The following is a 72,089-nucleotide window of genomic DNA, read 5'->3' on the forward strand; positions in this document are numbered from 1 at the left end:
AATTGGAGTTGAATTTCATTGCATTAAAATCACTCAACTTTTTCTTCCAATGAACTCTGTAAACTTACCTAGTTTAAAATCTTTACTTAAAGGGCTGGTGAGGTGGTGCTAGAGGTAAGGTGTCTGCCTTGCAAGCACTAGGCAAAGAAGGACTGCAGTTTGATCCCCCAGCGTTCCATTGCCCAATCCAGGGGCAATTTCTGAGCACTTAGCCAGGAGTAACCCCTGAGCATCAAATGGGTGTGGCCCAAAAAAACAACAAAAAATAATAATAATAAATAAATAAAATCTTTACTTAAGTGCTTAGATCTCTTCAATATTCCTTCCAAGATGAGTTATAGGTTAATTATCTTATTATTATACAAGTCATTAATTATGTTAATATTACATTCATGAAATGACAGTGCTATTATACCTATAGCCAGTAATGACAGTCACTATTACATTGATGGCTTACTGTGTTATTTCATTCTGCACAAAATAAAACTCAGGAGAGAGTCAGACCCTCAATTAACAGATAACAAAACTGAAGGAGAGAAATTCAAAAAGGCAGAGCCAAAATTTAAACACAGCTCTTCAATCTTAATCCTGTATGCTGCCTCTTCACACTCTAGTTCAACACAGGGTATTGAGATAGAGAGCTGAGAAGTTTAATAAATGTTTTGGAAATGACCAAAAATAGCAACATGTAAGCTGTGAATATTAGAAAACTGTTCAGTCAAGAAAAAATTAAGGAATTTGTAGATGAAGGATATATCACATTTTATTCTCTATTGGTAACTTGAATATTATGAGGCTGAGCGGTAGGTAGTACAGTGGACAGAGTGCTTGCTTTCAGGTAGCCCCTTCCTAGGTTCAATTCCCAGCACCACATATGGTTTCCAGAACCCCACCAGGAGTGATTCCTTGAGCACACAGCCAGAAGTAAGCCCTAAGTACAGCCATATGTTGCCCAGAAATTAAAATAGTAATAATAATTTGAGCATTAAAAAAACTGAATTACATGCCTAGCTTTAGTGTGAATTAAAAACTTAAATGTTAGGTCCAAATCCATAAAATATAATGACAATGGAAAAATGGAAAAACATTTTATGATATTGGCTTCTGTGATGTATTCAGGATCCAACACCAAAAGAGAAAAAAATAAAAGCAAAAAATAAACAAATGGGATTACAGCAAGCTAAAACATCTGCGCAGACAAAAAAAACTATCTAAGAAATCAAAAGCCATACAGAATGGAAGAAAAATTCACATACACAACTGACCAAAAAAAACATTCAAGAAACATTTTTAAAAAACCACACAATTTAACAGCAAGAAAACAAACAGCACTGTTTAAAAATGGGAGATGAGCTGAACAGACAATTCTCTAAAGATGACATATAGATGGCCAAGAAATATTTTTTAAATGCTCATTATCACTTATTATCAATGAAATGCAAGTCCAAACCACAAAAAGATATCACCTCACACCAGTGAGTAGTATGGCCCATATCAAAAAAGTCCAGAAACAAGAACACGATGGGATATGAAGAAGAGGGAATGCCCACGCCCTGCTCTTAGAAATTAAAGAGGTCCAGTTATCTATGGAAAACTCCCAAAACATTAAAACTAGAACTATCATATGATTCAGTAATTTCACTCCTACATATCTATTCCAAGAAAACTCAAATGCACAAACATACACACACAACTAATTTGAAAGTATATGTGTATACCTATGTTCATTGTTGAACATTTATAATCACAATTTATAATTGCTCCTGGCAGGCTTGGGGGACCATATGGGATGCTGGGATTCGAACCACCAACCTTCTGCATGAAAGGCAAATGCCTTACCTCCATGCTGTCTCTCCGGCCCCAGAGAAAATGTATTCTTAATGTTTTAAAATAATTCGATCATTGGGGCCAGAGAAATAGCATGGAGGTAAGACATTTGCCTTGCATCAAAAGGTCGGTGGTTCGAATCCCGGCATCCCATATGGTCCCAGAGCCTGCCAGGAGCGACTTCTAAGCATAGAGCCAGGAGTAACCCCTGAGCGCTGCCGGGTGTGACCCAAAACCCAAAAAACAAAAAAAAGATAATTTAAAAAAATAATTACATTATTAACATTATTTTATTCCAATTAATGTCATTCTTTATAACAATGTTCTTCATAATTATTATTTATTATGTATAAAAATTATTATTGGGGCCGGACAGATAGCATGGAGGTAAGGCATTTGCCTTGTATCAGAAGGTCGCTGGTTTAAATCCCGGCATCCCATATGGTCTTCAGAGCCTGCCAGGAGAGATTTCTGAGAGTAGAGCCAGGAGTAACCTCTGAGCATCACCAGGTGTGGGCCAAAAACCAAAAAAAGAAATATTTTTATAATCACAAGAAATTATTTGACAATCACAGTTAATAAATAGGTAGCATATAGAAAAGTAAAACAGGACCAGAGTGATAGCACAGTGGGTAAAGTTTTGCATGTACATCCCATATGGATGCCTAGCATCCCATATGGTCCCTGAGTCTGCCAGGAGTGATTTCTGGGTGTAGAACCAAGAGTAACCCCTGATGACCACCATGTGAGCTCCCCCCCCAGATAAAAGGAAAAAAAGAAGAGAAAAACAATGAAAAATACAAAAGCAAAGAAAACCAATGTCACTCAGTTAGACCACAAAGCTGAGGTTACCTAAGCATAGATAGGATCAGAATTAGTAAAGGTGTCCAATGAAATGGGTGGAGTGATACTAAGACTTTGGTAGTGGTGGTGGTGATTGGTGGCAGTGGTGGTGGTGTGTGATGTGGCGGTGGTAGAGGTATTGGTGTGGTGGTGTCAATGGTGTTGGTGTGGTGGTGGCAGTGTGTATAGCTGCACTATAAAAACACTATCCGGTCAAGTCCTATGTTCACAATAAACAATAAAAGCTGTATTTTTATTTGTGTATTTGATTTTTTTTTTTTTTTGGTTTTTGGGCCACATCTGGAGGTGCTCAGGGGTTACTCCTGGCTGTCTGCTTAGAAATACCTCCTGGCAGGCACGGGGGACCATATGGAACACCGGGATTCGAACCAACCACTTTTGGTCCTTGATCGGCTGCTTGCAAGGCAAACGCCACTGTGCTATCTCTCCGGGCCCTTATTTGTGTATTTGAACTAGCATTTTTCATGTCTGCAAAAGCTTTCAGGACATCATGGGTTCAGTTATGTTGTTTTTTCTTTCATTTTTGTTTTTTCAGTATGCCAGAGTGGGCCTATTCCTAAAATTTACCATCTATATATGGGGAATTGATGGTCAAGTGAGGCTTTATAAGCCTGTACCGACAGAAACTATCACCATTCTTCAGGCAGGCAGGTCATTTTAAGTTAAAGAAGGCTCTAGATGAGGTGAAGAAGAAGCTTTTGCCCCATACCAGTCCTGTTCTCCTAGAAGCTGTTTCTTTCTCTTTCCTTTCTTAGGACCCAGAAGGATGGAGTTTGGAATGAGATGTGGAAGAATTTAGTGAGGTGCTGCTCATCCAGGTAAAAGTTTATAAGAGTGGGGCAGGGCGGTGGCGCTAGAGGTAAGGTGCCTGCCTTGCCTGCGCTAGCCTAGGATGGACCGCGGTTCGATCCTGGCGTCCCATATGGTCCCCCAAGCCAGGAGCGACTTCTGAGCGCATAGCCAGGAGTAACGCCTGAGCGTCACCGGGTGTGGCCCAAAAACCAAAAAAAAAAGTTTATGAGTGTGACTTCTCAACCTACAAAACTCATCTTTATAGACATCAGTGCTAAAATTAAGAAATTCTTTTTTCATATTGATAGTATTGTGTGCATATATTCTATATATCCATAATATCCATCTTGTAGTGGGACCTTGATACTGCCCTACAAAGCTCATTTCTAATATTTTACTGCCTCAGTCCCAACCCTTACTTCCTCCCTTCCTCCCATCCTCCCATGTAGGTGCAGCTAATTACATGAAGCTCACCACATAGAATAAGTGCAGTTAGAGAAATAACTACACTGAAAACTATCATAACAATGTGAATGAATGAGGGAAAAAGAAAGCCTGTCTCGAGTACAGGTGTGGGTGGGGTGGGGAGTAGATAGATCCGGGAAATTGGTGGTGGGAATCCCACACTGGTGAAGGGGGGTGTTCTTTACATGACTGTAATCATACAACTACAATTATATTTGTAATCACGGTGTTTAAATAAAGATAATTTAAAAAATTAAAAAAAAAGAAATTCTTTTTTGGGGTTAGAGTGATAGATCAGCAGTAGGACATTTGCCTTGTGTACAGCTGACCCAGGACAGACCTGGGTTCGATCCCCGGCATACTATATGATCCCCCAAGCCAGGAGCGATTTCGGAGCTCATAGCCAGGAGTAATCTCTGAGCATCACCGGGTGTGGCCCAAAAACAAAACAAAAAAATTCTCTTTCAGTACATGAAATCACTCCTCTCCTTAACACAAGTTCCTTAAAATGGAATAAATATTTTAATCAACCCCTACTCATTTTTCTTTGAAAGGTACTTCTATGTAACTTCTCCTACATGTAGTATTAAATAAATTTTCTCTTATTCTCTCTGATTCTGCATTGATCACAGGTCCAGCCATGGAAGAACTCAGAGAGACAAATAAGTTTCCTCAACACCCTGACACTGTCTTATCAGAAACAACATAGAGAACCACACATAGGGAAATATGGAAGGAAGGACCTTGCCACAAGCCATACACACCACAAACAACAGAAGCCACACCAATGACTCCAAAGGGAAAGGAGAGACAATAGCCAAAAAGAATGAACTTGCATGCCAACATGTATCCATGAGGCCCCTGAGGCTGCTGAGAAATATTTGGTTGGGGATTTTACAATTAGCTGAGACTTCTGTTCCCAACTGGGAGCAAGTGCATGGAAATGTCAGTGTTTCATATTACCACAACTACCATTCATGTTCACAGATGGTGGCATGGAGGAGGTCTCAAATAGCACTCAAAAATTCAAAAGGCAAAAACAAAACCAAAACCTCCGAATCTTGAAGGGTAGAGAAATAGCCTTTTCATCTCTATAAACTCAGCTTGAAGGCAAGTATGAAATAAACTTTTATTGGGGACATGAATTATTCATGTTATGTTGATGCCATGATCAATTAAATCTTTTTTATTTTTTCTTAAAAGAGAAAGTGCAACCTTAAGAAATTTCTTTTATCCAGCAACATGATACAGGCTCAGGGAAAGCTTCTCAAATAAACATACTATTTATGAAATGCAATTTCCCCTACAGTTGTAATGAAGCTGTGGTCAAGTCCTTCAACATATCCTTGACTTTCCTCTAATGAAAAACTACAATGGAAATATTAACCAACAAAAAAGGATTCAGTGAAGCTGATGACAAATTAATAATGTGTTTTGATAGGGCTAAGTACTAACTGAAAATGTAGAAGCTATTAAAATATCAGCACTAGGCACTCTTTGGGAAAGCTAAATTAAACACCAAGGATTAAGAACCATTTGAGGTAGAATTATTAAATGTCTCTCCATTTTAATGATTTTAGCTCTTCAGTAGAATTTAATAAAGTGAACTTCTTCCTCTTGAAGTCTGACTATTGCAAGTTTCTCCTCAAACAAAAATGAATATTCAAAGTCAAACTCAAAGCTTTTAAAATTAAAACTATTGTGTCTTGATATGTAGATACGAATAATGTTTTAATCAGATTTGTAAATGTGTAAGTCTTGAAGAAGTTCAGTAAAGAAAAAATTAAAGCACTTAAAGAAAGACTCAAGTCTTTACCAGAAGAAAATATTCACATATCATATTTCTGACGAAGGGCTACTATCAAAAATCTCATAAAGTCAACAGTGAAAAAAACACTAAAAATTGGGAAGAGGTACTAAAGATATCCTTCCTCAAAGAAGATATACAGACAGATGGCCAACAAGCATATGAAAAAAGTATTCAGCAGTATTGATAATCAGGAAAATTAAAATTAAAATGCTAAAGAGATATCTCTTAATATCAGTAAGAAGTGTATTTTATTCGGATAAATATTTTTTTCTTAGGATAGATGCCCTGGAGTTACTGATGTGGAAATTCTGGGTTTTGTTTTGTTTTGTTTGGGGGCCATATCCGGTGGTGCTCAGGGCTAATTCCTGACTCTCTGCTCAAGGATCACAGGGACTTGAATATCATATTTGGTGCTAGGGATCTAATCTGGATTGATTACGTGCAAGGCAAGTGCCTTCCCCACTGTATCACTAAACTTCTAGCGGTGGTGCAGGCAGTAGGGTGGTTGCCTTGCAGGCGCTAACCCAGGACAGACTGTGGTTCAATGCCCCGGCATCCCATATGGTCCCCCAAGCCAGTGCATAGCCAGAAGTAACCCCTGAGCGTCACCAGGTGTGGCCCAGATAGCAAAAAACAAAACAAAACAAAAACAACAAAACATTATACAAATGATTCTGGAATTATTTCAGGAAAGGTTTATAACATCTTACTTGAATAATGAAGAGGAAAAAGAACTTATACATCATACAAGACATGATAACATTTTAATATTTGGACAATCTAGAAAGAATTGATCATTAATTTTTTGTATTAAACCTTAAACACCCTAATTTACAAATTTGTTCACATTACAATTATTTCATGTATTTAGTGTTCAAACGACAGTCTCACCATCAATATGCCTTTTCCTTCACCAATGTCTCCAGTTCCCATCCCTACCCCAAGCCTGTTCCCTCAGCAAGTACAAAATAATTTCCTTTATATTATATTTCTAGTTACTATATATATATATATATATATATATATATACATCTCACAATAGTGTTACTAAAGTCGTTACTTGAAGATTTACTGAGTTGTTAGGTGCTACTTGAAGCTTCTGGATTATTAATTTCATTCATTGACTTTATGGGGCTTCAATGAAATTTTCCCAACTCATTTTCTGTACTTCTACTGGAGACCATTGGTACTGTGAAGCATGGAGGTATTGTATGGTCACATGTGTAGCCACACATTTCAGGAACTTTGGAACTAGGACAATCAACTGCTGGCACCTCTCCAAGGTAAATCACGAAACTGGGCCATTTGTCTAAAGTCAATTTTATGCTGGTCATCTCAACTTAAAAGCCTGATATTCACAGTAAATTCAAAATGTCCCCAATCTAGTACTCCCCTTTAATCCTTTTCTTCTGTCAAAATTGGTGTTGAAGTGATAATGTCTCAATCATTTATTTTAATTCCATTCTATTCCCATCCTCTACCAAATTGAACAAGATTGAATTATCTAGAATGAGTATGAAACATGCTATGACTAAAATCTGCTTCAAGGACCAGGGAGATTGCCATGGGCTGATTAAGTTGGATGCTGGAAGATTAGCAAAGTCTTAGAAAGGTGGATACAGGGGTCGGCAATGAGAAATAGAGGACACCCATTCAGAAGTGAGCTTGGATCTGAGTCCACTTATTGAGACTTACAGCGGGGCATTTAAGCAAGATTCTTTTTTTTTTTAATAATGATTATTGGTGATATGTAAAAAAAAACTCACATCTGTTTTACTTCAGGGTTAAACATTATGCTTTCTTTGCTTATTTGCTTCAATAAATTATTTGCTTCAACAAATGAAACCATACATCCTAATAATCCTCTAAAGTCTGACTAAAAAGACAAGCTTTAATTAAGGGGCCAAAAAAAGGGGGGGTTTCTGTTTGAAACAAAGGTTTTCCTAGGAAAAGCTTTCTTTCATAAATAGCCCATTGTTTACTCCTGGGGCCACACCTTGGATGCTATTTCTGAAGTAAAAGATTAGCAAGTCACCAGAAGTCCCTATACATCAGATATGTCCCAAAACATACATTCCTTTCATCTGAAGGGAGAGGATGGTTAGCAAAATAATAAGGCACAGAAGGTTCTATTAATAACTAACTCCCTTGTATGTTTCATTCTTTTTTATGATTCTATGTTTTCCAGGTAAGAAAAGATATTTAATCAAGGCCATATTTACCTAATTCTTTGAGCTAATTCTTTCATCTGGAGGTAAATATTCAAATATAATCATACTTAGCAACAGCAGATAGGAGATTTATATTTTGCAGGCCAATAAGTGCATGCAACTATCAGCAGGCAATACTGAGTTATGCCACAGCCTCTATCATGGAAGAGGGTCTTCCTTGAGGTCCTGTCTCAGTTAGCTTTGCTGGGATCATTGCCTTTGTCATAGAGTGGCTACCTTGTGCCTCCTCATCAGGCATTGCTGACTCTTAGCCTCTTCTAACCAGCGCTGTGGCAGGAGATGGCTTGATGCACAATGCTTTGCATTTAGGAGCCCTATATTTGACACCCGCACTACCTGGTCCCTGAAGCACCACTGGATCAATCCCTGAATACTGAGCCTCAAGTAGTTCCTTGAATATAGCCTTAAGCAAACAAAAAATCTGCTTCACCCTTAACAGTACATTTCAAAACTCTACTCCACAAGTGGGCAGTTTCAACATATCACTGGGGTGCAACTAGTAGGAAAAATAGCATAGTAAGGAAACGGGTTGCTAATAGGGGACATAATAGGGAGAAAACACTGCTCTAACCCAAGCATACTGAGCCAGAAACTATGGGGAAGAAGGTCCCACACCTAAGGACCAAGTTCTAGGGATTTCTGATGCACACTGAAGATTGAGAACCTCTGATGCATACCAATTAAACCCATTTTCTTAATCATACACAAACACACACACCCTCACTTTGACTTTCACTAAAATGATGATTTCATGAAATCATGATGATTTAATGAAAGCAGATTCTTGAGCTATATCTCTGTTTAGCTCTGACTAGGACTGTTTTTCTCATTAGTGTCACAATAAAATGATGTGTGTTTGTGTGTGTGTGTGTATGTGTGTACATGTGTAAGTGAATTATGGGCCACACCCAGCAATGCTCAGGGATTACCCCTGTCTTTGCACTCAGAAATTTCTCCTGGCAGGCTTGGTGGACCATATAAGATGCTAGGGATCGAACCCAGGTAGGCTGCATGCAAGGCAAATGCCCTGTCCCCTGTGCTATCACTCTGGCCCCAAACTGATGTGTTTTGAGTGCTTGCTATACAGACACTTGCAATTGATTCTAGTTTCCTGAAGGTATGGCTACACCAATTTGTTCCCTGATCCATATGCTTTCTAATCATGAAAAATTGACTACTTTCTCCAGCTGATAGAATCTCTCTTTTCTTCCTCTTCTCTCTCTGTCTCTCTTTCTTTTTCACACTTTCTCTCATCACACACACACATCTCATCCTGAGTAGAATTTTGTAACTGCCTTCATTAATGAATAGGGAGGAAAAGATATTGCTGGGCTGATTCAGCTTGACCACCCACCATTAAAAGCTCCAAGACCCTTGGGGTGCTGCCTTTGAAGTATGATCATCATGTTGTAGAAACATCCAGACCACAGAGAGTGGCCATCAACCATACCACACCAGTGAGTACATGGACACTGTCATGTGATGGAAGGAGGCATTAAGTAATTGCACACCCATGCTATCAAGTCTTCTAGTGCATGGTGTGATCCACAGAGGATCAGGGCTGGGTTTCCCTGATATGCACTACAATGTTCCTGCCCCATTGAATCTGCGAGCAGGACCAATGGATGTTTTATGGCACCCCATGTTGGGTCAGTTTGTTATTCAGATCTAAGTGGAATATCATTATTAGAGTATACTTGAGTAACAGTAAAAATTCCCAATCTTAATAATTATAACATCATAGGAACCTATAACCAGGTGCAACAATTCTCTGTATTCTTATTTATTTTCTTCAGTTATGTTGAAGCATTGTTTTTCACTTCTTCTTTCCTTTTTTTTTTTTGGTGGATAGGGGTTGGGGCCACACCCAACAGTACTCAGGAGTTATTCCTGGAAGTGTATAGGGGGACCCATATTGAATGCCGGGGATGAAATTCAGATTGGTTGTGTGCAAAGCAAAAGCCCTATCTGCTATACTATCACACAACACACACACACACACACACACACACACACACACACTTTTATAAAAAGAAAAAAATCAAGGGCCGGAGTGATGGCACAGCTGTAGGGCATTTGCCTTGCAGGATGGACTGTGGTTAGATCCCCTGGCGTCCCATATGGTCCCCCAAGCCAGGAGTGATTTCTGAGCACATAGCCAGGAGTAACCCCTGAGCGTCATGATGTGTGGCCCAAAATAAAATTAAAAAAAAATCAAGTAGTCCTGGGGTCAGAAAGATAGTACATTGGTAGGGCACTTGCCTTGCACAGGGCTAACCTGCATTTGCTTCCCAGTCATCCTATCTGTTCCCAGGAGCCCCCCAGAAGTGAATGAAGCCTAAGCAGAGAGCCAGGTGTAAGTCCTGAGCACCACCACGGGTGTGGCCCAAAACAAAGACCAAAAATCAATCAATAAATCTGTCAATCAAATCAAGAAGTCTTCTTTTAGCCTGCTGAAAAATTAAAAATCTTCTTACTAAGGAAAATGAATCTGTTTCAGAGGCAGGAAAGGAGAGGGAAGCAAACACTCTGAGAGGAAGGCTGGGCCTGTGGGCTGGCACCAAGGGGCTTTCTCAACTAGGAAATAGAATTATTGAGGGGCCAGCTGGATTTGAAAACCTGTTTCTGATGCACAGTCTGCTTTTCATGCCTACCTCCCCCAGGCTCTGTTTTTTTGGCTCACACGCTGAGTGCTGCCATTTCCCTCAGAGTCATCAGCATCGCTCACAAGCCCTGAGGAGCCCAAGATGGCGAGTGTGGGCGAGGCAGGCCTGTCCCTCCTAGGCCAGTCAGCACCCACCCGTAAATCGAGGCCCCTCCTGGCTTGCTTGTAATGAGACTGACACCGTGAGTGAGGTCTCTTTTTCTGCTTTACAGTCCCTCTGAAACTCATCCGGCTTGTCCTTTGTCTCCTGCTCCCCATATATCTGGAGTGATGGACTTTATGGCCACTTCTTCAGGGGATAAAGAATTATAGATGACTGAATTTATGTCTGTTTGCCGGCCCCCGCTGGTCCCTGTTCCAGAAGGTGAACGCTGGGGCAGCTGGAATGATGTTGCATTCTAATAGATCTGGACCAGTTTCTGACAGCTTATTTTGACAAAAGCATAAAATCCAATGATTGTTGCTCTGCTCAGAAGCTGTAGGAAATTCAGGAGGAAAAAAAAAAAATTTTAAAAGCGAGTCTGTCTCACTCCAAACTGTTCTCTGTGGCAGGTAAATTGTGAAAAACAAGGTAAGCTCAGCCAACAAATTTAATGACAACAATGGCTGGCCTAGAAGGAATATAATTTATCCCAGAGGATGTTGCCTGAATCTACTTTTTTTCCCCCTAATACGGAGGCATCACCAGCTGCTACTTGAACAAATAAAAGGTTTATTAGGGAAGGGGGTATGGAAACCTTCCAATTAGTCTCTGATAATAGCAGTCCTCACTTGGTGTGGTTGGCAGTAAGATACTGCACAAGTGTGACTCTGAAGGCAGGCCTAAGAAAGGATCTTACTCACTCTGTGTGCTCTCTGGACTGTTTGGGGCAAGAGGGTGGGATAGGCAGTGCCAGCAGATTGTTATCCTGAGAACACCCATGCAGCCCAGGAAGACACAGGAAATGCTGGGGAGGGGAGGAAGAAGAGATAGAGAGAGAAAAAAAGAGGGGGGAGAGGTGAGAGTAAAGAGAATAAAGGGGAGGCCCGGAGAGATAGCACAGCGGCGTTTGCCTTGCAAGCAGCCGATCCAGGACCAAAGGTGGTTGGTTCGAATCCCAGTGTCCCGTATGGTCCCCGTACCTGCCAGGAGCTATTTCTGAGCAGACAGCCAGGAGTAACCCGCCGGGTGTGACCCAAAACAAACAAACAAACAAACAAAAAACAAAAAAAAAACCAAAAAGAAAAGAGAGAGAATAAAGGGGAGGCAGAGAGGAGAGGATGGTGATGAAAAGGGAAAGAATAGAGTAGATAGAGAGTACAGAGAAGAGGGAGGAGGAAACAGAGAGTGGGAAGTGAGAGAAGGGAAGAGGTAGGCTAATATTGAAAGTGAGTCCAGAGCATGCAATCTCTGGTTCTCTGCTCTAAATGTGATTTTGGGGGTCATTCACAGATGTCTTGTGGGGGGGCACATCAGGTGGCTCTCAAGGGTTATTCCTGGCTCTGTGCTCAGAAATCACTTCTGGGAGGCTTGGAGGACCATGTGGGATGCTGGGAATCAAACATGGATTGGCTACATGTAAGGTAAATTCCCTACCTACTGTACTATTGCTCTGGCCCTCCACCTGCCTTTAATGTGAACAGCACATACATCCTGATAACAGAACAAAAATTAACCTACAATAGTTCCTACCAGCTGGGAGCTCAGGACCTGAAACAGAGATGCCAACACAGTACAACAGGACGAGCAGGAGAAGCCCATGAAGCATGAGGCCACCAAAAAGATGAGGAGCTCTTTGTGCATGTCCCTTACTTGGTGGAAGTAATCTCAAAAAATGAAGAACCAGGCGATGAAGAACATGCTGATGGCCAATAGCACCATGGTTGTTTGGGCCTAGATGGTTGGGCTTTTGGGGCTGGTGTATCTGGCCATGGCCCAAAGCTCCATTTTTCTTTGCACAAGGTCGACTTCCACTTTGCCACTACTGGAATAGTACATTGGCAGTACAGTTCTTTTTTGGTTTTGGCAGTGCTCAGGGCTTACTCCTTGCTCTGTATTCAGGGATCACTCCTTGGGGGACCATATAGGGTGCCAGGAATCAAACTTGGAATAGCTGCATGTAAAGCAAGTTCCTTATCTGCTATCCTAGAATTTTTTCTCAAATGATTCATGTCACAAAATTCATACTAATTAATGAGTCATATCTTTTTCCTGTACCTGTTATGTTATGAATGTGTTAGGATGCATATGAGAGAATTAAGTGGTTTTACTATGGATGACATTCTAAACCAAAAGACATATAGAGGTAGAAAGATGTAGGCTTGTCATTTAGCTCATCACCACTGACAAGAAACCAATCTCCTTTTATTTTCTACTTCAAAAACCTTAACAAGGGGCCAGAGAGATAGCATGGAAGTAAGGCTTTTGCCTTGCATGCAGAAGGACAGTGGTTCAAATCCCATATGGTCCCCTGAGCCTGCCAGAATCGATTTCTGAGTGTAGAGCCAGGAATAACCCATGAGTGCTGCCAGGTGTGACTCAAAAACAAAAACAATAAAAAACAAACAAATAAAAAAAACCTTAACAAAATGTTGATATCTTTGTGGCTTATGTGGTTCATCCAGAACCATGCTTATGTTTCAGGAGGACAAATGTTGTCACCAGTCAGGCATTTTCCTTTACATTTGGCTATTTATTTGGGCCTTCCAAGCAGGGTTAGGAGTCATAGGGTATCCCCCTTAGGGGTCAGAATTTTATGGGGGGGGGAACACTAAAGCAACTACATGGGAGATTACTCTGATTTCCCAGCAGTGCTTGGAAGACCTCCAGAGCAACTTCAAGTGGTGTTTGGAGGGCAATGTGAAATCAAGTATTGAAACAGGGATGGTCTTGCAAGACAAGTGCCTTAGCTACAGCACATTTTGCAGGCCACCATTCTTTATAGAGTATTTTCCATTTCTGTTTCTTCAAACGGGATTAATTCTTGTGACTAACCCTAAAAATGAGTCCAGAAAGGTAATATGCACACACACACACACACACACACACACACACACACACACACTCTATATATATTTATTTTCCCCTCTTCTTTTCTTAGACTATATCACAGGGAAAGGCAAGGGGGGAAGGATTGCACAAGACTTTTCCCAAGAATAGTACTTCCTTCTTAGTGTTTATGCTCTCTACACCTGGGCTTCTGAAGAGCATATTTCTTAAGCAGAAGTTGCAAACCCATATTTTGCAGTGGCCTAAAGCACCTTCAGCCTTGTACACCTGCAGACCAGCCCTGTCCTCCACACCACTTCAAGATTAGCAGTTATTACCCGGGCTGTAGACAAGTCGTTTTCCACCCTTTCTATAAAGGGGACTGATACTGCTGTGGAGCATGTTGTCTGAACTATACTGCCCTAGAATGCAGCTTCCTTGAAAATATAGAAAACAATCTCTCTGGGTGCATGGGTAAGTGGCAAAATTCCATCGTGACATGACTAGTGGGATCCAAAAGATTCAATTACATAGAAGTGGAACTATAGTGAAGTTGAAATAAATGGATTTTCTGGTCAAGTCCAATCTTCCAATCTTTTCCTATTTCAGCTTCAATTTAGCGCCACCTAGTGCTACCATTTCACCTACTTATTTATTTCTTGTTTTTAGGGTTTCAGGAAATTAGCAGGGATTTCAGCGTTCTGGCCCCCAATAAGTGAGCTTTTACCGGGTCAGGTAAATTAGCAGGATACAGAACTAGGGCGCCAATCTTCAATTCCTAATTCTGTCAAGGGATTGCCTGTTATTCTTTTCCCTGCTCTTGACCTGTCTACCAATGAGGGTGATGGATCTCAGTATTATCTTAATTCATATTAAGAATATAAACACACACACATAAAGAATATAAACACATATATATTGTAAAGCATTAATTATATGGAAGGAGTTAAACTTGGTAAGGTATAAGCACCATTTGTTACCTGGAAACCTTGTTTATGAGTTAATTTTTAATTTAATTAATTAATTAATTTGTGTGTGTTTTTTAAGAGCCCACACTCAGGGGTTACTCTGCAGAATTAAATGTAGTTGGCTCTGCAGAAATCCCTTCTGACAGACTCGAGGGGGCCATATGGGTTGCTGGGGATAGAACCATGGTCTGTCCCAGATAGTCCGCGTGCAAGGCAAATGCCCTGCCGCTGTGCTATCGTTCCGTCCCCTTTAATTTTATTTTTATAAATAAATTCTTTAACTGAATCACCAGGAGATAGTTACAAAGTTGTTCATAATTGAGTTTTGGTCATACAATGTACAACATCCTATTCCAGTGCACATTTCCTGTCATGTATGTCTCCAGTTTCCTTCCTGTCTTCTCTGCTGCCTTTCCCTGCTAGCCTCTGTGGCAGACAGTCTTCTCTCTTCCTTTTATTTTTTCCTTTTGAGACAGTGGATTGCAATATTGTTGCTAAAGGGTATCATGAATATCACTTTATCTCCTTTCAGCATCCAGTTCTTGTCTAGAGTGATCTTTTTCAATTACAGCCATTTTGGTCCCTTCTCTTCTATGAGTTACTTCTTTTCCCAAATGTCTCTGGCAGCCTCTGTCTAGAGGATGGAAGTTCTCATTTCAAATACTTCATTCTCAATTTTAGCATCATTTCTAGAATAAAACTCCTGAGTCCAGTATAAATACAAAAATACACAACTTTCCCCATGATCATAGTTTCTTTTCTCCTCAACTTAGCAGTAAGATGGAAGGTGTGTCTGCTCTGCATTTCTTTCTTTCTTTCTTTCTTCTTTCTTTCTTTTTTCTTTCTTTCTTTCTTTCTTTCTTTCTTTCTTTCTTTCTTTCTTTCTTTCTTTCTTTCTTTCTTTCTTTCTTTCTTTCTTTCTTTCTTTCTTTTTTTTCTTTTTTTTTTGTCTGTTACTTCTGCAACCTGGTGAAGGATATTGTGGGAAATCCACTTTTATCTATTTGCTACCTGCTGATCTGATTCTGGTCTTTTGAGTTCAGTCATGCTTAAGGTTGATCCTTTGGTTCAGGAGTATTTCCTGTGGCTATGTGTAAATATGTGGTTATACCTCTGCTATTAAATGTAGCTTTAATGAGACAGGTGTTACCTTGCCTCTGGTTTAGCCTATTAATAAAATAGTTAGGGTGCCTGGTGCATCGTTTAGCTTCTCCAGGCTGCCAATGGCACATTCTCTTTAATGACAGCTTTATGTACTCTCTCCACAGATGTAAGTAGCTTGGGAGATAGGAAAGGAGGCAAAGCACAGATTATTTGCCCCCATGAAGCTATGGGAAATGCTGTCTACTCTCTCTACCACCTTCTGCCTCTGCTTCCTCTCATGACTCAGGGTTTTCTCTATAGTTGTTCACAGCTGGCCTGTCCAAAGTCCAGAAATCAACATTTCTCCAGGTTTAGTCTGTGAAGGCACTTTTTCCACAGAGGAATGCAAAAGTGTTTCCAAACTGTCTTTTGGGAAATATTTTTTTAGGGAGGAAGAGAACTCTTAGAGATGCTCAGGAGCTACTCCTGGCCTTGCACTCAGAAATCACACCTGGCAGTACTCAGGGGACTATATGGGATGCTGGAGATCAAACCTGGGTCAGCTGCGTGCCAGACAAGCACCCTCCCTATTGTACTACCACTCCAGCTTTTGGGGAAAATGTTTTCTCTAACCATGACCCTTCAATCTTCTATGGGTGGAAATTGGCTAAAAGCACAGAAGTCAAATTTCAGTTTTGCAAGTCCTACATTATAGATGACATCATTCCTGCCTCTGATACATGCCGGTCTATGTGACACATTAGTACCGCTAGCTGATATGATTCTAGAGGGTATCACTTATATAAAATATAATGAGACTATAGAAGATAATGGTGTTCTTGGAGGAGTGAGGCTGCAGGCTTGAATGTCCTTGGTTACTAGAAAGACAGGGTGAACTCTATTCTTCGTAGAATCAATATTTATATTTAGAGACTGTTCCAATGTACTATGCACCATTTAGGTGCTTGACCTACTTACTTAGGAAATTAATCCTATGAAATAGGTAGTTTTTTGTTTTGTTTTGTTTGGAGCCACATCCTGTAGTGCTCAGGGGTTACTCCCGACTTGACTTTCAGGAATCACTTCTGGGCCATGCTCCGGAACCAAATGGAGTACCAGGGATAGAGCCAGGTTTAACAGTGTGCCATGCAAGGGCTTTACCTGCAATACTTTCATTGGCCCGATATTGATTCTATTGCAAACTGATATTTGTGCATGGTTATGTTAGAAATTAGAAGGGAATGTTAGAATTTAGCTTTGCTTAACCTAAGTGCAGCCATATTGGGGGCCAATCTTATAAGCTCAGCTCAGAGTGTGTGAACTGGAACAAGGTTTAAAATAACAATGCCATACAGCTAACCTAGAATGGACTGGGTCGATCCCCCAGTATCCCATATAGTCCTCCCAGCCAGGAGCAATTTCTGAACACATAGCCAGGAGTAACCCCTGAGCATCACCGGGTGTGCCAAAAAATCAATAAAAAAAAAAATAACAATGCCAGTCTCTGGAACCTAAAATTGCGAGCATATACCAGGTCTAGGCCACATACCAGGTCCACCACAAAGTGCAGAATGTCCTCAGATAGATAGAAGAAGAATGTACAAATTGAAAATTGTGCCTTGGGTCTGTAGGACAAGATTTTCTTTTTAAGAAACATATAGTTTTACCTATGCATTTGTCTGATGCAATAAGAGAATCAATAGTTTTAAAGATTGACTATGATGATTTAAAACTTTTGTAACCCTAAAAACAAGAGAGAGAGTGGAAAGATAATGGGGAGAGAGAGAGAGAGAGAGAGAGAGAGAGAGAGAGAGAGAGAGAGAGAGAGAGAGAGAGAGAGAGAGAGAGAGAGAGGAAAGAGAATGGAGAGAGAGAGTCAAAATTGTTTTGCAAGGCAAATTAATAGCCTATCAGCGCTATTAAAATATCAAGTATCTTAGGCTTGGAGTACCCAGGCACTGCCTAATTCTCAGGTTAGGAACTCAGCGCATCCTTCCTCACCCAGCTTGTTTTTGCAAGCTTGGGGTGGGGGTGGGGGAATACAAAGGGACAATTTCTTGGTCGCATCTTGCCTGGGCTGCTTTTAAGACCCTCAGCTCTGAAATATCTGCTTCCTTCCTTCTCTGCGAAACAGGGTTGCTGGGACTCAGAGCATCGGTGCTACTTTAGTGTTCCTTAGTCTACAGAGTCAACCAGTGGCCTTCAGCTGAAGGGAATCCAAGGAGGATCTTTTCTCTTGCCGGAACTATTCTTCCGACGCTGTTCCTGCCCGGACTTCGGAATGCAAGCACGCTCGGACCGGAAGTGCGCGTGCCCCGAGCGGAAGCGTGCGTGCCCCGAGCGCTTCGTGTCTGTACGGAGCTAGGAGGGAGCGCGGGAGCGGCGGCGGACGGACGGACGGGTCCAAGATGGCGGCCTTCTCCGGTGCGTCTGAGCAGCGGGGCCGGGCTGGGCCAGGTGGCTCAAAGCACGCCCGCCGCAAGCATGGGGGGAGAATGGCCCGAGGTCCGGGAAGTCGGGGTTGGGCAGGGACGATGCGTGTCCGAAGGCTTCTTGCTGCAGCCCTTGAGGCCTAGGGGGCTGGGAATCCTTTGCAAGGCCCGGCCTATGGGTGCCTGGCTCTTCTTGCAAGCTCAGGCCTGGTCTCCCCGAGCACTGTCTCTTGGGTTGCTCCAGAACCGGTGCAAACTTTGTTGATGGAGCTCGGAGCCTCCAGGTCTTGCAGAACGTGGCCTTGGTCCCACTCACTGCTTGCGTTTTTCTCCCCCACTTCTAGGCCCTTCCAAAAGTAAAAGTCCTTTTTATTGGGGAGGGGAAGAGATAAGGGGTTTGGGCTACACCTGGTGATGCTCAGGGGTGACTCCTCCTGGCTCTGAGCTCAGAAATCGCTCCTGGCTTGGGGGGACCCTATGGGACACCTGGGGGATCGAACCCAGGACCGTCCTAGGTTAGACGCGTGCAAGGCAAACGCCCTACCGCTTGCACCACCGCTCCAGCCCCCAAGTCAAAGTCTTAAGCATGCACTTGGTAGTTGATTTGTTGTTAAGCACCTTTTTTTTGGTTTGTTTTTGGGTCACACCGGCAGCACTCAGGGGTTCTTTCTGGCTCTACTCTCAGGGCTGGCTCAGGAGACCATATGGTCCATATGGGATTCCAGAATTCAAACCATCCTTCTGCATGCCAGGCAAATGCCCTACCTCCATGATATCTCTCCAGCCCTAAGTACATTTTTTAGGGCTCCTATTAAGTATTGAAGCTCCAAGGAGAGCAAGGGATTGGAAGTGAGCAAATTTTTTTTGCCCCCCCCCCTTTACCATCCCCTTCTATTGCAGCTCTAGTTTTGCAGAGCTGAATGGAATACACTTTAGTTTCTTTACTACACAGGTTTATGTTGTAGTGGTGTTCAAACTTTTTTAAACAGGCGACCAGTTCACTGTCCCTCAGACCGTTGGAGGGCCGGCCGGACTATAATAAAAAACATTAGGAACATATTCCTATGCACACTGCATATAACTTACTTTGAAGGGAAGAAACAAAACGGGAACAAATACAATAGGTGGCCCATAGTTTGAGGACCACTGTTAGAATCTTACAGGGATAGATGTGATAGATAGTTGTGATGCATAGTGGACTGTCTTTTAATGAATGTGGATGTGTCTGGCTAATTACACACACATTGTTTTTGTCACTTTTGTCACTTTTCTTCTGGAAAGAAGAATTTCCAGATCTTTCCTGGAAATAGACAGGGAACTCTCCTTTTCCAAGACCGCTCCAGAAACTAGACTTTTATTTCTAGTTCCAGCTCTGGTTAGTGGACAGCAGTTACCAGGTTTGCAAGGTCCTCAGCTACCAGGTTTACCATTTGCACGTTTGACTTCGTGGAATTTTGTACACGTTTTGGGGAATATCAAGTTTTAGGAATGATTATAATTCAGGAATTTAGTGGGGAAGAGAAACATAGGATTAAAATGCTTAAGTTTTTTATGCTTACTTTTATTCCCAAAGTGTTAAAAAAAATCTCTTGTTGGGCCGGAGAGATAGCACAGCGGCCTTTGCCTTGCAAGCAGCCGATCAAGGACCAAAGGTGGTTGGTTCGAATCCCGGTGTCCCATATGGTCCCCCGTGCCTGCCAGGAGCTATTTCTGAGCAGAGAGCCAGGAGTAACTCCTGAGCACCGCCGGGTGTGGCCCAAAAACCAAAACAAAAAAAAAAAGAAAAAAGGAAATAAATCACAGAAATTGTTACAAGGTACAAAACATTTGTATAGCTATTCAAGAGCATCATCTAGATACCCTGCACATTTAATGCTCACCAATAAATGTCTCAGGGCAATATACTAATGAGTTGTTCTTTCCCTAAGAACAAAATGTCGATTTTCTGGAATAGTTGTGTGAAAACTGAAGAAGAGAGTATTTCTTTGACATTCCCAGTTGTTCGTGTTTTTGCTGTTGAATCTTTTCTTAAACTGGAATTTTGCTTATGCCTACCAGTAAATGTGGACTTTTGCTTATGCCTGCCAGTAAACGTGGGCTTTTCCCACTGTTTATTTTTCTAACATCATCCTCAAATAGCCAAGGCACATGGCTGTCATTAATAACCAAGATATTGTTTCATTTGGGCAGGTTTTTTTTTTTTTTTTTTGGGGGGGGGGCCATACCCGGTATGCTCAGGGGTTACCCCTGGCTAAGTACTCAAAAATTGCTCCTGGCTTGGGGACCATATGGGACGCCGGGGGATCGAACCGCAGTCCATCCTAGGCTAGTGCGTGCAAGGCAGATGCCTTACGCCCTGCGCCACTGCTCCGGCTCCATGGTCAGATATTTTCAGTTGTTTAGGAAGGAAGTTTGTCCTGGTAGTTACTGTGTCTAAGTGAACCTTTGCTGCTACGTGCATATGCCATATCATATTCACTCTCCCTTTATGACATGACCACACCAGTTGGGAGATAACAGGTGTATAGCTTGCCCTTGAACATGTTTCTAGTAAATGAGCTCTTAGATTTGAATTCAGGCCTTTTTCTTAATCTTGGTGTTTTCAGAAAGCCACTCTAAGCAAGAGGTAAATTGTCTTCAGAGTCTTTCCCCCTGATCTGCAAGCAGTCATTTTAAGAGCAGCGTGATTTAAGTCTAATGATTTGAATGTTCAAATTCATTTTCATTTTTAGAGATGGGTGTTATGCCAGAAATTGCACAAGCTGTGGAAGAGATGGATTGGCTGTAAGTAAACAATGATTAAATAAGGCTGGTGACCATATTTTAAACAAGCAAACAACTTTTAGTGATAGCAAATACCTTTACGGTCTGGCTGGGTAAGCACAATTCAGTTTTCTCATGAGCCTCAAATTATAGAAAGTTGGGGATCAAATCAGACCTTCTGCAGACAGAGCATGTGCTTCAGACCTTTGGTCTTTTTCCCCTTCCTTCCCCCCTTTAAAAATATTGCTCTGGGAATTGGTCTTATGCCAGAATACTTGAGGGGTAAGGTCTTCTTGTATTTAGGCCAAGGCTTTTCCTTTTTATTTCCTCCCATATTTTGCTGGACTTACGCAAACAACTACATTTGCCATTCTCACACTGTTTTTACTGTATTTCCTTAACTCTTATCCTTAAAAAAAAAAAAAAAAAAAAGAGCTTACTAAACCTTCTGCTATTGCTTTAATGAATTCATTGGTAATATAATAATTTTCACAAATATACTTGCTACTGAACTTTTTCTTCCATTACTTTAGTTTTTCTTTCTATTTTCTATTTTATTTTAATAACTTTGCTTTTGGTCATCTTGAAGCAAATGTATTATGATCAGTTATGTCACCTATGTGATATATTTTCTTTAAATAAATTTAATTAAAATAAAAGAAAGAAAAATATTGTTCTGGGGACTATATTCAGTGATCTTTGGGGACCTGCAACGCCATTCCTGCTGACTGGAATGGGTGGGAACATGCATGCAGTTGTGGGGATTGAGCCCGGCACTTCACTCATCCAATGTGCTTGATCTCCAGTCGTTCTCTGATAAAAATTTCCTTACCAAGACTTTGAGATACTTTTGGCAAAAAGTACTTGGTCTTATTTACTAAATAGTATTGCCTTTTAATTTTATCATTTAATATGACTAAATTAGAATAGGTCATTTTTTTTAAAAACTAACCTCAATTCTTCAAAATATTCTAGGCTCCCAACTGATATCCAGGCTGAATCTATCCCATTGATCCTTGGAGGAGGAGATGTCCTTATGGTATGTTTAAAGTTGGTGATGTGGTTGGTTGCTGGGGACACACAATTCTGGGAATGTTTGTGACCCACTTAGAAAGGGTCTTTTCACTAAGTTAATTTTACTTCTTCGTGAACATTCATGTTGCATGAATTATTCAGGATAGTAGCTAGAGGCAGAGAATACAAAGGTAGCTAAGACAGCCTTGGATCCTGAGAAGCCTGAACCTTGTAGCACCATCAGACTGAACACAGATAAATGTCCATTCCAGTGAGGAAGTGGCAGTTGTAGAAGAGGTACCAAGTTCTCTCAGGTTCTAGTGGTTCCTAGTTCTCTGCCTTGTAGGAACAGAAGGGCCTTTGCTGGAGGAATATTTAGTTAGAAGGTAGAAAATTTTATTTGAAAGAGGAGAAAGGAAAAGAAACTCCCCTGGTGAGAAGGAACTTCGTATAGGACTCAGTTCAGGAGGAAGTATGTTTTGGACAAGGGAAGACGAAAGAAGAAGTTCTCTAGTTAGAATTATAACTGAATGAAAATAGGAATAATTCCTAAGTACGACATTTGCTTAGATTGTAGCATAAGGTGTGTGGGTGTCTGGGGTAGAGGGCTAAGATGGAGCATATCAGAATAAGATGGAGCTCTACAGGGCAGAGTATCAAATATTTTGAAGTCTTTCTCAAGTGCCCTAATAAAGAGTTTAGGTATTGGCAGAGGGATTTTTGAAAGTTTTAAAAGGACTGCATTACATGGTGAGAATTACGTTTGTATTAAAAATAATTTAGTTAGATGGTTTTGATGCATATAGCTTGGGGAGAGATAACATCCTGTTATTACACTCTGTAATACCCTGGGAGGGAATGAGGACTTACATTTGAATGGTGGGAGCGTGGAAGTGGGAGAGTCTGAGCTGATTCTTGAGAATTCGAATGGTAGTGACCAGATGGGCTATACAGGCACTGGAATATAGAAATTTGCTGGCAACGATAGTTTTATATGCGTCTTATTAACTTTTGACTCTCTTTATCAGCAACTTAGCATCTAAATGAACCCTTTTTGCTTCACTCATTCAGGCTGCTGAAACAGGAAGCGGAAAAACTGGTGTAAGTTAATTTGGCATACTTTCTAAGAGTTGATTTTTGTGTGTGTTTATTTATTTAGTTGCAAAGTTGCTCATGATTGAATTTCAGTCATACAATGTCCAACACCCATCCCTCTGTGGCAGGCATTTTTTCTACTTCTCTCTCTCTCTCTCTCTCTCTCTCTCTTTTCAGTTTTCATTTAGACATAATGATTTGCTGTCTATATTGTTACTGATGGAGTACTTTTCATTTTTTGTTTAATTTTTTGGGCCACGCCTAGCAATGCTCATAAGTTACTCCTGATTATGCACTCAGGAATCACTCCTAGAGAACTTTGGGGACCATACGGGATGCTGGGGATGGAACCCCAGTCGGTCAGTCATGTGCAGGGCAAGCATACTACCTGCCTGCTGTGTTGTCACGCTGGTCCCTGAAGGGGAATCTTGTAATCTTGTAAAGGGGAATCACTTTACCTAATTTCAGCACCAGTTCTTGTCCAACTATCATTGTCAATAGTGGCCTCTTCTCCACCCATAAGAGTTGTTTTCTTTGTTTGATGTTTGTTTGTTTTGGGCCACACCTGGTGGTGCTCAGGGTCTACTTCTGGCTCTGTGCTCAGAAATCACTCCCGGCAAGCTGTCATTCCGGCCCCAAGAGTTGATTTTTTTTTATTAAAAAAGTTTTGGGCAGTAATGCTTATTGCAGAATAATAAAGCAGCTTGCTCCAAACTATAAGAAATTGACTCATGATGGAGAATGTTTTTGTTGCCAGTTAATTTTGAATTAATATCTTTCATTCAGCTTAGTTCTTTAAAGTTACTGCTATTTGGATTTGGGAAAATAAAATTATAGCAGCAAATCTGTAATAGAAGTAATTATGAAATGTGTATGCCTAACTTTTATAATGTAATGAAATGTTACTAACATCAAAAACTCATTTCTTGAAAGGCTTTCAGTATTCCAGTCATTCAGATAGTTTACGAAACCCTGAAAGACCAACAGGAAGGCAAAAAAGGAAAAACAACAATCAAAACTGGTGCTTCAGGTAATTTTTGTATAGTTGTATTTTCTGTTTATATATTTTAGTGATTTTCATTGCCCAGGAAGTGGAGTTGACATTTGGTGCTTTGGAGACACCTGCATACTAAATGCACTTAGAACAAACTGTAACCATTAAAATTCTAGGATTTTAGAAATTTTATTAGTTATTTTAATGTTTTCTTGCTATATTTTTGTGCTAAATAATGAAAATAATTTGGCACAATGTTTTAAGAAGGTATTAAAGGTTTTAGAAACAATTGGTTAGGTAAAAACTCCTGGGCAAAGAATCATGCAATTTTTTCTTTAAGATAAGAAAAGTGGGGAGCCTAGGAAGTTAAAACAGAAAGTATATGTTTGTTTATTTATTTTAAACTTCATTGATTGATTGGTTTCTGGGCCACACCAGGCAGCGCTCAGGGGTCACTCCTTGCTCTGTACTCAAAAATCGCCCCTTTCAGGCTGAGGGAACTATACGGGATGCCAGGAATCGAACCAGGTCCCTCTCGGGACAACCACATACAAGGAAATGCCCTACTGCTGTGCTATCTCTCAGGCCCTGAAAGTGTACATTTAAAAATCAATTTCTTTTTTGACTGGGAAGAGGGTTTTGGGCCATGCCACACAGTGCTCAGGATTCATATGTGTTTTGCAGGGGCTTGAATCAGACTTGACTGTCTTCTGTACTATCTCTTCTATCTCAAGAGTCCCTTTCTTTCTTTCCTTTTTTTTTAATATCTTTTATTTAAACACCTTGATTACATACATGATTGTATTTGGGTTTCAGTCATGTAAAGAACACCACCCATCACCAGTGCAACATTCCCATCACCAATGTCCCAAATCTCCCTCCTCCCCACCCAACCCCGCCTGTACTCTAGACAGGCTTTCTATTTCCCCTCATACATTCTCATTATTAGGATAGTTCAAAATGTAGTTATTTCTCTAACTAAACTCATCCCTGTTTATGGTGAGCTTTCTTACTTTAAGTCTCATGGATCTGGAGATTGATCCTTTTACTAGGAATTTTAGTCCTTTTCCTTCCATGTAAAATCTTTTTTTTTTTTTTTTTTTTTTTTTTGGTTTTTGGGTCACACCTGGCAGTGCTCAGGGATTACTCCTTGCTCTATGCTCAGTAATCGCTCCTGGCAGGTTCGGAGGACTATATTGGATGCCGGGATTTGAACCACTATCCTTCTCATGCCCTTACCTTTATGCTACCTCTCCGGCCCCACCATGTAAAATCTTGATTTGGATTCCTCATCTTTAAATCACACTGCTTCTCTTAAGAGACTTCTGAATTATTTTCTATCCTGAGTAATCTATGATTTTTTATATAGCATTTTTTGTTTTATAGTTCTGAAAGTATTGTCACAAAATTGCAGCCTTAAGGACTTGGCCTCTCAGCATGTTCTTTTCACTAGATAGAGAGTAGCATAACCACAAGTTCATAGACTAATCTCGTCTGTGAATGAACTTTGTAAGAGAATGGATACCGATTACTTAGAATATCATCCTATTTAAAAATAGTTTCAGGGGTCCAGAGGGTTACTACAGTGGTAGGGTGTTTGCTTGATGCAGACAATAGACCTGGGTGGATTTCTGGTAACTCACGATCTCCTGAGTGCTGCGAGGAGGAAACAATGAGCACTGCTGTTTTGGCCATAAGATGAAAATAGTTTCAAGGACCAGAAAGCTAGCTCATTGTAGTGGGGTGGTAGGACCACCACAAATTGAGCCAGGAGTAGCCTGGACATCATCTAGTGTGGTTCAGCCTGTACAATAGTTTCAGAATTTGTGAGAACTATAAACCATCATTTATGAAATTATCACTTATAAAAAGTATGTTTTAGGAGATAACCAAAATGATAGTAGTTCAAAAAAAGAAATACTGTTCTTTGGATTAAAAGAACTAGATATTTAAGAATGGAGAAGTGATTCAAAAAAAGAGATGGGATAATTGTTCAATTGTTGAAAGAATTTAGAGAGGAAAAGGATTATTTTGTAAAGTAGGATTAGGACTAATCAGAAATAACAGCCAAGGCTTTATTTTAAATGCTTCTTAGCCAATAATGGAAGAACAAGTCTCAAGATAATGTTACTTTTCAGTCAGTCAAAATATTAGCAGATGAAAGAAGTCTTTTGCCCAGAAATAATCTAGAAAAGTTTTCTGCTTTGGATGTGACTTGAAAGTTCTACAGTTTCTTTAACTTACACTTCTTCATTTTCTGTACATAGTTTATTAAAGATGCTTTAGAAAAATAATGCCAATTGCATCAAATTTAGGGTGAAAAATGTGTGACTTCTAAATTTGATATTAAATTAAGTTGCAGGACAAAATTTTCTTCCAATAATGGTTAAAAGGTACTACTTAGATTCTTGTATGGAGGTCAGTTCTTTCCATTATGATTGGAGTCAGGTTCTTGAGTTGCAGAACTTTATCTCATTCATGCCCTCCTTCTGATGATGATTGATCTCTTTCATTGAATAATGTCCCAGAGCAAGTGAAGAAAAAAACATTAGCCCCTTGTGGACCAGAGATCATTGTCTTTGATAATGTTTCTTTTACCTATTTCAGATTGACCTAAATAATTTTTAGTATGGTTTTTATTATTTGGAGGGGAGGCCATATCTGGCCATGCTCAGGAGTTATTCTTTCTCTGTATTCAGGGAATACTTGGGATGCCAGGGATGGATCCTGGGTTGGCCACATGCAAAGCAAATACCTTACCTGTTATACTATTACTTAGGCTCTTATCTTTTTTGGGTGGTGGTGGGAGGGCCACACCTAGCAGTGTTCAGGGCTGAACTCCTGAACTCCTAGGGGTCTCTCCTAACAGTACTTGGGAGACCACATGAAATGCTGGGAATTTGAATTGGGGTCAACTACATTGCAAAGCAAATGACTTAACCTTGTATTGTCTCTCTTTATAAAGTATAAAGTATTTTTAATTTCATGTATTTGTAAGTAATTTGCTTTTATCTTAATTTTTTTAGTGCTCAACAAATGGCAAATGAATCCATATGATAGAGGATCTGCTTTTGGTAAGTGGACAGATTTTTAGCAACTTAATTGTAATTTAGAAACTTGGTTTAATAATAGCTGAAATATTTAAAAATTATGAAAAAGGAATTCTGAACAGAGCTTTAACAGGTTAAAATATGGTAACTATAGTTCAGTAGAACTTGGATGTAAACATAGGAACAGGCAAATACATCAGTGGAATTTAATGATAGAGGTATAATGGAAAGTCCAGTATATATGTAGAAATAAACCAGTTTAATGAGAAAAGACAATTTATTCAATAAGAGTGTTGACATAACTGATTATTCACCTGGAGCAATATAATTGATATACATCAATTAGAAACATTCTAATTATTAGATAGAATCCATTTTAGACATATATCTACATATACTTTACACATATGTACATCTATATGTAAACTGTAAATTCCAGCATAGAGAACTACATATGCAATTTTGGAGTGGGAAATTTTTATCACCCACATGGGAAACTTCAAAATTGTAAAAATTAGAAATATTTCTGTACTATTAAAATGCATGTGAAAAGATGTCAGTGGGGGAGGAATCAATAGATAAAAAGCAAATATAGAAAAATACTTGCAGAGTCAATTAGAAAGGGTTCTTGAATAGATAGTAAATAGTGACCAGTAAAGAAAAGGACAAAGGATAATAGACAGTTCACATAAGAGCAAATTTAAACTCATGCACATGCAATGATAAAAATTACAATGAGACTTTGCTTTATATCTATCTAGTTGTGAAAAGTTCAAGATTGATGAATCGCTAAAAAAAGGCAGTTTGACTATGAAAATTTAAATATTTCCTGGAAATTCTAGCCTGATGGAATAAAAATATTTGTATATAAGGATGTACCTACAAAACTAATGGAACATTATTTGTATTGATAAAAGCCTCCAAGAAAGTGAATGCTGGTGCTAGAATGTTCCACATGTAGGCTTTGTCTGGGACTCTATAGTCATTAACAAAAAGTGAGTCAGAATTCTTGCGCTGATTTGAGGAACTTTTACCTCTTGTTAAAGAGTAGGAAAACAGGAAAGAGAGAAATAGGAAATAGAGAAATAGATGGAGCCGGAGAGATAGCATAACGGTAGGGCATTTGCCTAGCATGTGACCAACCCAGGACAGATGGTGGTTCCCGGCATCCCATATGGTTCCTCGAGCCTGCCAGGTGCAATTTCTGAGCACAGAGCCAGGAGTTATCCCTGAGTGCCACCCCCCCCCCCCCCCCAAAAAAGAAGAGAAATAGATGAAAGCAGAACAGGATAGAGAAATAGCGGTTGCCATTCTACTTGTTTAATAGAAATATCAGTATTCAGATATGTGCACAACTAGTGTTCAAAAGAAGAAATGGAAATATTAAGGATTGCTAGTCACTGCTAGAAATTTTGGGGGGAGGGCATTTATTCATAGTGTCATATGAATAAGAATTTACACTTTGGAAAAATGAGTTAATTTTTAAGTTCTGCATTCAAGTGTTGAATATGAGTTGGAACCTTTTCTGGGCTTAGGAAGTACATTTATCCTCCAATGCAGACCAAAGCAAGTGCTTGTCTTCAGAGCCAGTAAGCGTCAACAACCTTCGTGGACTGACTTTGATATATATATTTGAGAAATTTCATCTTATAGAATCTAGTAGTGCTCTATACTGCAGGCTTTACCTGCTCATGGTTTTCTCTTACCTGCCCTATGGTGTCTGCATTCATGGCTGGAAAACTGTGGCAAATCTTGTAGTTTATTGTTCACACAGGTTCAAATTCAAGCTCCATCGTGAATTTCAGCAGCAGCAGGTGTGGACCCACGTGGCTGTCATGTTCTGGAGTGTCCATTTCTTTAAGGGATTCTGGAGAATAGTTGTCTTAGACTCATTCATATTGGTGCTGTAGCTTCTGCGATGCAAGTGAGGCGAGGGGCAGTACTGATTCCTTCCTAGGCTCGTTGGTCTCAAAGCTCATCCTACGTCAACAAGTGACAGCATAGAATTTAGTCCTTTGTCTTTGTCAAAGATGCTCCAGCTGTTGAGTAAGGGCACTTACTCTTAGGATGGCATTGCCTGTCACTTGTGAATCTGCAAGTTTAAAGTCTCTGGAAAGTAGCAGCGAATGAAGCAATTTTAAGTGATGATAGAATGGTAACTCAGTTCAGGGTGTATGATTTCTACAGTCCGCAACTGACATACTTTTTTTGTTTTCCTCCATAACCAGCAATTGGTTTCAGACGGTCTTTGTTGTCAGAGCGAGAAGTAAAGGAATGGCACGGATGCAGAGCTACTAAAGGATTAACAAAAGGTACTTATTTCAGTGGCTTTGAAACAAGTATAGCCTTTCGGGGGTAAAAACTCTTTCTTTGAAGAGTTTTAAATCAAAGTTCTGAAAAGATCTTTGACGTGGCAAAAGGACTTACAGTTCTTCATTTGGTACATACAAATTGAAGTTCAGAAACAACGTGAAAGGGTGTGTGATAAATCATGTCATTTGTGCATGATTTGTTGCCATTTTTAAAGCGTTTTGCTCTCGTAGAGGAAAACACTACTATGAAGTCTCCATGTCACGATCAAGGGTTATGCCGAGTGGGCTGGTCTTCCATGCAGGCTTCCTTAGACCTCGGTGAGTGTTTAGAAAAAACTGAATTTATTACTTTATATTAGTAGGCTGTTTGCTTTTATTAAGGTGAAAACTAAAACAAACAAACAAAAACATGTAAAGCTTATATTTTGCAGACACAAAAATAATGGTATTTATTTCTCATCTGTTCCAAAAAATATGAAGTAATTTGCCAAGAATAAGGCATGGAGAAGATGGGAGAGCCTGAACTGTAGCTCAGTGGAAGAGTACTTGTTTTATGAGACCCTGACCCTGGGCTTTCTTCCTGAGAAAGACAGACAGACAGGCAGACAGACAGACAGACAGACACAGACACACACACACACACACACACACACACACACACACACACACACACACACTCTTTTTCTAGCCTACTACATGCACATGTATATGTGTGTATGGATATCAGGATTAAGTTTCCAGTATAAATATTATATATTATAATATATAATATATATTATAATAACATATATAATATATCTTATATATAATATATATAAATATTATTATAAATATTATAAGGTATTGCTTAGATGTTTAACATTAATGTCAAATTTTAAACTACTTTCAGAGGGCTATTTAATTTTTTTAAATTTTGATTGCATACTTTAGGTACTGACATGTTTGGATTTGGCTTTGGTGGAACAGGAAAAAAATCCCATAATAAACAGTTTGATAATTATGGAGAGGTAAGAGTATTGTTAACCTGTTTTGTTTTGGGGTCCACACCCAGTGATGTTCAGGCCTTACTCTGGCACTGTGCTCAGAGATCACTCTTGGTGGAGATTGGGGAACCATATGTGGTTCTGAGGATTTGAACCAGGATCTGCTGCACTGCAAGGCAAGTGCCTAAACCCACTGTACTGTCGTTCCAGCCCTGATAAGTTAAGTTAATCATATGTATTAGTAACTCTTCTTTCTGGGGGAAGGTTTTTTTTTTTTTTTAGTTTGTTTTGTTTTGTTTTGTTTGGTTATTTTGGTCACACCAGGCGGCACTCAGAAGTTGCTCCTGGCAGGCACAGATACCATATGGGATGCCAGGAATCGAACTACCTTTGTTTGAATCAACTGTGTGCAAGGCAAACGCCCTACCGCTGTGCTATCTCTCCGGCCCCATGGAGGAGGTTTTAGGGTCACACGCAGAAATGCATAGGGGTAACTCCTGGCTCTGCACTCAGAGATCACTTCTTTCTGGCAGACTTGGGGGAGCTTATGGAGTATGGTACGATCAACTAGGACTGTTGGGTGCAAGGCAAATGTCCTAACCTTTGTACTATCATTCCAGCCCCTGCCTCCTCTCTTATTTGAAATTCACTTATAATGACTGAGGGTCTAAAAGTGAGTCTCAAAATCAAGTGTATGTTCTGAATATTTTCTACAGAACAGTGTTCAGATTTGGTTTTTAAATAAATAAATATCTCACAAGAAAGAAATATTAGTCATTTTCTTCCAAAGTATACTTTGCATCGTTTACTACATTTTGATTTTGGCTCTAGTGTTAGTACATGTCATTCACTGATTTCTTAATTTTGGTCATGGTTAGTCTACATACAGTTGTTTTTGTGAGCCCCAAATCTGTAGTAATGTTGATTCTAAGGCGTTGATATACTGTATTGTTATTTTTGTTTATTTTGAGGGGCCTTGCTTGGCCGTTGCCAGGGTTCTGGTCCCCGATGAGGTGCCAGGAAAGTTTTTCCTTGGTGGTGTTTGGGGACTGTGTGTTGCTGGGAATCAAACCTGAGGCTCCTGCATGCAGAGTATCAGCTCCAGGGTTCAGTGTCTTCTGTGCTCTGGAAGAAGCATTTTTTATTTTTTGTTACTGCTGGAAGAACCATTTTAAGATGTATAATAGAGCTTCAATTACTTTGAAGTTCTACTGCACATTTTGACTTTTAAAGATTTTCCTTTCTGTTAACAGCATTTAACTTTCTGGGTTTTCTAGGAATTCACTATGCATGATACCATTGGATGTTACCTAGATATAGATAAAGGCCAAGTCAAGTTCTCCAAAAATGGTAAGCTATCTGGATCTTATTATCTTATTATTAGAGGAGCAATATATTCAATATCTGATTTGGGGGGGGGGTGATCAGAGAGTTCATTTCTGGTAGTGCTTATGGTTTACTCCTGGCTCTGCTCTCAGGGATCAATACTGGTGGGGCTCTGGGAACCATATAGGGGATCAAACATGGGTTGACTGCATGTAAGACAATGCCCTACATGTTATAGTATTGAGCATTTGCTCTGTGCCCAGCACTTTGGAATTGAGTTCAGAATACGTTTGCTTTTGTGTAACCTGTTACTGGCGAGGTGAGACAGGCAGCAATATGACAAGTTAGGTGGGAACAAGGGTAGTGAGGGGGGCGGGTAAAATCAGGGCTTGGGTGTAGTTTGATGGGTGTTCAGGGTGTGCTGAATGCACAGGATGCTTAGTAAAGGTTTCTTGGGACAGTTAAAAAGTCAGATCATGGGCCCGGAGAGATAGCACAGCGGTGCTTGCCTTGCAAGCAGCCGATCCAGGACCAAAGGTGGTTGGTTCGAATCCCGGTGTCCCATATGGTCCCCCGTGCCTGCCAGGAGCTATTTCTGAGCAGACAGCCAAGAGTAACACCTGAGCACCGCCGGGTGTGGCCCAAAAACCAAAAAAAAAAAAAAAAAAGTCAGATCATTTGGTGGTGGACCTTGCAAATATCTTGGAAGAGTATTGTTGGGAGAGGGAAGAGTAAGTGAAAAAACCATGAGATAGAAACGAGCTTGGTCACTGAGTAACCACGAGGAATCAGCATTGGCAGTAGAATATAAGGTTATGAATAATGAGGGCGGGCCATAAGAAAATCAAAAGAGGCCATGACAGACTTTTAACTTTTACTTTAGTGAGATTGAAAGCTGTTAAGGTTCGGTGCAGTGAGGACCCTAGGTATCTCTAGTTTAATTTGAGTTTATGGTTGAAAACAAACTGAGTGGTTTGGGTAATGGCCGAAGGTGGGAAGGCAATTGGTTTCTGGGCATTCTTTTGGAGGCATATTAAATTGGTGATACTAGATGTTTAAATGATGAAAACCAGTGTAGTGAAATGTTGACATTAGGAGTTTAGGGGGAGAAATCAGGTTTGAAGGTTTTCTGTCTTTGAGTGTCATTGGCTTTCAGGTGATATTTAAGCATGAAAACTTGTTAATATTATTTGGGAAATGAGAATAGATCCAAGAACAGGAGAGCTTGGAAACCTGTGGGTGGGATTCTTGTGGTTCAAGATCGGCAGATTGACAGGGTCTGCATTCAGGTGAAAGAATTGTTTCATGATAGGTAGAGAGAATAGTCAAATTTTGTTTAATGTTGCCCATGGATCTTATCTAGGAAGGAGAGGAATGTTACTTCACCATTTGATTTGGCATCAGTAATGAACTTGGCAGAAAACTTTTTTCCAGGGTGGGGGGTAGGTGGGGAGGAGTGCTTGAGCCTCCTCAAGGGGTAGCTCAGGGGTAGCTTCTAATGGTGCTTGGGAATCATAGGCAATGCTGGAGGTTGAACCATGGTCATCGGCATTCAAGACAACAGAGAAGGGCTGGAGCGGTGGTGCAAGCGGCAGGGTGTTTACCTTGCATTCACCAACCTAGGCTGGACTGTGATTCAATCCCCCAGCATTCCATTTGGTCCCCCAAGCCAGGAGCGATTTCTGAGCGCATAGCCAGGAGTAACCCCTGAGCATCACTGGCTGTGCCCAAAAACCAAAAGAAAAGAAAAGACAACAGAAAACTGGTTTTGATGGATTATTGATAGGGACCCTGATTGAAAACCAGTTGAAGGGGATGTAAGTGGTTTAATTCCATAAAAGGAGATGAAGGAGCCGGAGAGATAGCATGGAGGTAGGGCATTTGCCTTGCATGCAGAAGGATGGTGGTTCGAATCCTGGCATCCCATATGGTTCCCTGACAGGAGCGATTTCTGAGCGTAGAGCCAGGAGTAACCCCTAAGTGCTGCCAGGAGTGCCCACCCCCCCCCCCAAAAAAAAAAGGGAGATGAAAAGTAGAAGGCAAAAAGGAAACAGATGAGTTCAAGGAGGGATTGCCTTGACTTTATTTAATATGGAAGCTATTGTTGTCTGTTTTTTTTTATTGTAGAATGTCTAATGGAAGTGGTTCAGTAGACAAGGAATATTAAAAATGGGGAGGAGGGGAGAGTTTTGCTAACGGGTAGCTCTCTGGGTCCCCCTCCTAACAGGAAAAATAAAAGTCCATTAAAAACAAACTGAAAATAAAAATACAGGAGGATGAGGACAATTTCAGGGGTAAAGTGAAAGAAAAAGATTAGTGTTGTGTAGCAGTTAGCTTCCTCTTGGTAATGAGGAAAACGTGATTTCAGGTCACTGAGTAGATTCAAAGGTGTGAGCATATGGGAATTCTTTTTTCTGATACTTCAAATTCCTCAGGCTCTCATTGATTATTTTTAAGGAAAAGACCTTGGTCTGGCCTTTGAAATACCTCCGCATTTGAAGAACCAAGCCCTTTTTCCTGCCTGTGTTTTGAAGGTAATTAACCTCATTAGTAAAAATTTTCCTGTGATGATGAGTTAACTTTGATCTGCAGGATTTTGCTTTGGTTAGTTTGCAGTTAGGTTAAGTATTAAAAAAAATTTCCCCTTTATCCAATGCTAGAATGCTGAACTGAAATTTAATTTTGGTGAAGAAGAATTTAAGTTTCCACCGAAGGACGGTTTTGTTGGTCTTTCCAAGGCACCTGATAGTTTCGTTGTCAAATCACAACATACAGGTATTATACCTCGGAGGGTAAGGATTTAAAAAAAGAAAACTTAAGGAAGAAAAGGCTTCTCAGAGTAAGCTGGTTACATCTCCTCTCCATGTTTTTTAGTTTCCATCTTTGTTTCAATATTAGCAACACTCGGTTTCAAAACCTGATTTATAAACAATTTTTCAGAAGCTTAGCCATTTGGGTGTGATTGGGGGAACACATTAGTATTCACAGACTGTGTGCTTGTTCAGTGCCAGCACATGGACTGACTTTATTTCACTTAAGGTTTCCTGTTTTACAGACAGCTGAAGGATCAGGGGACTTGAACTAACTTTCCCACAGTCACAGAGCAACCAAGTGGTAAAGCTCATGTTGGGCCCAGGCAATTCAGGTCTAAAGTTCAACCTCTTTTTTTTTCCCACTGAGCTGTCTTAATATCGTCCTGAATGTGTTTTGTAGCTCGGTGAGCACACAGTCTACAAACACATCACAATTACTAGAAGTAGATTCAATGAAGCCTGAGTTTATTTTAGGAATCTAGTCTTTGCTTTCTTTGATTTTTTTTTTTTTTGACAGTTAAAGTTTCAATATTAGAATTTTGTGCTTATATTGTGCACGGAAAGGTACTTGGGTTTATGTGATTTAAATGTGTTCTGATCTCTTTTTTTTTTTGTATTTTCTAAAGGTAGCGCACAGGTGGCACAAACCAAATTTCTTCCCAATGCACCAAAAGCGCTCATTGTGGAGCCTTCTCGAGAGTTAGCTGAGCAAACGTTGAATAATGTCAAGCAGTTTAAGAAATATATCGATAATCCAAAGTTAAGGTAATGAAAGTGTTCTTGTGTGCTCAGATTCCCAGAGTCCTCTAGGTTGGGGGTGTTGTTGGAAAAAGGAAGTAGGAACTAAATCTGTACACATACACAGGTGTGAGTATAAATTTAACTTTGATAGATGGTTACATTTTCTGTCTAAGTGATATTGTCTTTTTTAAATAGGGAACTGTGTATTTTTCTGTTTCTCATATGTGAAGAGCCAAATTTTCCAAAATAGTATCATAGGGGCTGGGTAGGGTGCTTGCCTTGTATGTTTCTGACCGATGTCCCATCCCTGTCACCCATATGGAACCCTGACAGGACCGTGCCAAGTGTGCAGAGCCAGGAGTAAGTCCTGAGCACAGCTGCGTGTGTCCCACCCCAATCCCCAAATCAAAATAACAGTATCATTAAAAATATTTTAAAGGGAGCACTTTCATTTAGTGTCAGATTCTTCACTTACTGTTGCATGCAACGTGTGTCATTGCCTAACATGTTGATAAACAGGGTGAAGTGGATTCTCCACCATTGGGGCATCCTTATTCCCTCTAAACATTCAGGCTGGGCCTTTATCTTTCCTTGAAAACCAAGTGCAAGTCCCAGCCCAGTCTCTCCTTTCTCTGATTCATTCTTTCTCTCCTTTCTCTGACTTGTATGCCTTATTTTCAATAACCACTTGTTTTCTCTCTGATACTTCACTTATTCTGGGGACTATATGTATAAATAATGGCTCTTTTGTGAATGGTTTCTCAGTTAGCATAATGTTTTCAAAGTTTGTAGATGTTTTAGTGTGTTTCAGTACTTGATACTTTTTTTTATCCCCAAAAGGTCTTTGCTATTTACATAAACTAGTTTCCTTACATTGCATTCTTCCACTTTTTGCCTCTTATGTGATTTTAGTATAGAAGAATTTGCATGGACATATGTTTTCATTTCTTCTGGATATATATAGGAATGCAATTGCTAACACAGACCATATGGTAGCTTTATGTTTAACGTTTTCAGGAGTTGCCAAACTTTTTCCTAAGTGATTACATCATTTTGAATTCTCAGTAGTAAATGGATATGGGTTCCAGTTTCTGTACATTCTCAGTAGCAATTTCCATGGTTTTGATTGTAGCCATCCTGATGAATATGAATGTTATCTTATTCTGGGTTTGATTTGCATTTCCCTAATGGTGGTAGGGATATGTTTTTACATGATTATTAGCCACTTACAAATGAGTTTCAGGTTCTTTACCCATTTTCATTTAGATTATTTGTTTTATATTGTTGTTGAGTTGTCTTAAGTTTTATGTATTTAGATAGCTTGTTTTGTTTTTGTTTTGGGGACACACCTGGTAGTGCTCAAGGATTAATTCTGGCTCTGCACTCAGAAATCATTCCTGTCAGGCTTGGGGAACCATATGGGATGCCAGGGATCAAACCTGAGTTGGCTACATGCAAGGGAAAATGCCCTACCCATTGTGCTATTTCTCTGGCCCCTGATTTTTTTTTTTTCTCTTTTGGGCCACACTCAGCAGTGCTCAGGGGTTACCTTTCATGCTCAGAAATCACTCCTGGCATGCTAGGGGGACCAGGAGATGCTAGGGATCGAAGCCAGGTTGGCTATGGTGCAAGGCAAGTGCCCTACCTGCTGTACTATTGTTCCGGCCCCTGATAGATGATTTGATGTTCAAATATTTTCTTCAGTTCTCTGAGCATTTTTACTTTCTTGATCGTGTTCCTTAAATCACACCAATTTTGAATTTTCATGAGGTCAGATTTGCTATTTTTTATTTGTTGCTTTTGATTTTTGTGTAGTAGTTGAGGAAGCTTAGGTTATGAAAATTAGGTTATGAAAATTGATTCCTATGTTTTCTCCTAATCTTTATTTTGCCTATGATTCATCAAATTTTTCTAGATGACAAAGGATTTAATGTCATTTTCACATGTATATATTCATTTGTTGAAAGAATGTTTACCACCCAGAGAATTGCTTTGAAAAGGCCAAGTAATTAAATCTTTTTTTTCAAGTATTTAAATGAGAAAAATGGAAATACAACAAAGCAATATTCTGTGAAGTCTCCTTCACTACCCTTCTCCTAGTTTCTAGTTCACCCTATGGAAAAAACTTTTTAAAATTAATATCTACATATGTTCTGTAGATATTTTATATATAAGCACATAAGTTTAAAGTGGCAAACTCAAATTATGTTTTGTAGCACAGTGCATTATACTGGTACAGAAAGTACAGATGAGGACTGAGTTTTTTGTGTGTAGGGTTTATTTTGGTTGTTTTGGGCCACACCCATGACGCGCAGGGGTTACTCCTGGCTGTGTGCTCAGAAATCACTCCTGGGCTTGAGAGACCATATGGGGACTCCAGGGGATCTAATTGAGGTCCATCCTAGGCTACCATGGGCAAGTCAGACGCCTTACCACTCCACACCACCGCTCTGGCCCTGAGGACTGAGTTTTATATTTTCAAGCTCTTACATTATCCTGAGGTTTCAACCCGGAGCCCCTGAGCAACCTTATGGCAGCTGGCAAGAAAGTGCCATGTCTTCCATTACTGTCAGTCTTGCTTAGCGATTTGTTATGTTGTTATTGCTTATTAAATGTTCGTACCTTTCAAGTGAATCCAAATTGAATACGCAAGCTTTAATTGTTTTCCACATCATTCCTTTGGTGTTGATTTTAGGGAGTTGCTAATAATTGGAGGTGTGGCAGCACGTGAGCAGCTCTCTGTCTTGGAAAATGGGGTAAGTATGCTCTTAATTTGTAAAAGTGATAAAATAGTTTTGGTAATATGGGGCTAGAGTGTCTCCAGAAACACACACACACACACACACACACACACACACACGAAGCTGAAATTCAGACACACTTATATTTGTTCAAACACTGTTATATTTGTTCAAACACCTTGTATGTATGTCTATCTTCTTCTTCTTTTTTTTTATTTGGTTTTTGGGATCACACCCATCGGCTCTCGGGTTACTCCTGGCTCTGTGCTCAGAAATCGCCCCAGGCAGGCTCTGGGGACCACCACATGGGATGCCGGGATTTGAACCACCACATCCATCCTGCATTGGTTGTGTGCAAGGCAAACGCCTTACTGCTGTGCTATCATTCCGACCCCTGTCTTCCTTTTCCCCCCAAAGTATACAGAATATTAATCTCTGGCAAGCCATTTGGCATTGAACATGAACATCCAGTGAACATGAATTCTTATATGCCTACCTCAAGAATTCTTTGCTAGCCATTGTGAATGAATAGTCATTTCTTTGGAAATAGAAAAAAAAAGAGTTTGGGTCTCAATAGAAATGGGAAGGGTGGAGTTGGGAAGTGACCCAGGGAGGTAGGAAGGGCGGCAGCAGTCCCAGTGAGAAAGGAGATGAACTCTGAGCTGGAGGAAGGAATTATCTTAGGGACGAGGCTCAGGTGTAGCTGCAGGTATCAAAGTTAAGATCCTCATTACTCAGGAAGAAACTTGGGAAATTCTTTTATTTTTATTTTATTTTATTTTTTTGGTTTTTGGGTCACACCCCGCCAGCGCTCAGGGGGTTACTCCTGGCTCCACGCTCAGAAATCGCTCTTAGCAGGCTCAGGGACCATATGGGATGCCGGCATTCAAACCGATGACCTGCATGAAAGGGCAAACAACCTTACCTCCATGCTATCTCTCTGGCCCCCATTGGTAAATTCTTAATTGTGCATCTCACTTTTATGCAGTAACCCTGTTGAACAAATGCTTATTGTGAATGATTTCACTTTGACCTGGTATGACGTACCAAGAGTGAAGAGTTAGTCTTGTTAATACTCTTCTAGGTAGTCAGATTGTTCGGATATGTTCTTTGTCAACAGGTTGGATTTTAGCAATTGTAAGAGAGATTTAGTATATGCATTCTCATTCTTGGCTCTCCAAAAAAAATCCAAATCATCTTTTCTGCCTAAGTTATATAAAGTTTCTAAACTCATATTTTTCAGCTATGGAGCTTTCAGGGAATTTTATGTCAATCATTTATAAAATTTGGGTACTGGCAGAAGTAAATGAGAAAGTGAAGGCCTGCCATTTGTAGCTTTCTTAGGGTTTAATTTTTAATTCTATTCTAAGGATCTCATGTTCTTTTTTTTTATGTTCTTTTTCTATTCTTACCTTTTTCATTGTATATTCTTACATACTGTTGTTTTTGATGCCACATGGGTGTGCTTGGAATACCATGCAACTGTAGATTGAATTTAGGACATGTGTTTTACAATCCCAGACCCCTCTCTTTGTTTACTTCTGCTAGCCTTAGTTTTCATTTATACTAGAGCTTATAGTAAGAAGTTTGAAATATTTAGGGGCCAGAGCATTAGCACAGCGGTAGGGTGTTTGCCTTGCACATGGCTGACCCAGGACGGACCTGGGTTTGATTCCCAGTGTTCCATATAGTCCCCCAAGCCAGGAGTGATTTCTGAGCGCACATCAGGAGTAATCCCTGAGCGTCACCAGGTGTGGCCTAATAACCAAAAAAAAGTTTGAAATATTTGATTTAATTTAATTTTTAAATTAAATTTAATTCTGGGTGGGGGCAAGAGTTTGGGACTATGCCTGGGCTATATACCTGTGCTACATCAGGGCTTATTTCTTCCGTACTCATGAGTAACCTCTGGTGGTACTTTGGAAATCATGTAGTGTATGGTTTGGACCTGGGTCCATCACATAGAGGACAAGCTCCTTACCCTCAGTACTATCACTCTGGCCCCTATTTAATGTTTTTATTTACTTTAAGTTTTAGTATTAGGAACGTGTGTGTGTGTGTCTGTATGTGTATGTATATAATCAAGTCATATACATATTTCTTTTGAACTGATCCCATTAGCCTGACCTTTTATTGTGTTTCTTCTTTGCTTACTTGGTATTTGAGGTCACACCTGGTGGTGCTCAGGGGCTACTTTTCTCTGAGTGTTCAGGGTCACTCCTGGAGCTACTCAGAGGACCATGCAGTGATAAGGATCAATCCTGAAGAGCTGATAGACAAAGCATGTACATTATCCCTTTAAGTTAACTCTTGGCTATATTCCTATGTTCATGCTAGAATAAAGGTGGGGAGGAAACTCCTGATGGATTAGATTCCTAGAGTAATGAAGTGATGCCATAAACCAGAAATGTTTTGTAACTGACATACACATCTCATAATAGATCCTCAGTATACTGAACAGATTTTTGGTTTTGTTTTTTTACTATAAATTTTTTTTTACTGAAACTTGCTTAGAGTTATTAGTATACAATTTAGATAGTAGTTTCAAAGATGTCTCCCCTTTCCTTCACGGGACTATAAATTGCTTTATACAGGATCCAATTCAAGCTATGTTCAACATGGTATTCTACTGCTCAGGGGTTGAGATTTTGAAGTAAGGATTCTGGAGTAATGGATTTATTTAGCGGAAGTTGCATTTTTTAGTTTAGGATGGAGAAAGCTGTAAAAAAAGAAGATAAGAATTATTTTCATACTTGTTGATAAAGAATAGAAGTTTTAATAGTTTAAATTCTAGGATGTGTAGAATTCATTGTTGGCTACTTTTTAGTCAGTGAAATAGCCTAGAAATGGACCAGCATTCTGTTACATGCTCTACATACATTTTCTTCTCACATTTCTCCTTCCTCTGGGATAGCACTTTTCCCCATTTTTACAAATTAACGAAAAACTTTTATACAAGATTCTACAGCTCATAGGTAATACTTCCTCTAAGTTCCATGTCCCTGGTCACTCTACCCCATTGTCTTGATTAAACACTATATATGCCCATGGGTTCAAAGTGTTTATTTGTACTGACAATAAAATCATTTTACTCTTCCCTTTATGTATTTTTGAACATTTTTATAATAAAATAAGAAAACTTATTTGAATTAGACCCATTTTTATGTTTGGACTTTTAAGTCCCGGTCCTGATTTGGATATATCCTAGTTGTATCATCTAAGCTCTGTCTTCAGTATTTCAGACTTTAGTATTCCACAGTTAAAAAATAGGAATAATATTGTTTACCTTTGGATAAGGATAACATGATTGTGTATTTATTAAACATTAACATGGTACCTTATTATAAGCATTTGGTATTTCTGTTTTTTCTGATTAATCAGATTCTAATTATTATTAATTAGAACCCTCATTTCTTGAGCACCTGGCATAATAAGTAACTAGCACTCTACATATCATGTTAATCATTGCAGCCGGCTTGCAAAGCAAAAGAAATTGGTATTATCCACTTAAAAAATAATCCAGTTGAAACTAGAGGTTGGGTTTTGAGTCTTGGTTTAACTTCAGAGTACTTATAAATTCATTGCATCTGAATTACATATGGTTTTGGGGGCACAGCCTGGTTATGCACAGAGCTTATTCCTAGTGGTGCCATATGCAGTGCAAGGGTTAGATCCAAAATGGCCACTTGCGAGGCATGCGCCTTAACCCTTGGACTGTCTGCTGTCCATTATATGTTGCTATTTGATGATTAGGAGATCCACCTAACTTTTCAATTTTCATTAAGTGCTTTTTTTAATTTATTTTAGGTAGATATAGTAGTTGGCACACCAGGAAGACTAGATGACTTGGTGTCGACTGGAAAACTGAACTTATCTCAAGTTAGATTCCTCGTCCTGGATGAAGCTGTACGTTGAAATGTTGGTCATGCTTTTTTTAAAATGTTTGCTTATGTATTTGGAGGTACTGTTTTTTTAATGATAAAGAAAAAGATATATCTCCCTCATGATTCTAAGACCTAGTTCTTATCAATTTGGTCTGTTTATATGTGTTTCTTTTATTTGTGTAAATATTATCTGTAGTTGAAGTCAAGATAGAAATTTGGAAAAAATTCATCTTAGTGTCATTTGTGGACAAATTTTAAAGACTTAATGATCTATTACATGGCTAATTATCTGATTTTAACCATTCTTATTAACAAGATATGTAACTTTATTTTTGTTTTTATTTATTTATTTATTTTTTTTTTTGGTTTTTGGGCCACACCCGTTTGATGCTCAGGGGTTATTCCTGGATATGCGCTCAGAAATCACCCCTGACTTGGGGGGACCATATGGGATGCCAGGGGATTGAACTGCGGTCCTTCCTTGGCTAGCACTTGCAAGGCAAACACCTTACCTCTAGCGCCACCTTCCCGGCCCCGTAACTTTATTTTATTTTATTTTATTTTATTTTTTTTTTGGCCACACCCGGCGGTGCTCAGGGGTTACTCCCTGGCTGTCTGCTCAGAAATAGCTTCTTATAGGCACGGGGGACCATATGGGACACCGGGATTCGAACCAACCATCTTTGGTCCTGGATCAGCTGCTTGCAAGGCGCTGTGCTATCTCTCCGGGCCCAGTAACTTTATTTTTTTATTCCAAATAGCTATCTTCATGATTTTTTTGATTATCATAGTTATAAAAGAGAAATTGTATATGATAGCACATAATTGTATTTGAATTTTTTTTTGTTTGTTTTGTTTTTTTGGGCCACACCCAGTAGTGTTCAGGAGTTACATACTATGGCTCTGTAGTCAGAAAACACTCCTGGCAGGCTCGGTGTGAGGTGGGGGAACCATATGAGATGCCGGGAATTGAACCTGAATCCATCCCAGGTTGGCAGCTTGCAAGGCAAATACCCTACCGCTGTACTATCACTCCAGCCTCCTGTTTGTCTTTTTTGGTCACTTCCAGCATGCTCAAGGATTATTCGTTGTGCTGCACTCAGGAATCACTCTTGGTGGTCTTGGGGGAAGACCATACGGATGCCAGGAATTAAACCTGGGTCATCTGCAAGCAAGCCAGTAGCCACTATACTATTGCTCTGGTCCATATTTGAAGCTTTTGGTACACACTTCCAAATTGTTTTCAAAGTTAAGTGGAACTAACTTTGTTGAACTAACCCAAAGTTTTTACCACTTTGGATATATATATATATATTTTTTTTTTTTGGTTTTTGGGCCACACCCAGCAGTGCTCAGGGGTTACTCCTGACTGTCTGCTCAGAAATAGCTCCTGGCAGGCACGGGGGACCATATGGGACACCGGGATTCGAACCAACCACCTTTGGTTCTGGATCGGCTGCTTGCAAGGCAAACGCCACTGTGCTATCTCTCCGGGCCCACTTTGGATATTTTTTAATTAAAAGTATGGTTAAGGGTATGTGGATAGAGCCATTAACACAATCATTTTAGAGTAATTAGAGTTCTGCTTTGGAATCGTTGATTTCCAGCTTTTTACTTATATAAAGATGAGTTACATTTGTAACTCATTTGTAACAATTGTCTTTGTCCAATAGAAAAAATATTTTAAAATATGGGGACTTGGTGGGGGGAACGATAGCACAGCAAGTAGGGTATTTGCCTTGCACACAGACTACCCAGTGTCCATCCCCGGCATCCTTTATGGTCCCCTGAGCCGGCCAGGATTAATTTCTGAGCTCAGAGCCAGGAGTAAACCCTGAGCACTGCCAGGTGTGGCCTTCCCCAATTAAAAAACAAACAAATGAGGATATGTATGTGTATGAATTAATTTTATGCCTTACATTAACATTTAGTAAAGAATGATTTTTACAAAAACAAACAAACAAAACTTGGCTCTTCCTCTTCTCAAAACATCCTCTTCTCTTGCAGGATGGCCTTCTTTCCCAGGGTTACTCTGATTTTATTAACAGGATGCACAACCAGATCCCTCAGATCACTTCAGATGGGAAAAGGCTTCAGGTATATAGTGACTGACACATCTTAAAATATGTATAGATGCCTTTTATTTTCATGTTTATTTTTGTTTTACACGTAGAGTTTGTTTTAGTGTCTTTGACTCGGTTAGCTACTATATAAATATTCATTACTCGAGATTAAGTACATAGAAGCTGTTTTTAGAAGCTGCCTTAGACATGGAGAGGGAGGCTCGCTCTTCAAGCCCATATTCTCTCTTAGCACGTCCCTCGCTTGCTTTTCTATTTCTTCGCTTGCTCATTCCCACTCTTTGGGAAGCCCTGTGTTTTCCCTCAGGACACACATTTCTCTCTTTCTCTTTCTAAATAAATTTCATTAAAAATAATCATGTTGTACCAAAGAAGAAGAAGGAAAGATATTAAGAAAGGGAAACTTGAAAAAATTCTTAGGTATTTCAGGAGACTGAGAGTAAAAAATTCTCAGATTTGTTTTTTCTTTTTTTTTTTTTATAATTTTTTATTATGAATTATGACAACAAAAGATGCAAAGAAAGAGGATAAGGTAAAGTTACAGTGGAAGGACAATCACCCATAACATAATTATCAGAAGAAGTCCCCTTGCTGATATCTTAACTTTGAATTTTCACCAAAGAAAGTTAAGATAAATAAAACAGAATCCATGTGCAATTACTTTTTCCCTCAAGTCCCCAGATTGTAGCACATTATAATATTTCTTAACAGCACACAAGGCAATCTAAAGCCATCAAACTTACATAACTCCTTAAACATTAGAGGCATAGTATTTTTTACATTTCCATGTACATGCATATTAGCTTAAGTTAACCTCAAATTTTAAGTGGGTGTGTTTTAAGGATTAGAGTCAAAGGAGCACAGTAAAAACGGTGTTAGAGTGGCAATTGTTGTTTGCATAGGCCCACCAAAATATGAGAGGCATGGAAAGGAATAGCCTTGGCCTAAATACAAAGAGATCCTACCCCTGAAGTTTCCTGGCATAAGACCAGCTCTAGGCCTCAGGAAAGTTATCGTTCGCTCCAAGACATTGTCCGTAGCGCCAACACACTTATCACACAGTCTCTGTTGTTGGTCTCATGTTTCTGTATTAAAGATTCTGGAATCTGCATGTCCTACATTGAAGTCATGATGTGGAGTGCCTTTTCGTTTCACCTCACCATGAAAGGGGAATGCAGGAAGCCCTGTCCTGTAAGCAGGTTGTTGTTGTTAAGGCTTCTCAGTGTTAAGGGAAGTCTCTTTTGAGCAGGACGATGTCTGAGCAGTGGTAGGGTCTTCCGTGGTAGAGGATTGCTTCCAGGTGATGTTATAGACAAACCTCACCATAAGGGGCAATACAGCAAGCCCTGTCCAGTAAACAGGTCATTGTTCTTGTTGTCTTCTCAGTGTTTAAGGGATGTCTCTTTTGAGTAGATCGATGTCTGAGCAGCTGTAGGGTCGTCCCCTGGTACAGGAATGCCTCCGGGTGATGTTATATACAACCTTGGATGTTTTGTAAATGTCTTCTGTAGATCAAGGGGGTAAATGGAGAATGCCCATTCTTCTGAGGGCCTGTGCCAGGTCTTTATGTCAATGTTCAGGGTGTAAGGTCTCATTGCACTACAAGATTTGTGAGTTCCCATTTCTATTAGATAAGAACTTATTGGTATGTATAGTATTTTCCTATGTTATTGTGCCTACGCAAACAAGATATAAAGCCACGTGGTGCTATCAGATATATGGGGGCATAAGAACATTTCCAACAAGACCCATGACTTGGTTCAAACATAAGTATTAAACTGAGGATTCTTTCACACCAAATTCCATATTGAGCAGTTCATAAAGAGAAGATAAAAAACATGGGGGGGGGGGATCATCACTGTATAAGAAAAGTATTTAGCAAAAGTTATAGCCGTCAAAAGAAAAACACCCATAAAATGTTGAAAAGATATGTGTCCCTTTTTATGCCTTTTAAAATAGTTGGGTGGGTGTTAACTCTAGGGAACCACTTTGGTCTGTGAATTAGGACTCAACAGTACTTAAGTTAGAAAGGGTAAAAAAGGAGTAATGATGATAGGAGTTAAAGAAGTTAAAGAGAAATATGAACTTATGAAGGGGTATGCAAAAGGGCAGAGTACAAAATGGACATTCTGCATACATAAAAACATAATTCAATGATAGTGAGTACTATTAATGTTTCTTGTGAGAGTACTATTAATGTTTCTTGTGCATTTTGAAAATGTAGACTGGACAGAGATTACCAGTGCCAGCCCTAGGGTACCTTCAACTCCACCAAGGGACCCAACTCACCGGGCTTGCCCAGGGGTGTGGCCCGGGGAAGCCCTGGAGATCTGGAGCAAGGCGGCAGAGGGGTGCTGGGGTTACCCAAATCCCGCACCCCCACCCCTCTAGGCCTGGCCAAGCAGGCCTCCGGCATGGCGTGGGCCTGCCAAACCTCTTCCTGCTAGACTCCCGGCTCCCAGGAAGGAGAGATCCTTCAAGAAGCTGGGAGAACAGAAGTTCAGAGCCCCACCCAGACCCTCCCTAAGGAGCCGCATGGATAGTGGGGGAAGGCCCTAGGGTACCTTCAAACTCCACCCAAGGGACCCAACTCACCGGCTTGCCAGGGGTGTGGCCCGGGGAAGCCCTGGAGATCTGGAGCAAGGCGGCAGAGGGGTGCTGGGGTTACCCAAATCCCGCACTCCCCCCCTAGGCCTGGCCAAGCAGGCCTCCGGCATGGCGTGGGCCCTGCCAAACCTCCTTCCCTGCTAGACTAACGGCTCCCAGGAAGGAGAGATCCTTCAAGAAGCTGGGAGAACAGAAGTTCAGAGCCCCACCCAGACCCTCCCTAAGGAGCCGCATGGATAGTGGGGGAAGGCCTAGGGTACCTTCAAACTCCACCAAGGGACCCAACTCACCGGCTTGCCCAGGGGTGTGGCCCGGGGAAGCCCTGGAGATCTGGAGCAAGGCGGCAGAGGGGTGCTGGGGTTACCCAAATCCCGCACCCCCCCCTCCCTAGGCCTGGCCAAGCAGGCCTCCGGCATGGTGTGGGCCTGCCAAACCTCTTCCTGCTAGACTCCCGGCTCCCAGGAAGGAGAGATCCTTCAAGAAGCTGGGAGAACAGAAGTTCAGAGCCCCACCCAGACCCTCCCTAAGGAGCCGCATGGATAGTGGGGGAAGGCCTAGGGTACCTTCAAACTCCACCAAGGGACCCAACTCACCGGCTTGCCCAGGGGTGTGGCCCGGGGAAGCCCTGGAGATCTGGAGCAAGGCGGCAGAGGGGTGCTGGGGTTACCCAAATCCCGCACCCCCACCCCCCCTAGGCCTGGCCAAGCAGGCCTCCGGCATGGCGTGGGCCTGCCAAACCTCTTCCTGCTAGACCAGATTTGTTTTTTCTACAGAGCATTTGGAATTTCTATATCGAGACTGAGTCATGCTTTTTTTTTTTTTTTTGGGCCACACCCATTTGATGCTCAGGGTTACTCCTGGCTAAGCACTCAGAAATTGCCCCTGGCTTGGGGGGGACCATATGGGATGCCAGGGGATCAAACCGCGCAATCTTTCCTTGGCTAGCGCTCGCAAGGCAGGCACCTTAGCTCTAGTGCCATCTCGCCGGCCCCCATGCTTTCTTTTTGAAGGAAAAACTATCTCAAACTGTTGAAAAAGAGTTTCCTTAGTAATTATTTAGTCAATACTTTTGTTTTTTCTCACTCTCAGGAAAAATTTGAGGGGCAGTGACTTTTCAGAGAGGCATGAATAGTAATTTGTGTTTTTGGATCTTAAGAAATCTTTTTATCTTGCTTAGTTCCTGTAGAAATGAGAGAAATAGCTTGTGAGGAGACAGGTTCTGAGAATTAGCCTAGCTAAAGGCATATATAATCAATCCTACACCGAGTACTTCATTCATCTGTATCTTCTGAATGTAGTGGGCTTCATACTTCATGTCATATCCCTGAGGTTGACTTCTAAAATAAAAGTTTTTATCTAAATTTTGATTTTTCTCTTCGTAGGTGATTGTTTGCTCTGCTACTTTGCATTCTTTTGATGTGAAGAAGCTGTCAGAGAAGATAATGCATTTTTCCCACGTGGGTTGACTTAAAAGGAGAAGATTCTGTCCCCGGATACTGTACACCATGTTGTTGTCCCTGTGAACCCCAAAACTGACCGGCATTGGGAAACACTTGGGAAAAACCACATTAGAGTAAGCACTTTAAATTGTCCATATTTATCTAGGTGTAAGTTGTTTTTTTTTTCTTTCCTTTTGGTTTGGGGCCACACCCAGCAATGCTCTGGCTTACTCCTGGCTCTGTACTCAGATTGCTGAGTGTAGCAGTCTCAGCAGGTGTGAGGGATCAGCTGTTATACCAGAGTTTGAAGCCAGATTGGCCACGTGTAAGGCAAATGCCTGACCCTTTCCAACCCCCATAAAATATTGATAAAAGTAGCTTAACTCGGAGCCTGTAGTGATGCTTAGAGCAGCGACTGTTAGCAGCTACTGTTCCTAAGGAAAGAAAAGGCCTACCATGACCTGTGGTTGCTCGGGTCTTTAAAGCTGTTATGCCACAGGGATGGAGCTTGGGTCAGTAGCAGATTTGATCCCTGACAACACCACCAGATTCCAGCGAGTAGTTAAAATTAAAACAAAAAATATGAACCAAATATTGAACTAATTACTCATTTTTCTTTCTGTAGAAAGTTGAATTTCTGATCATCTTTCTTCAGATAACTTATATAAATAAAGGGGATTACCTATGTATCAGTGATTTCCACTTATTTTAGTATTCTAATGTCCTCTTTTCCCTTTTTTTTACAAATCAGTTTGACATATAAATCTTATTCTTATTTTCCCCTGGTATCTGGTTTTATTTTACAATGTTTGGCTTAATGTAAACACCTACTATCTTAAAAATCACCTTTGTGCACTAAAATAAGTTATTTTACCATACATTTAAAATTTATTAACCTTAGGGGCTGGAGAGATAGTATGGAGGTAGGGCATTTGCCTTCCATGCAGCAGGGCAGTAGTTCGAATCCCGGCATCCCATATGGTACCCTCGAGCCTGCCAGGAGTGATTTCTGAGTGCAGAGCCAGGAGTAATCCCTAAATGCTGCTGGGTGTCACACCACACCACACACACACACACACACACACACACACACACACACACACACACACACGATTAACTTTAGATCACAATTATGATTTTTTTGACTCTGAAAATGATTTTGCCCTAAATGCTGCCTGGTGTGACACACACACACACACACACACACACACACACACACACACACACACACACACACACACACGATTAACCTTAGATCACAGTTATGATTTTTTTGTCTCTGAAAATGGCACACACACACACACGATTAACCTTAGATCACAATTATGATTTTTTTGATTCTGAAAATGGTTTTGCTCCAGATTGTAAAGATGTATGTCTGAAGTGCAGTCTAAAAGTCGGTACAGTTCTCTATTTTAAAAAAAAAAGGCACCTGATCTAATTTATTACTAACCCTCCATATCTCTTTGTTATTTTTTTTCTTGTCATAGACTGATGAAGTACATGCAAAAGATAATACAAGACCTGGTGCTAACAGTCCAGGTGAGTTAGAGTAATAAAATGAGTTAAAAGATTATGAAAATAAATTCAGTTTTAATGAATGTATATTTGTTTTGGTTTTTTGTGATAGGTTAGAAATTACTTAGTCATATAGGAAAAATTTGAAAATAATAGCAACTGAAATAATAAATTAATTAAAAATTGATACCAGCCACTTGAGAGGAGTGTGGTGGACCAAACATACTAGTCTCCCTGGAATCCATAGAATTCTCTGATAAATCCTAGAAAACTAGATTTCTCAGGTGACATATTTACTATTGTCTCTAGATTTCAGAAGAAGTCCTAGGACTAATTTGTCATATTAGGGGTAACAGGAAAATAACTTGCCTACAACTATTCAAAAATTAAAGAATTGGTTTTTTTTTAATGGATTCTTTGAAATTTTATTTTAGGTTGTTAAAATATGTTAAACTGTACAAAATAGCAACACACCACCACCACCACCACCACCAGTGTGTTGTGAACATCGCCTGTGTCCCAGTGTTACCTCTGACATGTTCAACAAAAATGATCTTTTTATTTGTATGCATAGCCAAAGATAACAACTGGAGAGTTTATTTATGGAAATATATATAAAACTTACCCTTTCTTTGGTTTGTTTTTTGTTTGGGGGCCATACTCTGCAGTGCTCAGGGTTTACTACTGGCTCTGTGCTCAGAAATCGCTCTTGGCAGGCTTGGGGGACCATATGGGATGCCTGGGATCAAAACTGGTCCTTCCAGGTCAGCCAGGCGCAAGGCAAATGCCTTTATTGCTGTGCCATTGCTCCAGCCCCAAAACTTACTCCTTTTTTTTTTTTTAAACTATTTAAGTATTTGTATTAAGTACTCTGCAACTATAACAGCTAATTTTCTTCAGAACTTTATATCTCTTTTAATTGATAAGTATTACCAGTTAAGTATTACCAGTTCAGTGAAGAGCTTTGGAAGGGTGTGTGCAAAGCTAAGATAACTTGCGTCTGTTTGCAAGATAGACTTTGTATAGTTTACAGTTGAGCTCGTTGATAGATTGTTGACAAGCAGCTAAACTGAATTATCTGAAGTCCCGGAAGAGAAGTTCTGTGAACTTGGTTTTATGTTCATTCCCAGATTGACAGGATGCAATCTCAGGCAGCTTGATGATTGGAGAGAAGCAGAGATATTACCAAGCTAAAAGAATGCATTATGATACTGTTTTGAGACTGTATTTCATAAAAAAAATTTTTTTTGTTGTGATGACAGACTTTCTTTGTCAAAGTTTCGCTTTGCACTACTATTAGAGGTGCCAGAAATACCTTAGAGATATGCTTTAATAATTATTGCAGAGTAGGGGCTGGAACAATGGCGCAGCATTAAGGTGTTTGCCTAGCACATGGCTGACCAGGAAGGACCAGTTTTGATCCCAGGCATCCCATATGGTACCCCGAGCCAGGAGTGATTTCTGAGCGCAGAGCCAGGAGTAACCCCCGAGTGTCATTGGGTGTGGCCCAAAAATTAAAAAAAAAAAAACAACATTATTACAGAGTTAAAATTTTGCATTAGTGATTGTTTCTCAGCTTTATATAAAGATATGAGTAAAAAGTTACCATTTGCAGTGTTAAGGTTTTTTATCCCATAGGGTTAAGTAGGGTTTCTGGTATTTAGATTGATTTAGAAATTACATTGGTTATTTTAAATGAGGTTAAATAATTGAGTAAATGTATTGAACTTTTAGTGAAAAATGCTAGGTGGAATATGATTTGCATTTCATGAAAAAGAAGAGCAGATTTTCGTGATGGTTTGTTTTATTTCTGTGTGTGTGTGTGTGTGTGTGTGTGTGTGTGTGTGTGTTCTGATTGAAGTATGGTTATAGTTACTTTTTTTACTCCACAGGTTGATATTAAAAACATGGTATAAACAAAATTGAGTGAATGGCTGATTTTACCATTTGTTCCTGTCACTCCTTGTTCTTAAACATATTCTTGTATTAGAGCATCATGTTTTAGTTGTGCAGCAAGTTTGCAAGTAATTATATATGCTCACGACAAATTCCCATCGAAATCTTTCTCTATTTTTGTTCCTGTATTCAAGAGATGTGGTCTGAAGCTATTAAAATCCTGAAGGGGGGAGTATGCTGTTCGGGCAATCAAGGAACACAAGATGGATCAAGCAATTATTTTTTGTAGAACCAAAATTGACTGTGATAACTTGGAGCAGTATTTTATGCAACAAGGAGGAGGTAATGTTTCCTCACTTGAAATAAATTGTGTTTTCTTTCCTCATTTAAGAGATTTAATTTCATGTTAATGTAGTTTAAGAGTACCTGCACAGAATATAAAGCAATAATGGTACTTGGTAAATATCTGCTCATCCAGTTCTTGAGCATATGGTAAGTCTTAGAAAAAGATTGCAAGAATTTTCCACACAGGCAGTTTTCATTACAGTGAAGGTAAAGAATCTCAGTATTCTAAGGCCCTAAGGGCATTTAGGAACAGGGCGATGTGCTGATTAATGTTAATTTTTTAATGTAATCATTAAATAATAAAATGCTTGTCTTCTAAGCCTATAACTAAAGAAAAACCTGTCACCTAAAAATGATTAAGGCAGAATAGGTGTAAAAAGGAAAAGCAGGTTGGTTATAACTTACTGGCTGGTGGAAAAAAAAAATCTGCATGTGGGCTTTGGTAGATTGAAATGTTCTGTTAAAATGCCTAGAATTATACATTTTAAATGCATAAAATTAAACTGGATAAAATCTAGTTGTTTCAGTTTTAGTTTCTCTAAGAATATTCTCTTTTGTCACCTTTTTAGTTCTTAACTTTGCTTTTTGTTTTGTTTTTTTTGGGGGGCTTTTGGGGAGGTGTTGGGGGTCACACCTGGCAGCACTTAGGGGGTACTCCTGGCTCTACACTCAGAAATCATTCCTGGCAGGCCTGGGGGGACCATATGGGATGCCAGGATTCGAGCCACTGTCCTTCTGCAAGCAAGGCAAACGCCCTACCGCTGTGTTATCTCTTTGGCCCTGTGCTTTTATTTTTGACTTGAAAATAAAAGAGAATTTATTGACTCTGACTGAATTTATTGTGTCTGACTTAAGGGTTCTTCACTTTACATGGGGGCAAGTGAGGCTCCTTATGTACACACAAATTTTTCTTATTAATTTTAGTTGGCTCACTGCTTTGTATATTCTTTAAAGACCAGTAGTTTCCAGTGGTGTTTTAGCCTATGGCAAAACTTGTGTAGCTAGCCTGACAAGTTGAGATATAGATTTCTACATAGTTATATGATACTGTTGTCATCTGGTAGTTTACTTTTTGAGTTTATTTTTTGATGGTGTGTTTATTTTTCTGGGTGTAAATGTTTTCCATCATTAACTGCTTAATGTTCTCTTCACCAGGACCTGATAGAAAAGGGCACCAGTTCTCATGTGTTTGTCTCCATGGTGACAGAAAGCCCCAAGAGAGAAAGCAAAACTTGGAAAGATTTAAGGTACTCATGTTCGGTTAACTGCATTCTCTTAATACCCCTTCAGAGCAGAGGTGTATCTAGTTTAATTAGCTTCAGCTAATATTAGTAAAGGAACTGGTTTCTAGAAATGTCAAAGTATTTCTGCACTGCTGATATCTCCTCATGCCAGGGCTTCGTTGTATTTAAGCCAAATAGAAAGTTACATATTCTCTATTCTCATCACTACCATAACAAGAATTTCCAATGTAAGAAAATTGAGTTTTCTTGTGATACATGAAAAGACATGGTGTCAGTAACTCTACTTGGGAGTCTTGGCTTATGTTTCCATATTGGATGGGAGTGGTGGTGGATGTTATAACCTTGCTCTGAAAGGCTAGGGTGTGACTCAGGGAAAGCACATACCTAGAAAACACTGTTTAAGAAATCCCGAGATCTGTTCCTAGTGTGTGTGTGTGTGCCCACACTTCTCTGTTCAGGGTATTTGTGCTGAACAGAACTCAGGGAGCCCTTTGCTCCTCCAGACCTCTAGTTTACTGCCCTAGATGGTGGCTGGAGGCTATTGTATTTCCTTGATGAGCACCCAGGCCCACTACCTGTAAGCTTCTCTTGAGGATTTTGTCCTCCGACACACAAAAAAAGTGAAACCTCAGGTGCAATTTCTGGTGTTTTGAATTTAATACAAGGATAAAATCGTGCCTCTGATTTTATATTTTTCTAGGACTTTTCCCCTTTTGAGTTATCAATAAGGATTCCTAGAGATTAAATCAGGCCCAGACGTTAGGGGCCAGAGGGATAATAGACTGGGTAGGACATTTGCTTTGCACACAGTGGACCCGGAGTTCAGTCTCTGGTACCTTATGTTATTCCCTGAGCACTGCCAGGAGTGATCCTGAGCACAGAGCCAACAGTAAGCCCTGAGCATTGCTAGGTATGGTCCAAAAACCATAAAAAATAAACTTAGGCATAGTTTAGTATCATTGATGTAAGAAAAAAAGTCTAGACTGGTTTAATCGCCGTTAAATATTTCAGTGATCATAACTTTAAAGTTCAAAAAATTATAAATATCTGTCCTAGACCTCTAATCTGAGAACATGTAAGTTGCCAAAGAGATCTCATCTAGTGGGAAGGAAGTAGTTGTATATATTTGTAGTGCACAGAGTAACAAATTCCTTCTTTCTGTTCTTTTTTAGAAAGGAGATGTGAGGTTCTTGATTTGTACAGATGTAGCTGCCAGAGGAATTGATATCCATGGTGTTCCTTATGGTAACTAGAAACTAAATGTTTGAATTGTATAGATGTTAAGGTTTGAATCCGGGCACCCCATATGGTCCCCTGTGCCTGCCAGGAGCGATTTCTGAGCACAGAGCCAGGAATAACCTCTGAGCACTACTGGGTATGACCTAAACATCAAACTAACAAAACAGTTAATTTAAAGTAAGTTATCTTACATGTTTAAAGTATTTGGAAGATCAATCATACTGTGTTTAAGATTTTTAGAAGCTAAAGGTAATTGGTAATGATTATTTTTATTTGCAGTTATAAATGTCACCTTGCCTGATGAAAAGCAAAACTATGTACACAGAATTGGCAGAGTAGGAAGAGCAGAAAGGTATTGCTATAGTTATCCCCTCCCCCGCCCCAACTTTAAACTTCTGTACTTGGAGAGTAACATGTAATAAACACTTATATAATTTTTCAGGATGGGTCTGGCCATTTCCCTGGTGGCAACAGAAAAAGAGAAGGTAATCTTATTGCTGTATTGTGTCATTGCTTTTGTTGTCATCTTAGATGTTGGGAAATAAAGACAGTTTGGCTTTCCCATTATACTTAATTACATATGGAATACAGAAGACTTCATTGACATTTTTTTTCCCTGTATACTCATTGAGTCGATCAATAGGAGGACAGGGACCGAGGAAGACAGCTGGAAGCCCATGTTGTATAGGTAGTGGAAGTCAGGCCTCAATCTTCAACATTGAGTGTTCCCTGAGCACTATCATGAGAAACCTTTGAGCAACAGCTCTGTATAGGTCTCAAACACAATATGTAAATAAGTAATAGAATGAATTAGAATTTAAAAGAGAAAAACCCCAAATTGAATTTTTTCTTAATAATTCTGATGTACTTCTTGGCACCAAAAGTGTTGGGCTCCTCTCTGGCAGTCTACTAAAGATTTTTTTATACCATGGTGGGGAAGTCAGTGGAGGGGGAGAGAAACTGACTGATAATATTGAAGGTCTTGTAGAAAAATTGCGAATATATGGGGCTGGTGAGATGGCACTAGAGGTAAGTGCTGCCAAGGAAGGACTGTGGTTCGATTCCCTGGTGTCCCATATGGTCCTCCCAAGCCAGGGGCAATTTTCTGAGCGCTTAGCCAGGGAGTAACCCCTGAGCATCAAAATGGGTGTGGTCCGAAGAAAACAAAAAAAAAAAGAAAAAAGAAAAATTGCAATATACCTCAATTAGTTTATGTGGCCTTTTAATTTTTGCCATGATTCTTAAAACATTTGAACTTTATTTTTGGGGATACTAGTCTTGATACAGTATTCTTTGGTAATTACCTTTTTCTGCTTGTTTTTAATCTGAGAAATTTCTGTCTATAACTGCACCTGTTTTAGGAAAACTGATTATTCTAAGAGAGCTTATTGTGCTTTGTGAGTACAAGACACCAGCGCAAGTTCAGTCCCCAGCTCATATGGCCCCAGGGCACCACCAGGTGTAGTTTCCAGGCCCCCTAAGCTCCCCTGAAAACGTGCTAGTCTGGGACCACCTGAACACTTAGGGGAACACTCCCCATATTTCCTCCAAAGTCTTTCAAAAATATAGCTAATGAACTATCAGTCTGTTTTTCTTGGTCCTTGATGATAGTAAATGGGGACCAGAATGATTTTATTATAGTGGCTAGAGCACCTTCCTTGCATGTGACCCTACATGGGTTCAATCCCCTCATCTCCATGGTTCCCTGAGCACCAGGAGTGATTCCTAAGTGCAGAATCAGAAGTAAGTAACTCCTGAGCACTGCTGGGTGTGCCCTTTCGTCAGTTTTTTTTTTTTTTTTAAAAAAAACATCAAAACTCAAGTATTTAGCTTGCTTTAGTGTTTATTCACTAATATTTTTCCCCTTCTTTAATTCAGGTCTGGTACCATGTATGTAGCAACCGTGGAAAAGGGTGTTATAACACAAGACTCAAGGAAGAAGGTGGTTGTACCATTTGGTACAATGAGATGCAGGTAAACACCTCCCAAAACTTCTTAAGTCTGTAAAATGGGCTGCTGTTGTCTGTAGAGGTGTCATCTCGGTTTTTAATTTATTTGCCAGTTATGAAGGAAAGGTGGGGAATACCTGGCTATACTAGAATTTAACTGTAGTCTGTAAATTCTGACTTCTGAGCTTAACTAATTAATGCCCTTAGAAATCTTATTTTGGGGGGTCAGAGATATAGCACAGCGGGTAGAGCATTTGCTTTGCACACAGTTCACCCAGAACAGAACAGTGGTTCGAATCACGGCATTCCCAATATACTCTCCTGAGCCCTGCCAGGAGCGGTTTCTGAGTGCAGAGCCAGAAATAACCCCCTTAAGCACCACTGGGTGTGACCCCCCACCCAAAAAAAAAAAAGAAAAGAAATCTTACTTTGGGGGCTGGAGTGATAGAACAGCAAGTGGGGGTGCTTGGCATATACAGTGTGGCCTACCTGGAATTCAATCCCTGGTACTCAGAGGTTCCCCTGAGTTTAATCAGGAGTGAAAACTGAGTGCAGAGGCAGGAATAGCCCTGAACATGAAAGGGTGTGACACCCACCCCAAACAAAGCAAAATCTTATTTTCATTTGTGCCGGGTATTCCTGGTTTTATTTGATGTTTTCTAAGGCAACTCTCAAGATGAAGTTTTAACTTGAAAAATGTTCCCCTTCCCTTTCTGTTTCATAGTTGCTATCTGAGATTGAAGAACACCTGAACTGTACCATTTCTCAGGTAGAACCAGATATAAAGGTTCCAGTCGATGAATTTGATGGGAAAGTTACCTATGGCCAGAAAAGGGCTATTGGTGGTAAGTTTGGAATGTCTATTTTCTGTTTGAGAAGAGTGGTTTTATTTGTGTTATGTTTATTTTTAGTATACTAATCATTCTCTCCTTACTATAACTCATAATACTTTGCCTAATGACAATATTATCATGTGTCGTGGGACCATAAATCAAGGACTGCAGTCTTGATTTTTCTCCAGGTACCAGTGTCCTGTGAGAAGTGTTACCACTTATGGAATTACTAGAGAACTAGATAATAATTTTGAGCAAAGAATCAAGACGCCTGTAGCTTCATTCAAGTGGTAACCTGGCATACTATTAGTTCCTTTGCCTGGAATGCCCTGAGCTCATTCCTGAGTTTTGTTTCTTATTTAAAGTTGGGACTAAATTAGTGGTTTCCAAACCAAGGAAGAGGAAAGGGAGGGGTAGTAGGTAGGAAGGGAACCGGTTGTTAGTGGAGGCCTAATCATCTTCTTATGATCAGAGGATTCTTTAAAACTCAGTTTTGGAGAAAAAACTATGCCCCATAGTACATTTTTATAGCTCGAAGCCGTGTTTAAAGTGATATACATTGAGCAAAAGTAGTGATGACAAGTTATTTTCAAGCCTGTCATTTGTGTTACTTTGTAATTTGTGTGTGATGCAGGTGGAAACTATAAGGCCATGTGATATCTTGGCACCCACCGTTCAGGAGCTGGCTGCCCTTGAAAAGGAGGCACAGACATCGTTCCTGCATCTTGGCTACCTTCCTAACCAGCTGTTCAGAACCTTTTGATTTGCGCGTACACTGAATAAGATTTGAATAATAAAGGTCTGTAGTCTTAAAAACTCTAAAACAGTTGTACTGCTTCCAAGCAGCAGTATTTATAGTAACCAGCCTATTAAAGCTAACTCTTGCATGTCAGGAAACATCGGTCTTAGGAATTCTTCATAAAATGGCAGCCTAATGAAAAGAATAAATTCGATGACTGTAATTTCCATGAAGGTTTGCGTCTTCTTTTAGAATTAAGAAACTGCAGGTTTATGAAATGAAGTTTCTGGGCGTGTGTGTTTGGCCGAGGTCCTCTGTGGTGCTCTTGGAGTATCTTCACAGGCACTGTTCTGAGTGGGCTGTCTTGAAATGGTCATGTTTTATTTGTGTTCCTGAAACAAGGGAAGAATTTTTATTTAAAAAAAAATTATTATTATTACTTTTTTTTTTTCAGTTTTTGGATCACATCCAGTGATTCTCAAGGGGTTACTTGTGATTTAGGAATTACTCCTGACAGTACTGGGAAGGGACCATGTGAATGTCCGGGATCGAAACTGGGTTGATTACATGCAAGTCCAAGCTCCTTACCTGCTCTACTTTTGCTCCGGCCCCTAGTGAAGTGTCCTTTACCTGAAAGCGCAGGGGATGTTGCCCAGGGTCAAAAGACAACCTGGTGGGCTTGAAGTTTGGAGTTGTCCTTTAGGGAGCTAATAAAGGTTGTATGTCCTGACTTATCAGGGGGATAGTGGAAGATGTATATGCAGGTTTAGCTTCTTTTTTTTAAATATTCTTCCCACAGGTGATAGCCGTTTATAAAAATATAAAGACTATTCTGCTTGTCCCTAGGCCTTTCAGTTTAATGCAGTTCTTTGGAGTGTATTTTTTCTAAATCCTCTTGCCTCAGCTACCAGAAGGAAAAGGGAAAATATAATTATGTACCTATGTATATTATTCTTTTGTGCTTTTTGATCTTTTCGCCTTATAAAGTACTTCCTTTAGGAACATTATTCTTGCCTGGAGATCCTTAAGAGCACCAGCTCCTTTGTTTCTAGAAGTATGATGAGTGTAAGGCTTTAGCTCAGATATTTTCTTCCAAACACAATCTGGAATGAAACTCTTACAATGGAAATACCACTAAGTCATAACCTAGTAAACTTAGATTGTAGATTGTGGGAAATAATTGAGATCATTTATTTTACTTAAGATCTAACTAACAGCTTTGGAATTCTTGGAATTACTGTAACCAAACTCCATAATCAGTGGCAAATGACAACCTTTTGCAGTGTTCAGCACACGCACATTAATCTGGTTTTTAGAAGAGATTTTTTAAAATTGATTATAATGCAGAAAAAGTACTTAAATATTGGATCAGCCAGAAAATTGGTTGTTGAACTTGTTTGTTTTAGAGATACAAGAACAATGGAGGGGAATGTACGTTCTCTAGGCCTAGTTGCTAGAAACTTGAGCTAGGTTTGGTATTCCTTGCGTTACTAGAATTTTTATTTTTTTTTTTTTTTTGGTTTTTGGGTCCTCGCCCGGGTAGCGCTCAGGAATTACTTCTGGCTTTATGCTCAGAAATCACTCCCTGGCAGGCTCAAGGGACCATATGGGATGCTGGGGATTTGAACCACCGTTATTCTGCATGCAAGGCAAATGCCCTTAACCCCTTCCATGCTAATCTCTCCAGTCCTTACTAGTTTTTTTTTTTCAAGATGAGTCTCAGAGCAAGTGGGAACTTGGCACGAGAAGCATACTGGATAGAGCCAGGAGACTGGGAGGTTTTTTTTTATCTCCAGGTGAAAGTCTAGCTAGAATCATGCAGGTAACAGTTGTAAAAGAGGAGGTTCCATGTCACCAGACCAGCAGGGGTTTGCCTGTAGTCTGGACTGCCTGCCCCTATTCTGCCCATATCTTACTTTCCCCTGACCCAGTCCTCTGCTTCCAGGTGGCCATCTCAGATATCTGCATTAAAGCCTAAGGAAAATGGATTGGTAAAGGCTGGTTACAGATATGAAAGATGCTACATTTTTTTTTTTTTAAGATTTATAACTCTGAAATGTTTTTATCTTCAATATAAACTTTAAGGACAAACACTCAGATAATCACAATACAATAGTAAAATTCAGAACATTTGACATTGTTTAAATTGCTGCTACAAAATTTGCAGTTCATATTTAAATAAACTAATTGTCCCCACTAAGCTTTATCTTTCCTAGACTGGGACCCAGTCCTGGTTGTATTGAGTTTGTTTGTCTTCTTTAATTTTCTTTAATCTGGTAAAGTGCCTCAACTTACTCACTTACTCCTTGATGAACATGTGTGTGTGTGTGTGTGTGTGTGTGTGAGAGAGAGAGAGAGAGAGAGAGAGAGAGAGAGAGAGAGAGAGAGAGAGAGAGAGAGAGAGAGAGAGAGAGAAGAGAGAGAGAGGAGAGAGTTGGTGGCTTGGAAGTTTGATAAGGTTAAGTTGTGAAGCTGGGCTTATCTATTGGAGGATACAGGAGGTAGCATTTAGCTGCTGTCATTTGCACAGAAAGAGAGAAAGGGTTATCATCACCTTCACCTCACCTTTCTGAGAATACCACAGTTATCAGCCAGGCTACCAGGCAGATATCGGCAGCCATTATTTTCTTTTTCAAGAGATATATTGACAACCCTCTTCCTTTCAGAAATGGAACCTTCCGAGCCTCAGTTGCTGCTAAATCATTCATTAACTGGAGACTTTCCCAGAGTCTGGGCAGAGTGGTTTGGCTGCAAGTCCAACTTCTCAAGCTGGCTTTCCTTATCCTCCTCATGTCCCCCACTCTCCATGTTGACAATTAGAGGTGGCATTGAGCAATGCCATCATTAGAAAAGTGTCAAACTCGGACTGGCAGTCCCTTGCAGGGCACCCTGATGACCTTACGCAAGAACTTTCCAAGTTTTGGTACTGCTTGACCAGTATCTTACGCTTATTTAGTGGAACACGGGGAACTTAGGCCTCACCCTAGTGAAGGTCCAGGAAAAGTGAACTTGTCGCATCAGATGTTAGTGTGGCTGATTGGAAACTTCTTCTTCTTTAGCATAAGTCAGTGTAAGTACCTTCAGACCTTAGACTTAGGTTCTTCTCTCCTGTCTCCAGAAATGCCAAGCTTTATCTTAAAAACAAATAGATTTTTCTTGATTTCCTCGCTTGTCTCACATTCTCTGCTTTTTTTCTCTTCGAAATTGTCTTCTGACTTCATGCCAGAGTTCTACTTTCATAGCATCTAAACTGGTTTTCTTTTCAAGGATTTTTTTGTGGTTCTTACAATAGGAGCTTCTCTAACAGTTTATACGTTCATACGTTGCTTGTCTGGAAGAGACTTTGAATCTCTTCTCTGTCCATAACTGACCCATTTGAAGGAACATAGAAAACCAAATAAAAGGGCCATGTGCTTTTATTGTCTGGGATGTTTCCTCAGAAGAAGAGAGTCTAATGGCTGATGTCAGTTGTAAGATGGCCAAGACGCTTCTGTACCTCATTCTTCATACATCTGTTCCTATTAAAGATAGAAATGGAGGAAGTTGAGATGAGAGTAATCCAGCTCCTACTCCCCAAGAAAGTGCCTGCCAAAACTGTGGTCCATGATGTTTGCACTGCGTTTAGCACTGCTCACATTTTTAGTGTGATTTTTTTTTTAATCTATAGTTCAGACTTTTACTAGAGATAGTCTTTTTTTGTTTGTTTTTTGTTTTTGTTTTTTTGGAGGTCATACCCAGTAACGCTCACGGGTTACTCCCGGCAATGCACTCAGAAATCACTCCTTGCTTTGGGGGGCCATATAGGACACCAGGGGATCGAACCGTGGTCCGTCCTAGGTTAGCGCGGGCAAGGCCGACACCTTATCGCTTGCGACACCACTCCGGCCCTAGAAATAGTCTTATATGACTTAACAAAGTACATTGTGGGTTACTAACATGGTCATGGCACTCCTTTGTACCTTGGTGTATGTAGGCATTGCACTCTTGACTGCTCAGGACTTAGACTCTAAGCTGTGGTTTCTTTTGTTTGTTTTTGTTTTTCTTTGGGTCACACCCGGCAGTGCTCAGGGGTTACTCCTGGCTCTATGCTCAGAAATCGCTCCTGGCAGGCTCAGGGGACCTAATGAGATGCAGGAATTCCAACTACCGACCTTCTGCATAAAAGGCAAATGCCTACCTCCATGCTATCTAGGTCCCTAAGTTGTGGTTTCTTAAAACAGCAAAGATGCTTCTCATCATTCAAGATTACACAAAGTTTTCAGCTGTGCAGTCGAGAGGCACTCAGACTATATTTCTTAGTATTTTGTCTGTTTACCCTTTCCCTACATCACACACATCCTAAATGCTATGAATATCTTTTTTTTTTAATCATTTTTGGATCATTTCTTCTGACTGGGTTCTTAGGCATTCGGTTATTAAATTAAAACAAGTGAATTTTCGGTCCACTTTTCAGAGTCATTGCCTGATTGCTTTTAGAAAGGGTTGTACTGGTTGCTGTTGATTAATAATGTAAGAAGGATTCAGAGTTTGGCGAGGTAATATAGCTGGTAGAGCACTGGGCCTTTCGTGCAGTGGACCCAGTTACAGTCCCTGGGACTATGTATAGTCAGTCCCCTGAGTCTGCCAAGATTGATCCCTGAACACAGGCCCAGCAGTAAGTCCTGAGCACAGCCTTGTGTGGCCCTTAAAACATAAAAGAATAATGTTTAATTTATTTTACAAACTTCCCTCATTATGGCCACAATCACTTTTTGTTTATACCAAAAACTCAAGGCCATGCATGAACAGGTGGTGAGTGGGGCATTGTGATTTTTTTCTCTTAACATGCAGCTTCTTCACAAATAGCTCCTGTTCCACCTCCATGCCCTCAGCCCCTCCTGACAGCCCCCTTCTTTGTACTGAACTCATGAGCTCAGACTCTGTAAAAAATAAGGTTCTACCCTTTTCTTCATTTCCTTTTTTTTTTTAAAGGAAGTGCCTATGGCTATAATTGAGAAATAAAACAGTTGGCTTCTAGCCAAATTGAAATGGACAAAAACACTTAGTCATGTTTCTCACCTTATTCTTTTGACTTAAAAGGGAACTTTGAACTTTATTGCAGTTTGAATGAGATGTGTGAAATATGAAAACTGTGTAGTAAATATAAAATGAGACCTGGGTTCATTTCCCTTATTTAGCAGCCTTATCATTTCCCTCTGATGCTGACCATTTGAATGTATGACCAGGGATTTTTTCCAAGTGACCTTATGTGGAGGTGGGGGTGAGGTGGGGGGAAATATTTGTTAGAAGGGAAAAAATGTGGAACGGGAAGGAAAGGGAGGGATATTATTTTGCTACTCCAAAGGAATTGATAGAGGATTCCTTTGGAGGGAGGAGGGAAGAGGAATTTTTGCTGTTGTTTTCCATTCAATTTTACCCTCAGTTTTAAAATCTAAAACCTTAGTTTTTCTGACAGATTGCTTTCTTGCTGGTCAGGAGTGTTGAGGGGAATTGGGAAGAACCTAAAATCAAGCCTGGATATGGTCCTAGAGATCTTTTTGCTTGTTGGCCAGATCACAGGCAAAGGGTCTCAGGATGGACCTTGGAATCTGCTTTTCAATAGAATCTGCAGGTGATTGTGGACCTAGAGCTGATATCTGGAAACAGAAATGGCTCATCCTCACTATACTCTTTCATCTTAAGACTCTAGGTGATTTGGAAAGGAAATGTGAGAGACAAGACACCTAAGTACTAGTGTCATTATGTCACAGCCAATCTAGTGCCATTCTAAACACGTTGCACTGTGGCTCCTCCCTTAAATAGTGGTCCTACACCCCGGCTGCTCATTGAGGATCCTCTGGGAGGCAAATGGGAAAAAAAATGTCATGATGTTCAGTTTGCTTACATTTGTTCTGACTTTATAGTTTGGAATTGAATCCTACTACATAGTAGATGTTATTGTAGAGAAAGCTTTGATTAAAAATGGTACCATATATCAGGTTTGAGGAACTGAGATAATTTTTAAAACAAGCTTTATAGCCAAGTAATTGTAATTATGCTCTAAATAGTCACATTGGGGTCTTAAGGAAAAAATTTTTTTCCCTAAAACTCATATATACTTTATTTTTCTTGGCATTTTTTTTTAATTTTATTTTTAAATCCCACTCCCCATCACCCTCCCATTGTTTGGTTTCTGGAAACCCAATATTGTCTCTCTGGTTGTCTTGTCCCCCAGTTTGTTCATCCTGTTCATCAGAAAAGGTTCTGATTGGCTGTTAGTGTATTTCCTTAAATGAAATCCCAGTCAAAGGATAAACATTTGCTGCTGCCCAAATAGGACATAGAAGAGGCAGCCATAGGTTAATAGTTGGATGGTCAGAACTTTGCAGTGTTTTATGGTGGGGTAGGATTGCAGGAAGTGAGTAAGCATGGAAAATCCTAATTACAGAAGGAATTGCCAAACTTTAGTTGAAGTTGGGAGAGAGGTGATCTATTGGGATGCGGCCAGTTGAGAGAGAGACCAATTTATGACACTGAGTTTTAATTTTCTTTGGATCAGATTGTGATTTTTCCTAAAATGTTTGCTACCCATCATGAGCAACTTGGGGTGTGAGTATGACCTAAGTATTAAGGAGGAGGTAGCGGTGGAAAGGGGCTTTTTGTTGTTTAAATAAAGTGAGGTCAGAAGGTACGGGAATGGTTTACAACTGGATTTTCTTGTTAAATATCAAGAAAACTCCCAAAACAGCTGCTTAAACCTAGCTCAGAGAGGTGACAATCAGGTTTATTATCAGTAAGAGTTATCAAGGGCTCCCAGAAATTCTTGGATAGATTTGAGAAAGAATTGACTTAGTTACCACACAACTATTTTGTTTGGTTTGGGAGACTAGCAACTTGAAGCTACAAATACAGTTCATTTAAAATATTGATGTTCTAGTGATATTAATAAAAATATACTGGTCTAACATTATTAGTCATTTACCCACTGTTGGCTTACAGCTTAACACCCACTGTTTGCCCCTACCAAGAAACTCAAATGCTTTAGGAGGTGCTATCTGCTCTGGTGGATTTGGTGTTTATCCTTCCCAATGGAGTGCACCAGGTGGCGCCAATGTCACACTTATGAATACGCACCAAGCACCACTTAGACTGATATATTTTTACCACTTGGGGTCACTTAAGGATTACCTGACATTTTTTCTTTTCTTTTTCTTTTTTTTTTTTTTTTTTCCTTTCTGTTTCTGCTAAGCAAATCACAGAATCAAAGGAATTATTTCCCATTACATCTGTCAGAGTCTGTGGTCTTTTTTTCTAGATTCTGAAGGCTGAGGAATGTGCATGATAATCCCCCCCCCCCCCATGTTTGGCCCCGTACAGTTTGCTCCAGTGGTTTCTGCTCTCACAAAGCGTTTATAGGCGAACTGCACCCATTTTCTCCTGGGTCCCACATTTGGGAGTTCTCTGTACAAAGAACTTCCACACATGTCAAAATTGCATTTATGCTAATTTCCATCCTCATTACCATCTCACCAGAAAGCAGAATGCTTTTCCTCAGTCGTTTTCTTTGATTCTGCTTGTCTCCAAGGCCCAGTGCTGAATGAAGAGAGTTGGGGTATCATGTTAACGCCCACTCATCTTCCTGCCACTTATCCACTGATCTTAGGAATTAAGGCATTGCTCTTTGAGAGTGTGGTGGGGTTGTGTGGAATGATCGCCTATTGACTTTGTTGTCTGTGGGTGGGTATGGGTGGGGTGAGGGCAGGATGTGGGGGCTTAGACAGACAGCACAGACAATGAGCCTAGTCTCTGCAGAACCTCGCTCATGGCTACTCATTTGAATAGCCAGAATGATGTCCACGGGACATTCTTCCGGAATCTCCCAGCTAGCCAAGTGACTTCATGAATTGTCACTTAAGAGACACCTGACTGGGAAAATGAACAGCTAGATGAACTGTCTTTTGCTTTCTATTTCTACTCTTCTTCCAAGATGACCGTCTTGAGGGTAGAAGTAGAAGACTCAAGTCACTTGAAGAACAGGCTTTTCTGATAGAATTTAAAGTTACAACAGGAACTCATTTGCTTCTACCATCTTGAATTTATAATTAATCCATGTCAACTCCCATTCAAGAACTTCAATGGACCTTTATTGCCTTAATTAAGTCCAGATGAACAGGGGCACACAAGGCCTTCTAAAAATCTGGTCTCTGATTTCCTATCCCTGTTTACCTTGTTCCTCAAGTCATACTGAACCCGGTCTCTGCACTCTGTCTTCCACAGATGATAACAATAGGTAACATTGATGAACCTTCACTGTGAGCCTGCTTATTCCAAGTGATTCCTCATCTGAATTTAGACCCCATGGCTAGATTCTATTCATGTTTCTAATGTGTTTCCTCACAGATGAGGAAGCTGAGGCCTTGGGTTAATGATTTGCTCCTGGAGGGCAAAGGGGACCTGGGTAGTAACCCATGGAGGCAGAATCCAAGTGTAGGCACACACCACCATGTCCGTTGGGATTTGGACTATATTCTGGGAGATCCGCAACCCCTCCCCCAATTCCTTCAAAATCCCCTCATCCAGAAGAAGTCACTTCCTGCTGTTTGGAAGCAAGAGAGTACCACATTTTGCCTCTTTATCTTGTATCTCATTTCTTAGAGGCTACTTTCGGCAGTGCTGGCAATTACAGAATGTGATGCTTGGCCAGATTTTAAGGCCAAGATGCTTGGGCTTGGCAGGGATTCAGGGGTTACACATGGCAGTATTTGGGGCTTGTAGTGGGCCAGGGATTGATCTTGGGGCTTTCCACGTGCAAGGCATGTGCTCTAATGTATCTTCGAAGCCCCAACATCACATGTTGAATATCACCCGGTGTTCTATTTTCTTGTTTTCCCCGTGTCAGCCATGCCCTCTGCCACAGAGGAGGATTCCAAAGCACATAGAGGTTTAGTTGGGGGTATAGCTCGGGGGTAGATTATTTGACTACATAGCGGTTTAGTCGTAGTCCTGCAGATTGAGTATCTGTCCCAGATACTGATTCTGCTCTACACACAGCCACTAGGTAGCCTTCTGGCATACTGTTGTCTTGCCTGGTGCATCTTGTATCTTGTGTGTTCACGATGGTCTTTGGACGTTTTTTTCCCTCCGTCTTTTTCAGGTGGATCAAAAACTCCTTGAATGCAGGATTTCTGTTGTTGTTATTGTTGTTTTTTTTTTTTCTCTCTCCAGTATACAGAGTAAGCATGCAACAAATTTCACTGATTTCTAGTTTTTCATGCTATGTGGTGAATCTGTCCACCCACAAATAACAAGAAATTCTTGTGTGGAAATGAACCCCCAAACAGAAAAGCACCCAGTGACTTTTAACCCAGAGCAGGAATTATTCCATAATCTCATCTAAGAGGATGAAAGAAAGACAGGAATTATTTTCAATAGAAAAATTTGGCTTTTAGCTTTTTCAAGAAAAGTCTTGGGAAAAAAAATCACGATACGAGTCTGATTTTGAACATATGGGGCCCAAAGTCTCAATTTCCAATGGCTGAGATTTCTGTGTTATGGTGGACCGATCTTTGCACAGAAATTTGTGAATTCATCATGGTTATTTTTACAGCATCGGAGTTGGCAAGCTTCCAAGTCAAAAACTTTCTGCCTTTGCAGTTCTCGGTTATTTGAGGCTAGATGACTCACTTTGTGTAACATCCTCTTGTTTTCCTCCCATGGGCTCCCTCCCACTTGAGAGGATTGACAGGGCATGGGGGAGGGGAGAGATGGACCTGAAAGTCCGTCTCAGTTTGTGCTTCAAATTGGTGGGAAAACCAATTTGTCCACCTCCATGTTTCCTCCCACCAGGCAAGACCCATCTCTTTGTCATTTCTCCCTTGGCTGTGACATTTCTTTGTCCATGTGTCATTTACCTATTCCTGTTTGTCTCTTCCTGGATAGGATGGGTATAACTTCAATATCACTAGCACCCAGGGTAGGGTCTGATCCAGAGAAGGTAGTTAGGAGATATTTGTTATAATGAAAAAGAGAATAGATGGAAGGATGGATGATGACAGGAAAATTCTATGAGGGATTTTTTTTGTTTCTTTGGGCAGCCACACCTAGCAATGCCCAGTGCTTATCACTTGCTCTGTGCTCAGGGATCACTCCTGGCAGACTCTGGGGACCAGATAGGAAACTGGGAATCAAACCCAGGTTGACTGCTTGCAGAGCAAATGCCCTATATGCTGTACTATCGCTCTGGCCCTACAAGGGAATTTTAGATATCAGTAGCAGAATGTGAATAGGAAATTGGAATGTACTAGCTACTTCTGTTTCTTCATTTGGGGGGCTGGGTGATAGTAGACAATAACTCAAACCAAGCGCCTAGAGGTAGATAGTCTGCACATCACATCTTTGTTGAAGGGCTCATGTTTGCTTTCAGACTGAAATCTGCTGACTTGACCCAGCGCCACCAGGTACTAAAAAGGAAAACCTCCCCACCACTGTCTTTAACTGGCATATCAGTCAGAGCCAGCAGACTCTACTGTGTGGCAGGGAGTCTGTGGTCTTGCAGGGCAGACAGTCATTTTTATCTAAGAAAGCAGAGGTTCTAAGAGGTAAAGTGACACTTGGCAGTAATAATCAACAACTTCAATATCCCACTTTTTTTTCCCCATGGCTTTTGAGCTACACCTAGCGTTGCTCAGGAGTTACTCCTGGTTTTGTACTCAGGAATTACTCCTGTTGAGCTCAGGGGACCATATGGGATGCCAGAGCTTGAACATGGGTTGACCGCTTGCAAGACAAATGCCCTACCCTCTGTATTATTGATCCGGCTGCTAATATTCCACTTTGAACAATAGCTAGAACAAATAGGCAGAAGATAAACACGGAATAAAAGTCTTGAAACTAGACTTATGCAGTGGTCCTGAACACACTACCCAAGAGTGGCAGAATATATATTCCTCTGAAGTATATATGGAATAGTCTCCATGATAGGATGTATGGTAAGCCATAGTTTAGAGAGGCTGAAATGATTAAAAGTGTGTTTTCTTTGATTACAGTATCATGAAATTAGAATCAATAGCAAAGATCTGGAAATCCACAAGTATGTGGAAATTAACAGTACTGAACAACGAGTGAAAGCAAATAGCTAAGGGGAGATGAATGAAAAGAAGTACAATGTAGGAAATTGTATGAAATGTAGATACATTAATGCTTAAAGGGAAATTTATAGCCATCAGTGACATCATTAGAAAAGAATGGGGGCCAGAGCAATATTACAGTGGGTAGGGCATTTGCCTTGCTGGCAGCCAACCTGGGTTTTATCCCTGGTACCACATATGGTCCCTTAAGCCTACCAGGAGCAATTTCTGAGCTAACCCCTAATGTGGCCCCAAAACAAAACAATAAAAAAATCATCTCGATGCTGCAGAGGAGCCCAAGGTACTGAGTACACGCTTTGCAATGGGGAGTCCAGATTCCATCCCAGCACATGGTCTCCTGAGAACCATCAGAAGTAGCCCCTGAATGCAGAGCCAAAGAGCTGCCTTTGGGTACCACTAGATGGGACCCTAAAAGGAAGGAGGGAGGGAGAGAAGGAAGGAAAGAAGAAGAGGAGGGAATTAGAGGGAAGAAGGGAGGGAGGGTGAAAGGGAGGGAGGAGGGAGGGAAGGAAGGAAGGAAGGAAGGAAGGAAGGAAGGAAGGAAGGAAGGAAGGAAGGAAGGAAGGAAGGAAGGAAGGAATTAAAGAGGGAGTGAGAGGAGGGAGGGAAGAAGGGGAAGGTGGAAAATGAAGGGAGTTGAGAGTGACGGAAGGAAGAGGTAGGGAAGGAAGGAGGGAGAGGGAATGGAGGGAAAAAGGAGGGAAGGAAGGAAAGAGGAGAGAAGATAAGGTAGGAGGAGGAGGAGGAGGGAATTTGCTTAAATCAATAGCCTAGCCTCCCATACTAAAGAATGCCATTGAGAAAGAGCAAAATCAACCCAAGAGGAAGGATGCAAATAAAGATCAGAAAGGAAAAGAATGAAATAAAACACGGACCATCAAAGCCAGAAGTTATTTTTCTTTTTTTTTTTTTTTTTTTTTTTTGGTTTTTGGGCCACACCCGGTAACGCTCAGGGGTTACTCCTGGCTATGCGCTCAGAAGTTGCTCCTGGCTTGGGGGACCATATGGGACACCGGGGGATCGAACCGTCCAAGGCTAGCGCTGGCAAGGCAGGCACCTTACCTTTAGCGCCACCGCCCGGCCCCAGAAGTTATTTTTCTTGAAAAGATCAACACAGTGGACACACCTTAGCTAGAAAGAGGTGAGTGAGGTGATTTCCCCAGTGTGACTCCAGTAGTAAATGACAGAAGCTGTGTTTTGAACTAGGACTGTCTGATGCCAAAGCTGGGCTTGGGGTCTGTCTCCCACCAAGACCTGGAGTGTCTCAGAGACCAGGAGCTCATCCTTATTTGTGGGTGCATCACCAGTGCTCTGCTTTGCGCCTGGCACACTCAGGGGCTCAGGAAATGTTTGCTGAACTCAAATGGAAAGTAAACCTCCTCCCCACCCCTCGTCAACCATCTGTGTGAGATGATAAATTATGCTTCCAATGCAGATCGGGCTGAATTGCACTATTTCTGATGAGAAACGCTGAAAACAGCAAACTGCTTGTCCTTAAAAATAAACCCTTCAGCTTCAGGGATTTGGCCCAGAAATGAACCGTGTTATAGCTCAAGCCCTAAGATGGAGTTTATTACCCTGGGGCCAGGGGTGATGGGGTTTCGGACTGGAGAGAGAAACTCGATCACCTTGCTAGGACCGTGTGGGGTGTGTTTGTGCCTGACTACCCTACTGCCCCCTTCTGCCCCCCAGTTTTTATCAGAGGGCCCAAGATGCTGAATCGCGTCCCCAGACAGAGAGATTAGGAACAGGGGTTCAGAGATGACCCCCCTGAGCCAGCTCAGACTCCATGTGGAGTCCAGCTTCCTGACATTTTATCAGGGGTAAAATGTAAAGAATGTTGACTTTAATTAACCCAAGTGCATGTTGATATGTCCAGAAAGGCAGAGGGGAGAAGGTAATCCCAGGTAGATTATAGCATCAAATGCCACCATATGTTCTGACTGGCGTGACAAGGCCACCTGTCCTGGGGGGACAGGCAGAGGCAGGATGCTTTCAGGAGGGCCCAGCCTCATGCCATTGCTTCGAAAAGAAGGGAGAGTTCAGGTGGAGGCCATTGACCTCTAAGCAGAAGAGTGGCTGGCATGGGGTCCCATGAAGGTGGCTGGGGACTCCAGGTGGACAGGAGTTATTAGTTATTAGGAGTCCTGGGTTCAGGAAGCTAAGGGGCATTTGCCATGGCTCCCTGGTACCTGGTTGAGGAGCTCTGGATTTCAGAACTCCCCCAAAAATAATTTTGTGTGTGTGTGTGTGTGTGTGTGTGTGTGTGTGTGTGTGTGTGGCATGCACGCCACATACTTATGTGTAATTTTCTTTGCCTCATAGGCAACAATCCCCCCACCCACCCACCCTTTATTCTTTTCATAAAGGTGACTCTTGTGGAAGTTCCGAATGTGGAATTGACCCTAAGTTAAAAAGAAGATCTTTTTAGGGCAAAAGCTTTGTTCTTGTAAATTTTCTGCCTCACCAATCACGGGGAATGTGAACCAAGGGAAAAGTCTGTTAAAGAAGCCGGTCATTCATCTCAAGGGGCCAAGGAGCTATTCTGAAGGAGAAAAGTCTCTTCATTCACTCGGCCTTTTGATCCATCAGCCTGTGTGTGTGGCAGGACCTGGAGGAATCGCTCTGATCACCCTGAGCCCTCCCACCTGCCATGGAGGGGCCCAAGGGGAGGAGGATTTGGAGCAAAACTTGTTTTAATTCTCACTTGAAAATGAACAACGTTGAATGTCCATAGCACAAGGAAAAGAAGGACCTAGCCCCTAGCTGTGAGAGAGTTAGGAGCTATTCCTTGCATTTCTGGCAATTTCCTTCTCCTTTCTTTGGTATCTTTTCCTCTCATTTCTGGCGCACAGTCTTCTATATACTTCAAAATGTTGGACAGAGTTGGAGATTTTCATTTTATAATTAAAATATAAAAATACTGTAATCGATGCATACCAATATAACATTTGGTGATATGTTATCTCCAGGCTCCGTCACATACGGCAATAGACTTGGAATCACACGGACAGAACACAAAGGTCTTACTCATGCTGAGAAGGAGTGGAAGCTGGCAGCCTGCAACAGACCTAGTAGACCTTTTAGTCAGACCCTCAGCAGTGAGGCAGGTTCCTTCTTGCTATTCTTCCATCCTTTGCTCTTGGTACCCATCTTCAAAGGTTCCTCATGAGCTCAATTTGTTGCTGGAACTCCAGTCATCACTTGAGCATTACTTGAGTTACTTCTGGCTCTGCACTCAGAGCTTGGCTT

The 72,089-nt window shown here is 40.6% G+C and overlaps 1 protein-coding gene across 1 annotated transcript; it reads left to right on the forward strand.

The window, feature by feature from the left end:
* The first annotated feature begins 18,009 nt into the window (after nt 1-18,009).
* On the forward strand, nt 18,010-57,934 carry DDX1 (DEAD-box helicase 1). The gene is given in 31 exon segments (XM_049784881.1): nt 18,010-18,097; nt 20,838-20,889; nt 21,844-21,907; nt 22,954-22,983; nt 23,911-24,007; nt 26,998-27,045; nt 29,250-29,333; nt 29,567-29,589; nt 29,591-29,651; nt 30,264-30,340; nt 31,594-31,666; nt 34,100-34,176; nt 34,303-34,417; nt 35,082-35,220; nt 37,892-37,952; nt 41,745-41,843; nt 43,829-43,918; nt 47,892-47,957; nt 47,959-47,997; nt 47,999-48,082; nt 49,439-49,490; nt 51,557-51,588; nt 51,590-51,704; nt 52,863-52,954; nt 54,124-54,196; nt 54,470-54,542; nt 54,633-54,675; nt 56,069-56,164; nt 56,864-56,984; nt 57,607-57,622; nt 57,624-57,934. Coding segments are annotated over 31 exon segments (2,220 nt in total). The 5' UTR covers nt 18,010-18,081; the 3' UTR covers nt 57,736-57,934.
* Nucleotides 57,935-72,089: the final 14,155 nt, after the last annotated feature.

This window comes from Suncus etruscus, chromosome 12, assembly GCF_024139225.1.
Source record: "Suncus etruscus isolate mSunEtr1 chromosome 12, mSunEtr1.pri.cur, whole genome shotgun sequence".
Taxonomy (NCBI): domain Eukaryota; kingdom Metazoa; phylum Chordata; class Mammalia; order Eulipotyphla; family Soricidae; genus Suncus; species Suncus etruscus.